Source organism: Electrophorus electricus, chromosome 6 (genome assembly GCF_041902795.1).
Source record: "Electrophorus electricus isolate QZ-2024a chromosome 6, ASM4190279v1, whole genome shotgun sequence".
Taxonomy (NCBI): domain Eukaryota; kingdom Metazoa; phylum Chordata; class Actinopteri; order Gymnotiformes; family Gymnotidae; genus Electrophorus; species Electrophorus electricus.
In genome coordinates, this window is record NC_137502.1 from 8,732,700 (window position 1) to 8,793,647 (window position 60,948).

General features: G+C 40.4%; 2 protein-coding genes and 1 long non-coding RNA gene across 4 annotated transcripts in view; all 3 read left to right on the forward strand.

Moving 5' to 3' along the window:
• Positions 1-22,501, forward strand: part of glg1b (golgi glycoprotein 1b) — a 28,865-nt gene extending 6,364 nt beyond the window's left edge. The window contains exons 2-26 of the mRNA XM_026999531.3: positions 4,137-4,166; positions 5,380-5,466; positions 5,624-5,839; positions 6,794-6,997; positions 7,541-7,612; positions 7,847-8,033; positions 8,528-8,742; positions 9,202-9,323; positions 9,907-10,008; positions 10,819-10,972; positions 11,495-11,632; positions 11,793-11,879; positions 12,158-12,220; positions 12,533-12,646; positions 12,817-12,905; positions 13,236-13,353; positions 13,953-14,045; positions 14,637-14,774; positions 15,100-15,223; positions 16,567-16,709; positions 16,870-16,971; positions 17,622-17,729; positions 18,015-18,135; positions 18,335-18,441; positions 18,548-22,501. Coding sequence (XP_026855332.2) covers positions 4,137-4,166; positions 5,380-5,466; positions 5,624-5,839; positions 6,794-6,997; positions 7,541-7,612; positions 7,847-8,033; positions 8,528-8,742; positions 9,202-9,323; positions 9,907-10,008; positions 10,819-10,972; positions 11,495-11,632; positions 11,793-11,879; positions 12,158-12,220; positions 12,533-12,646; positions 12,817-12,905; positions 13,236-13,353; positions 13,953-14,045; positions 14,637-14,774; positions 15,100-15,223; positions 16,567-16,709; positions 16,870-16,971; positions 17,622-17,729; positions 18,015-18,135; positions 18,335-18,441; positions 18,548-18,715 — 3,102 coding nt within the window. The 3' untranslated portion in view covers positions 18,716-22,501. The remainder of the gene's footprint in view (positions 1-4,136; positions 4,167-5,379; positions 5,467-5,623; positions 5,840-6,793; positions 6,998-7,540; positions 7,613-7,846; positions 8,034-8,527; positions 8,743-9,201; positions 9,324-9,906; positions 10,009-10,818; positions 10,973-11,494; positions 11,633-11,792; positions 11,880-12,157; positions 12,221-12,532; positions 12,647-12,816; positions 12,906-13,235; positions 13,354-13,952; positions 14,046-14,636; positions 14,775-15,099; positions 15,224-16,566; positions 16,710-16,869; positions 16,972-17,621; positions 17,730-18,014; positions 18,136-18,334; positions 18,442-18,547) is intronic.
• A 3,740-nt stretch (positions 22,502-26,241) lies between these two features.
• Positions 26,242-28,980, forward strand: LOC145658548 (uncharacterized). Its single transcript, XR_014124130.1, has 3 exons — positions 26,242-26,391; positions 26,932-27,079; positions 27,357-28,980. It is a non-coding gene; the product is annotated as an uncharacterized LOC145658548 (long non-coding RNA).
• A 2,976-nt stretch (positions 28,981-31,956) lies between these two features.
• zfhx3a (zinc finger homeobox 3a) lies at positions 31,957-60,222 on the forward strand. 2 transcript variants are annotated; one of them, XM_026999530.3, is made up of 9 exons: positions 31,957-32,225; positions 39,982-42,792; positions 44,215-44,443; positions 48,347-48,436; positions 48,576-48,712; positions 48,892-49,092; positions 50,462-50,570; positions 51,277-56,544; positions 56,699-60,222. In XM_026999530.3, the coding sequence occupies exons 2-9, from the start codon at positions 40,018-40,020 to the stop codon at positions 58,030-58,032; spliced, it is 10,143 nt and encodes a 3,380-aa protein (XP_026855331.3). In that variant the 5' UTR covers positions 31,957-32,225; positions 39,982-40,017; the 3' UTR covers positions 58,033-60,222. The 2 variants fall into 2 exon arrangements, with proteins under 2 accessions (XP_026855331.3, XP_081571765.1); XM_081715639.1 differs by lacking the exon at positions 48,892-49,092.
• Positions 60,223-60,948: the final 726 nt, after the last annotated feature.

A 60,948-nucleotide genomic window follows, 5' to 3' on the forward strand; every position in this document is an offset into this window, starting at 1 on the left:
GTGGACCACATGGCCTTCTGTGTGTAGCCTTTGTCTAGAAGCTTTTGGCAGTCTTCACTTGTTCAGTTATTGGACTGATAGTTGATATAGGAGTATTTCTATGTAAAATGTTGAAGCTCTGCAGCAGGAAAGCAAAAATCTATTTCAGGCTCTGGCCAAAGATCTGTGTTTGCAGCTGTCTGTAGTTAAGCCACAGGGGACATCGATATAAAGGCTAGTATGACATATCTGTAGGGGTTTGTTTGTCTTCTGTATTTACTTCCTGGGGTTTGATTTCCATTCAAACTATTGATTGTCTAATTTGTCACTGAACCTCCTCCATAGTGGGCCACAAATCTGTTTATATTAGCATTAATTTGCATGTGATTAACCTATAGTGTGGGTGTGTTTCGGTTGAAAAAGGGTATGGATGGGAGGAGCCATGTGAGCAAAACAATATGGTACAGACCTATACAATCTACATGTGTAGGTTTGTGGCTGAATTGTTTTGTTTTATTTTAGTTTTGGGTCCTGTTGGTTTTGAACACAAGTATTAAGTAGTCTAATTCTCAGGAAAGAGTACGCTTTAATCAATGCTCATTTCCCTTTAGCGAAAAAAGGGGAAAAAGAAATGTTTTCCACATCAGCCATCTCAAAGTGCACCTAAACATCCAGACCATCTGCAAGAGCTAGAACACAACACAGCAACACAACGATGGCTCCGCATCGCTCTTTTCAGACATATTCAATGAGACTCAGCTTTTATGCTTTCCTTATCAGGTGGGGTACGGTGCTGGTCACATTCACCCACTTCCTACAAGTTCATGGCTATTAAATCAATAAATGGATATTCTGACTGACCTTCTTTTGAGTGTTCATTTATAAAAATTTCTAAATAATTAATTGAAACTGTCTAATACCACACTTAGTCAAGGCTTTTATTTTTTTGCTTTGTACTGGTATTACACTAGAAGGCATTGGTTACATGGTTGAGTTTTCCATAAGCCAAATTCTAGGCCTAGTTCTTTATAATGGTGCATGTCTGGAGGGCAAATTAATTAGCTGAGCCTTCCATCCCCACTTGAAAGGTATGTTGGTTGGGCTGTGGTATGTGGAACTGGATGGTTGATTTGGGTGTAGCCACTAAGCTCGAATGGCATCAGGATATTGGCAGCCCTTCTGACTATTTAAGGTTCTGTTGAGTATCTCCATTGCTGGCACGACTATCTTGTTCGCTATCCTAAATGTCTCCAATGTAGCTGCTCTGTTTAGTCATTTGCTGCTGAGTGCCAATGGCTGTTTTGTCTTTCACATGTGTCAGCTTTATATAGTTGAGGCCGCTTCAGCTGAGCATAGCAGTACAATATTCCGCACCTTGCCTGCAAGATACAGGATATGTAGATGACTAGAATAAATATGTTGAATTTTGGTGGAATAGAATAAGTATATCTTTAATAGTGCAACCTTCCACCCTTACATTGCATGATTTTTAAACATTCAATTTCCAGATTCTGGTAATTGCTTGTAAGACTTTCTGCTTGCTGTCCTTCAGTATTATTTCTATATTCAGAATAAAGTAGCGTAAATGTGGTGGCTAAACTGTACCAGCCTTGATGAGAATTATTTATTATATTGGGTTCTTTCATGGAATGTGTCTTTGCTATTTATCTGGGGGCAAAATACACATTGAAACAGGGTTTTTCAGATGGAGGTCCTTAATCAGATGTTCAAGCAAAAATGTATGTGAAACTAGTTTATGAAAGTCTAAATCAGATATTTTTCTTTAAGTTTTCTAACTTGATTATCTGGTATGTCTCTCTTGTTTGTTTGCCTGAATCTCTCCTTTATTTATTTGTTTTAGGAAATTTAAAGACATGATGTAGAAGTCTCTGAAGTATTTATGGGTTAATCCTCATTAAAGCTGTCCTCCAAAGCATATAATCCTGCTTTTCTTCAGAGATTCCCTATTGTGTGATGAGCCTAAAACGCATCTTAAGACATCTCCTTAAAAGTGGTCCTTGGAGTTAATTTGCTGTAGGAGATTTTCAGATATGCATATATCCGAACCTATAACCTATTGTTGCTCCAAGTACCAGAACACACACTGGCATGAGCATGAACATTCAAATTCTGAGCACTTTTGGAATTCATTCAGTTGTTCAGGGTACCACTTTAATATTTAACCTATGATAGTTAGCTTAATGAATTTAACCTGTTTTCGTTAAGAATTTAGCTAAGATATCTAATGTTAATTGTAATAATTGTAGCTGTGTGTGTAGTGTTGGTAGTGGATGACTGTTTGTTTATGCAGACCGAACGATGTAAACTAGACAACTCGCTGAGTGACATTTCCCGTGCCTTCTATAGACTGAGAGATGGTGCAGACTGGGAGATGTAAATCAAAATGGATGTTCTGTGACACTGCTTTGTGTCCCAAAAAGATGTAGCCTTGGTTACACCACAGGCATTCTTCTTCAGGGACATGGCCTTTTCTCACACCCTCCAAGTGACCAGGAAGCCTGGCAGTCGTCCACTGCTCACATAACCACAGTTACATTCATAACTACAGTTATGTTTCGTGTCTCCTGAACGCCAGGGCGGTGCTTACTCACTGGATGGCTTATACCCACAATGTCACGAGGACTGCTTCAACTGTAGCTCGTGTTATTGGACAGGGTGTTCGGCACCAGGCCAGTCAATGCAGCTACACGGCTGTGGTAAATCCAGAGAATGTGCGTAGTGGGTGCTGCTTGGATACTTTGCATTACTTTTGCAAAGAGCACTCTCTCAAGGTGGCCCCAGTATGTCGCCACACCCCTGCTGAAATGACTGGTAGTGGATGTGAGTGGTGGGTGCATGACCATCTCATAAAACAGCTGAATTACACCTACCAGCTAATACAAGAGCCACTGCTTCTAGAGTGCCAAAGCTTATCTTGCTTCCAATAAACATACACAGCTCTGTACCACTACCATAGTGGTAGATATAAGTCCTCAGTGTCTTTACAGAGCACAGCGAGTGTTGCTTAGGGTCTGAGCAGTCAGACCCTAAAGTGACCAAGCTAATGGACTGACTGAGTAAACCCAGGGCAAGGAATGTTGGGTACGAATATTCTGGGGGCAAAAACCAGTAAAAATATACTCAATGCCAAGCCAAAGGTGAACTAGGTTAAAAGGCTAGTGATGGCACAAGCACTACTGCTAAGATTCAGAGAAATCTGCTGCCAAGGGATCTGAAGGCAGGGATAGAAGGTCAGGAGATATGTGGATAGGTTAGGATGGAGGTTAGATGTCCAAAGAAGGCTGTTGTCACATGAACATTTCTCTTCAGTTTAGCAAAGTAAACCCTGCACTGCTGGTCAGGAGATATGAAGCATAGCTTAGTGGTTGAACTTTCAGCCGACGACTTTCATCTAGTCGTCATCCATTACCTCTACTTTTCCTGTTGAGATGAACGAGAACGATTCTGTGAAAATGTATTTACCCCCCCTCGCCCTAGCAAATCAGCCTTGTCTACTATTATTTCCATCCCCACAAGCCTCTTTCCCATTTTCTGTCTTAATCTAGTGCCATCATTCATCTAGTGCTAAGTGTCTATTTACTTATTTTCAGTGGCATGACTTTAGTCTTTACCTAATTAACCTCAGCCTAATGTCATACAATAATTAGCATAATCTGCATCTAAACAGTCAACCTCACTGCTGACAGCCTCTTGAATAGAAAGGTATTTTGTAGCCTGTTTTGCAAAGACATGTAGGAAAATTGATTTTATTTTATTTTATTATTTTTTTTTTTTTGTGTTTGTTCAATTTTGTTTCTAAATCCTCTGAGATGGAACAGTCTTCTCATTCAAAGTATGATTAAATCAGGTTTCAGTACTGTGCCTATGCTCAGTATGTAGGTTTTATAAAGTTGACTCTCAACTTTCTGACTTTGTGTCTATTGCTGTATCGTGTTTTGAGATTATAACTCTTTTTCTGAACATTTTCTTGTGTTCTGTGCACTTGCGTACTCTCTCAAACCCCTGGACATACTTTAAATCTCAAGTGATGATATGCAACACTTGACATGGTGACTTTTAATATTGCATTCTCATTGGAGTACAGCTATATCTGTTTGAAAAAATGTCCACAAAAAAATGTCTGTCTTCTCTCACAGGAAACGGAGATTGCTACAGACTGCAACCATGTAAGTAGTCAAACACCTTTGACTTTATTCAGACCCTTGGTGGTACTCATTTAATTCCACTGATCTATAATAACATTAATTAAAGTTCTTTATTCTAGATCAGTATTTCATACCACTTTGTCTACCACACCCACTGCCTGTCCGTTTTTAAAATCAGGACTTTTTTACCCCTAGTAATTCTCTCTCTTTCTCCACTTTTCATTTTTCTTGAGGTTTTGTGGGACATTTTTCACAAATTTTATGTTAAAATATAATGGCTAATCTCTTTCTAATGATGGAATCAGCCAGCTAATTTCATGGCTTTGATGTTCTCGTTAAAACCAAAGGCTTAGTCCATGAAGGAGACATATGGTTAGTTTTGAAAGGATTCGTAGGCTTATGATTGTGACCATTTAGTGCTGTAACTGGAGTTTGTTGTAAATATTGAGTACACATTTATCAGTTACTTTTAAATGCAATACAGGTGGTTATGATGAACAGCACAGTTCCTTCTGTACAACCTTCAGGGGATATTTTTGATTTATTATATGGCTCTGTAGCATGAGCGATGCATTTTGTTATAGACCAGAGTGATACTGATGTTCTTAAAGCGTAAACATATGGTGTAGTTCAGTAAAGATGTTCTCTTCAGCTTCATATTCCAATTAAAGCCGAAGGTCATGTTCACCTTTTAAAGCCACTTTATTACACTACATGTTAAATGACATTTTTGTCTTAACAAAACATTTGTCTAGGCATACTATATTGTCACTTTAAATCAGACTAATACAATGATGGTACCTTTTGAATATTATTTAGTATCAGAAAATGTAATTAGGAAATAATTTAAAGACTGATGATGCATTTAAGTTGGTCTGCCATAAATGTAGTAATTTTTAGGGCCTTTAGAAGGTTGTCATTGACTGGTCTATTTTGTTTGTCAGTTTTTTAAGACATTCAGGTGTGTGTGTGTGTGTGTGTGTGTGTGTGTGTGTGTGTGTGTGTGTGTGTGTGTGTGTGTGTGTGTGTGTGTGTGTGTGTGTGTGTGTGTGTGTGTGTGTGTGTGTGTGTGTGTTCCTTCTCATCACCAAGCATTAAACATAATACATTCTTCAGAGAAGTATTACTTAAACATACTTTTTGACAGCATTTAATGTTTCTGCTGTTTCAATATTAGTCTTCATTTATTCAGTTATTTAGTTTGCTTTTTAATTTTCTGTATCTCTCCTTGCAGTTGCTGTGGAACTATAAATTGAACTTGACCACTGATCCAAAGTTTGAATCTGTGGCAGCTGAAGTGTGTAAAAGTACCATATCGGAGGTTAGTTCAAACCAGAGTGGTCCATTAATGTAGCCTAGTTAGGCAGCATCAAAAAGTTCTGTGTTTACTGAACAGAGATCAAGAAGCTGAATATTGCCTTCTCCAATTCTGTTACGTGTGTGTGTAAGCTCAAATGTCTGTTTTGTTTGTTGCCTAGCTTAGGGAATGTGCAGATGAGGAGAGAGGTAAAGGTTATCTGGTGTCCTGCTTGGTGGATCATCGTGGTAATATCACAGAATACCAGTGCCACCAGTACATCACAAAAATGACCAGCATCATCTTCAGTGACTACCGTCTCATATGTGGCTTCATGGACAAATGCAGAGAGGACATCAATGCCTTGCACTGTGGAAGCATCACTACTGGGGAAAAAGTGAGCACTCCTCATTAGTACTGAGGTTGTCCCAATTTTAAACTCTGCGGTTTCCCAAGGTGTTCCAATTTTAAACTCTTAAGGTCCAATTTTCTGGACATGGTTCAAGTCTAAACTTAGACTTGAATCCTTACTGCTGATTTAATATTGAAAGCCTCTTTAGTGCCAGTTTAGGACTTAATCTGGGACACCGCTCATAAAGATATTACTGAAACATTGTTTGCCTTGTCAGTTAAACCATTTGGATAAATATAGTGATTTCTGTTCATTGTGAAAATGTAAATTCTGATTTCATGTTTATTTGTGAAAAGAGGACATTCTCACCATAGCAGTAGTGTTTTTAAAAAATTGTTTTTCTCCTGGCCATTTTAAGTGGGTGTTGTCTTTCTTTTTTTCTTTTCTTTTTTTTTTTTGAGGAAATCCTGTTACGCCAACGCCACAGTGAATCCTTGCAGTAGAAACTCACCCACCCACCAGGAGTAGCTTGCTTCCAGCTATGCAGTGTGAAAATATGTTGCCTAGCACAAGGGAAGGGTTAGAACTGAATTATATTTAACAATGTCCATCATTAGGCATCAAAGAATTACTGGTATTTATAAAAACAGCCTTTTGTTTGTTTGTTTCTTTTGGGCTTTGGTATTTTAAAGCTGTTGAGTGGTTAAAGATCTACTCGGTGGATTGATGAATAGTTGTATTGCAAGATGAGCAGTAAAATGAGATTAAAGGGTGGTGGCTATAAAGTGTTTTGGATACCATTCATCAGTGAATATTGCAGTGGATGTAGAAGGGTGTGGAACATCCTTGGTAATTTTTATCCACATATTCTTTTTATGGAATGTTAATTACTTTGCCCTCCTTTATCTTTAGTTACTTGTTTTATTGTAGTAGTCCTCATCTCTCATCTCCGCTCCTCTCTGCTCTCCTCTTTTTTAAAATGTTCTCTTCTCCTCTCAGGACTTGCACTCCCAGGGCGAAGTCATTGCATGTCTGGAAAAGTCATTGGTGAGGGAGGTAGAGCAGCAGGATCAGCCTCATCCAATCAAAGAGGACTGCAAGAAGGCCATCATGCGAGTGGCTGAACTGTCGGCCGACGACTTTCATCTGGACCGCTACCTCTACTTTTCTTGTCGAGCTGACCGAGAACGATTCTGTGAAAATGTATTCCCTCCCCTCCCCCCCAAGCGAATCAACCTTGTCTGCTATTATTCCCATCCCCACAAGCCTCTTTCCCATTTTCTGTCTTAATCTAGTGCCATCATTCATCTAGTGCTAAGTGTCTATTTACTTAGTTTCAGTGGCATGACTTTAGTCTTTACCTAATTAACCTCAGCCTAATGTCATACAATAATTAGCATAACCTGCATCTAAACAGTCAACCTCACTGCTGACAGCCTCTTGAATAGAAAGGTATTTTGTAGCCTGTTTTGCAAAGACATGTAGGAAAGTTGATTTTTTTTTATTTAATTTTTTTTTTTTTGTGTGTCTGTGTTCAATTTTGTTTCTAAATCCTCTGAGATGGAACAGTCTTCTCATTCAAAGTATGATTAAATCAGGTTTCAGTACTGTGCCTATGCTCAGTATTTAGGTTTTATAACGTTGACTCACAACTTTCTGACTATTTTGTGTCTCTTTCCCCATTTCCTGTCTTAATCTAGTGCCATCATTCATCTAGTGCTAAGTGACTGTTTATTTATTTTACAGACTCAGGTCGGAGAAGGCAGAGTCTACAAATGTCTGTTCAACCACAAATTTGAGGAAGCAATGTCTGAAAAGGTGTGTCACTTCGCTAGCTCGTCATTGTCAATGCTGTTCCTCATGACATGTAACAAGATCACAAAGGAGAAAAAAAAAGTTTTATGGCTCAAGAAAAAGAAGTTTTATGGGTCTAACTAAATGTGATCTTGGCATTGTGTAGAGAAATAGCAGAAGAGTTACAGTTACATACATAGCATGGAAAAACCCACAGGAATGGGTGTGGGGAGCCTAAATAAGCATGTCTGTCCACAGTGCCGAGACGCTCTGACCACTAGACAAAAGCTGATTGCGCAGGACTATAAGGTCAGTTACTCTCTGGCCAAGGCCTGCAAGGCTGACCTTCGCAAATATCGCTGTAACCTGGATAACAACCTGCCCCGAGCTCGAGAAGCTAGACTCTCATACCTGCTCCTCTGCCTGGAGTCTGCAGTTCACAGAGGTCAGTCTCTGTATGTGTGTAACTGTCCATCCTAGTAAGGTATAAATCAGTCTTAATTGTCGTCTGTCTGTCTTCTGCTAGTTAGAATTATTTAAATTTATTTAAATTTTTGTCTGAGGATAATATCTATACATCTTTTTTAAAAGCAATTTGTTTATAACTTTTTAATACCTTAAGACCAGAGTGACATCTACACTTAATTAAAATGGAGTTTAGGTTCCACTTTCATAAACAGCAACGTAAAGGCAGTGATCTTTTCCTGTTTCTTTAAGTTCTGGGTTATTTGCTCTTACATATTAAAGATTCTTTACATCAGCTTTTGAAGGGCATAACACAGTTTGTTCCCTTTCATTCATTTTTACAGCAAACAGTTTTTCCCTCATCCCTTTAGTTAACAGAATGCACTTTTTGAGGGTTCATGCAACCCTGTTTTTCAGTATTTAAACGCATTTCCCTTTTGCCATTAACGTTCTTGTTCCTGTGTTTTGGCCCAGGGCGCATGGTGAGCGGAGACTGCCAAGGGGAGATGCTCGAGTACAGGCGCATGCTAATGGAGGACTTCTCCCTGAGTCCGGAGATCGTGCTGCACTGCCGGAGCGAGATCGAGGCGCACTGCTCCGGCCTGCACCGCAAGGGCCGCACCCTGCACTGCCTCATGAGGGTGGGCCGTGGGGACAAGGGCCTGGTGGACAGCCTCTGCCAGAATGCTGTAGGCACCCCCATACCTGCAAGCTACTGAAAGAGAAAAGTTTGGCCCCGTGTGTGGTGCCTGCTAGTTGGTGTTTCAAAACAATCACAGTAGCCATCGTTGCTGTCTTTAATTTGCGTCCCTATTGGTTTCATTTCTCGCTGGCGTCATTATGTGAACTTGCTCAGGGTGCTGACTGTCAGGGTTAAAGGTATAGGATTCATCTTACAAAGCTTGAAATACCAAAAGGAATCTGAAACAAAGCACACCGTTTTCTGGAAGGCCACCAGAAACACACACAAAAAATATATATACATATACAAGAATTGCTGGTTTGACACCACTTCTTTAGGTACCTTTTAAGTAGTGAATAATTTTGTATAATTGAAATTTTATGCATACCGCTTAAGTACCCCCTAGTGTCTGATTCTCTCTGCGTGTGTGTGTGCGCGCGCGTCCGTCCGTCCGTCTGTCCTGCAGCTTCAGGCACTGATCCAGTCTGCAGACCCTGGGGCTGATTACCGCATTGACCGTGCTCTCAATGAAGCATGTGAATCTGTGATCCAGACAGCCTGCAAACACATCCGCAATGGAGACCCCATGTGAGGCTCCCTCTCTCTCTCTCTCTCTTTGTCTGTCTTTCTGTCTTGTGTACTACTTAATATGCTGATTGTGTACCTACTGACATTTTTATAAGGTCATCAGCAAGGAGACTTGGTTCATCTTCACTTTGGAGGGATACAGCGGGGGAGGGCTTTTGTTTGCCATTTTATATCATTAATGCAAGCATTTAGTGTGACTTTCCTTTACACTTGAGCAACAGCTGGAACCTGGCTCTCTTAAACCTAAATAAAATGGAATGGTACCAGATGATGACTTCAGAAAACTTCAGGACAGTCTTCACAAAACAGTTCAAGATGTGCCAAGAGAGTTCACACTAAATGACTTGCCTGTAGAAGCCATTTTATTCTGAAAAGGGGGGGGGGGGGTGAGCATTGTGGGCATATTTGTATGGGGGTGTGTGGGTCTGTGTATCTAAGATATTGTATATATTGTGGGTTGTATTAAACTTATTAAAAAAAACATTCAACAACAGATAGGAATGCCAAGATGTCCTGTGGTTGGATTAAATCAAAATCAGATATTGTCTATGGTTGACACAGAATCTCCCATCTTTGTGTGTAGGATCCTCTCTTGTCTAATGGAACACCTCTACACAGAGAAAATGGTAGAAGACTGTGAGCACCGGCTATTGGAGCTGCAGTATTTTATCTCGAGAGATTGGAAGTGAGTTGCATTTCCTCTCCTAATGAGGCCTAACATTTCATCTTTAATACAGAAGTCCTATGACTGTGCCACTTTAACTCCTTTTTGCTTTTCACTTTTGCCTAAAAAAAAAAAAGAACAGAATGAAATGTTCCCCCTTCCCTTTAAATGATGCAAGAACACTGTGAAAGAGGCATGACTAACTGATACTAAGTAACACTGTGGTCACCTGGCTTTTTTAATGTTTCTAATTTAAATAATGGCTAGTAGCTCCAAGTATGCTAGTATGTGCCTGCCATTGTAAGTCATGTGAGTCATGACATTTGTGAGTTGACCATAAATACATCCTCTCATCTTTTATAATGTGAAGAGGTACATTTTGATGCCCACATGTAGCTAGTCTAATAATGCATTTTTGCCATTTCTAATATCATTCACAGTCCATTAGACATAAGTACCTTTTGATTGGAATACTTTGAAGTAGCAATTTGGTGTAATTATCCATTGTGACCGGGCTACCCACTCCATCCAGGGCTCGTGAAGAGTCCGTCTGTTCTTATGGCTGATATGCTGACGTAGCCCTTGCGCTGGTTTGTAATGGAGGAGACACAGCTGCACCCTCTTATTCATGCATCCAGCCTACTCAATTGGCCTCGATGAGAAATTTCACTCCGATTTGCCGCATTTAACTGTGATGGCACTGTCACACTTCCACACTTGTGGAGGTCCCGCACGCTTCTTTGAATATTGTCCCGTTTCTCTACCTCCTGTATCATGGTCTAGTGACAGGTTTAACTGGGCTAGTGTCAGCTTTAACTGGGCTCTCCCTAGGCTCGATCCTGTTCTTTACCGGAAGTGTCAGAATGACGCGTCGCGGCTCTGCCACACACACGGCTGGAACGAGACAAGTGAGATGATGCCTCCTGGCGCTGTGTTCTCCTGCCTGTATCGACATGCCTACCGCACGGAGGAGCAGGGTAGACGGGTAAGCAGATTACAAAGCTGCGAGACCCAGGATGTTCTGCAGCCACTCTTCTTAAATACATCATTGTCTTCTTACATTGGTCACAAGGTTCAACTTATTTGGAACATAATTGCAACACTGAACAGTACTGATTCCTTTTTTCACATGTATAAAACATTAGTAATGGTTGGTGTTCTGAATTCCGTAGCATGATCCAGAGCAGCATGTGAGGGTTTATTCTTTCTGAAGTAAGAAAGATAACTTGTAATGACAGAGAGGGATACGACAATTCCACAGTAATTTTTCATAAAGCAATTTTTGAATTGATCTCAGAAATGAAAGAAGGCCAGAAACCATGACGCACATTAAAAATGCCGAAGAGTTAGATTTGCTTGCCAAAATTAACATAATTATGCGTTGTAATTGAGACAATGCAGTGAGTAATGGGGTTTTAAACTGATCTGTGTGCATGAGTGCTTTTGTCCGTTTCTGTATATGTAAGGGGTTGTGTGTGGAATTTGTTGAGCCTTATTTTCTTTGTAGCTCACAAGAGACTGCAAAGTCGAGGTCCAACGGATTCTACACCAGAGAGCTCTGGATGTGAAGCTGGACCCTGAACTCCAGAAACGCTGCATGACTGACCTGGGCAAATGGTGCAGTGAGAAGACTGATACTGGCCAGGTATGGAAAAGCGTTCCACCTGGACACAAGGGTGATAACACGGAAAGGTCATTTGCCTGAAAGAACTTGCATCAATTCCCAAACTAGTCTAGGTTTTGCACACAGTCCTACTTTGTGAGGAGAGCTTTATGGACAGATGCTTGTCGTGTTCCCTGTTCAGGAGCTAGAGTGTTTGCAAGACCATTTGGAGGACCTAGTATCAGATTGCAAGGATGTGGTGGGCAACCTGACTGAACTGGAGTCCGAGGTGCCTCCTTCATTTGGATTTTGTATAGAGATTTTTATACAAAGTCTTTCTTTTACTCCTGATGCTGAATGACCTTCAGAATCATCTCTCTGTATAAGGATTATTTTATTCATACATACATTCATTCACTTATTCGGTTATTTTGAGTTACATAATGTTTAAGGCTCATTATCTGGTGATTGCCAGGTTCAGGTGACAGTGATCTTTGAACTTGTAGTCTCTTGTAGTGTAGTGTCTGTGTGTGAGCTCACTGCCACTGTGCTGAACTCCCTCTCCAGGACATCCAGATAGAAGCACTGCTGATGCGTGCCTGTGAAGGAGTCATCCAGTCCCACTGCCATGTGAGTCTCCTGTGCACTCTCATGCTCTCTCATGCTCCCTTTCCTCCCTCTCTCTCTCTCTCTCTCTCTCTCTCTCTCTCTCTCTCTCTCTCTCTCTCTCTCTCCAGTCTGCCTCTTCTTGCTGTTCTTTCTATAAGATGATTATATTTATTGCAGATATAACTGCAGTCTTAATTCTGGCTCTTACTGGTTTTGCTCTAGTAGCACTGGATGTTCCTATCAACATAATTCTCCTTACTTATTTATGTCTGTAAATGGAGTTAGAATGTGGCTGAGACTTAATCAAGCCTGCTCCACCTCTCTGTCACACAGGATGTGGCTGATAATCAGATAGACACAGGGGATCTGATGGAATGCTTGGTGCAAAACAAGCATCAGAAGGAGATGAATGACAAGTGTGCTGTGGGAGTTACACACTTCCAGCTGGTAAGCTGTACATGCAGCGCCTTGGATATTGCTGACGCAAAATCAATTTACCCCCAGCCTTATGGAATAAGGCATAATTTAGAGAATTAATTTAGACTGTGTAGATGTCTCTATTAGCTATCGACTACCTACCTAACTCAAGGTTGCTTTTATGTATTTATTATTGTCAGATTCAGATGAAAGACTTTCGCTTCTCCTATAAATTCAAGATGGCCTGCAAAGAGGACGTCCTCAAGCTGTGTCCTAACATAAAGAAGAAGTGAGTTCACTACTGCGGCAGGATCAAGTATCTTTTCCATAATTCTTTTACATTTTTGCTAAACAGTTAACCTAGAGGTTGAAATAATGTTTTTAAACCAGCTGTGCTGAAATGACCAGTCAATGTTTTTGTGGCTGGTTTAGAGGTAGTGTTCATCCTTGTCCATGTAGCATGTAGTCATTTCAGGCCAGAGGCTGGACTCACTAGAGAGGAGGAGCCCGTGTCTCGCGCAAAGCCCGTCACCGTGTCCCTCTTCCCGTTGTCTCCCACTGCACCATGCCTCTGTTTCCCCTTTCCTGTCTCTGGCCTGTCCTGCTGCCTCCTTCGCAGGGTGGACGTAGTGGTGTGTTTGAGCACCACCGTGCGGAATGACACGCTGCAGGATGTGAAGGAGCAGCGCGTGTCCTTGAAGTGTCGCAAGCAGCTCCGAGTGGAGGAGCTGGAGATGGTGAGAAACTCGCACAACAAGCACAGCTGCCTAAGACAATGGTAGCTTCATGTAGTTAAGTTGGTTAGAGAGTTTTACTTGCCTTACCAAACGCACTTGCTGTCATTTTTGTACCATGACAAAAATGAATGGTCAGTTGTCCAGTGGCAAAAACAAGATTCTGAATGCATTTTACAATTGGCAAAAGCATTTAATTGATAGTTGTTCTGTTAATACTCTAAATTGTCTCCATTAAGAACACATGTTATAAAGTAGTAGTCATTTTTTTGTGATGAGGTAAGGTGGTGGTGCAGGAAGGATGTGGAAAGGTATACAGACCCCATCTTCCTTCTGACTTTTATTGCATAAATTCTCCTGGCTCCACAGCGTCTGCTGTGAACGATGGCCTCAACTATACCAGACGACTGATCCACGGAGAACCCGAGCCGGTTTCCACGTCGCTGCACTGATTTAAGCCTGGCTCCAGCCTTATGCTCCTTGGCTGCCCAATTACTTTAGAGGAAAGGGCACTGCTGTAGGACCGAGTGAATGTGCTTTGTGCTGAGGCCCTGCCACTTAGACTCATGCTCCGACACCGTTTTCCATTTCTGTGTCTGTAGTCCGAGGACATCCGTCTGGAACCCGAGCTTCATGACTCGTGCAAGAAGGACATCAACAGGCTGTGCTCTGCCATTACATTTGGCAATGCTCAGGTAAGGTTCACCTGTGTATGGAGCAGACTGCGTAATAAACAGCTTAGTACATACTGCACAGTTGGCTCAGGGTTCTTTTATAGAGTGCTTTTGCACCCTCTCTTTAAGAGTAACATGGAATGTGCATTGTATGTACTGCTAGTTTGCTCCCTATATAGCACTTAAGTCCTCCAAATGTGTAGATTTTTACTCTTGCTACCTGAAATCGGTCAAGATAAAATTTATGTATTAAACCCCAAAAGTGTCCCCCGAAGTACTGACAGTGAGACTGGGGATGGTTGCATTGTTAGACCATGGGCACAGATGGGGCTTAATCGGAATGGTGGCAGTGAGCAGATTTCTGCAGTGCAGCATCTCTGCTAGGTGTGTCCTTTGCAGTTTGACTGATTTAGCTTCTCATGTCAGTTGGCAGGCAAATGGTTATTCCAGAGCACTTTTATTACAACACCCATTTGTGAAGGTGTGTAGCGGTATCCCTGTAAGTGCAGGAGTGTTATGATGATATCCTCTTTCCGTGAACGCAGATGTGCCTCAAAGCCTTCACGATGACCTTTCCATGTTCTCATCCTCTGCCCCCTGGGTCTTCCTCAGGTTATCGAGTGTCTAAAGGAGAATAAGCAGTACCTGTCTCACATGTGTCATCAAAAGGTCTTTAAGCTGCAGGAGACTGAGATGATGGACCCAGAGCTGGACTACCAGCTGATGAGAGTGTGTAAACAGATGATTAAGGTAACGGACTCGTGAGTGTGTGTAAACAGATGGTTAAGGTAACCTAATCATTTGGTTAAATGAGCCATTATGCTCTTCTTTTCTAAGTTTGTTTTCCAGTCTCAGCTGTGCCAACTTGTGCTTGCTATATTAGATACCCCACAGAGCATGTCAAAGAGTATCATGTTCTTTAATTAATGCTGTTTCAAAGCCTTTAGGTAATACTTCTCTCCTGATGGTATAGGAGAATTCCTAATATTTCATTGCTAGACATGAACAGTACAGTGCTTTAAAACAATAAGTCAGTGTTTTCTTTCTCTCACTTTCCCACCCGTGCATGTATCAGCGTTTTTGTACAGAGTCTGATGCCAAGAATATGCTGCACTGCCTGAAGCAGAACAAGAACAACGAGCTGATGGACCCCAAATGTAAGCAGATGATCACCAAGAGACAGATCACTCAGAGCACAGGTAAGCAAACAGCAGGCATTTCCTCCATTCCACTGCACTACGGTGATTTCCTCCACTCCGCTGTGCCACCCTTTCTCTCCTCACGTAGTAGCTAAAGACCTCAAAACCCTCCAAATGTAAAAATAAAAAAAAGTACAGGAAAGGATAGTTTGGATTCTCTTTTCTGAGGCTTGCAACCCTGGTCATTTTAGAACACTTTTTCTTTTTTCTTTTTTTTGAGCAAAATTCCCATTATTTGGAAAAATGGCACGTGTAACTTCACAAAGGAGGTAATGCCTCAGGTCTTAAAAATATAGACCCGTCTTAAAATTGTCATACTTGGCAAACGTCTTAGAATCCTTAGTGAATGATCAGGTTAAGACATTTCTCCATGGAAATTTAGTTTTGTTGGAACTACCTGTCTGGTTTTAGAGAAAAACATAGCACAATCTATGCCATTACACTCATCATAGATGATCTTTTCACTGCCATTGATAGAAACATTGTGCAGTCATTTTCACTGATATTTCTAAAGCTTCATTTGATACAGTTGATCATTCCATACTTTCTGTACAAAAGTACAAAATATTGATTCTGAACAGACTGCTGTCAACTGGGTAAGAAATTCTCTTGGATAGACAGTGTGACAGTAAATCAGAGTGACTACCGATAGCTTACTGATGATCCCTACAATACCCATCACTGTATACTGTATGAAAAGGCTTGCTGGTCACTTCTGGCTGTGCATCGGCGGACACGTTGACTTCTTTTATATATAAAGCGCATACTGGCCATATGCCATCATGCATCACAAAAATGCTCAGCCTAAATTTGTGAGTTTAGTTAACTTTTGATGTGATTTTGGTATGTTGTAGCTATTCTTTTTGTAATTAATTAAGTTTTTTATTGGATCTGTTTAATCTGTTTAATTTTTGCAACTTAACAGTTTGTCCAAGTTTGATTTAATCCCCCATTAAATTTACTATTATGAATTTTATTAGATTTATTTACCTAGAATTTTATTTTATTTTTTTATTATTTAACCCTAACTTCTGCATTGTCTTGGCTACATTGTAAATGAGGGTAACCCCCAATGTACTGAGACTAAGCAAAGAAGGAGGAAGATGGTTTTCTACACTCCAGTGATGTCCTACACCACTGTGCCGTGGTGTGTTGGAGCTAGTCTTTTGCTTCTCTGCAAACCTTAAAGTGAACAATAAATACTGAACAATAATACTCTTAGCTGATCAGAACCAGTTGTTTTTTGCTTTGATTTGTGTTTTTGTTTTTGTTTTTTTTAAATCCTGTTTTGATTTTGCACCCATGTTTTTGGATTTACTTTGCTGTCTTTTCCCAATATTCAGATTACAGGCTTAATCCAGTGCTACGGAAAGCCTGCAAAGCTGATATTCCCAAATTTTGTCAGAACATTCTGAACAAAGCAAGCGATGACAACGAACTAGAGGGCCAGGTCATATCATGCCTCAAACTCAAATACACTGACCAGGTACACATGTCACCAAATGTTAAAGATGGTTTTGGTTTATTAATTTCTTTGATTCCAGTAGTGAGGGGCAGAACGGCAAAGCGCATTCTGTGTGTGCATATGCATATGCATGTGCCCATTTGTGCGTAAATGTAATGAACTTGACCATATGCGTCTCCAGCGTCTGTCTTCAGACTGTGAGGACCAGATCAGGGTGATTCTGCAGGAGTCGGCCCTCGACTACAGGCTGGACCCTCAGCTTCAGCTCCACTGCAGTGAGGAGGTGAGCCACAGCCTCTGGGCCTCTCCACCATAGACATGCCAGCACACACCGTAAAGTTGGGGACAAAGGCACAGGCTGCAGGGGTTTTGCCTCCAGGATCACAGGCACAACACAGGCTCCTCTCATCAGAGGAGCATTTCAAATGCCCACATGTTGTGACTGCATTTTTTTTTTCCCTGCATTTCAATGTTTAATAGAAATACAATAACCTTGGCAGAAGCCGAGCTTAGAGTACACAATTTGTACTGGGCTCCCTGCCACCATGAAGACAAGCTCCCGATCGGAAGTAATGAGCAGATCTCTCGTCTTTTTTTTTTTTTTTTTTTTTTTTTTTACTCATTGATTAAGGTATCCTAGGAAAATCAAACCCTGCCTGATCACACATCTATCATGTGTACCTAATAAAATGGCCAGTTTATGCATCGGTGAGGTGATGGTAACATTTTTCTGAGTATATGAAGTATTTGAACTGTGAAAGCATGTGCAGGGGGAACTTCAAGTCCTACCAGTGTCATCTCATTGCCTAATATCTCAGACCTGAATTGATTAGGGCCAGGAACTGGGGGGGGTTAAGTTAGGAAACCCAGTGTGATTTTTACTTCAGCCTCTGAGCTTCATTGGATGGTCACAGTGCTGCCTCTCTGCTGTAGATCACAAATCTCTGCGCAGAGGAGGCAGCAGCACAAGAGCAGACAGGCCAGGTGGAAGAGTGCCTGAAGACCAACCTGCTGAAGCTCAAACGTGATGCCTGCAAGAAGGTAGAGACCCAGGCCTCAGCGACCACCTGGGTGTCCCCTGACACTCCCACTGTCATCCAAATACAAAGCATGTTGGCATAGTCTTAAATATGCATCTGCTCAGTAACTGTAACTTGTAACTGTCTCTTGAGTGGAAAGCTCTTCAAAAGGCTGAGTTGGCATGGTTTTTCTGCACTAACGTCTCGTGTGGTTCCCCCCCCCCCCCCCCCCTCCAGGTTTTAAAGTCAGTTGTTACCATTTGATACAACCTTCCTTGTTTGTTTTTCCCCTCATCTCACCTTCCAGGAGGTTTTGAACATGCTCAAGGAAAGCAAAGCAGACATTTTCGTGGATCCTGTCTTGCACACAGCCTGTGCCCTGGACCTGAAGCACCACTGTGCAGCTGTGACCCCTGGCCGGGGCCGACGTGAGTGCACCATGAGCCATCTGGCCGGCCCAGGAAAACTGAACAAGCTTGTTGATTTGCCTGCTTAGTAGTTCCACAGACACTCCAGTTCTTACTCTCTAATGCATACGTTTGGTTAGGGTCATACAATAGCGGCAATGGTCTGGTGTTCTGTGTACTGTTTGACCCCACATGCCTGAGTCCTCTTCTCTCCTCTTAGAAATGTCATGTTTGATGGAGGCTCTCCAGGACAAGCGGGTGAGATTGCAGCCTGAATGTAAGAAGAGACTACAGGACCGGATAGATATGTGGAGCTACGCAGCTAAGGTTGGGCCATATGTGCATTTGTGAAGCATGCTACCTACGCACTAAGCAAAATGCATCTGTGTATACTCGAACGTACATCTTCTGCTGTTCTTCATTTTTCCTCCAGGTGGCACCAGCGGAGGGCTTCTCTGACCTCGCTGTGCAAGTGATGACCTCCCCCTCAAAGAACTACATTCTGCTGATGATTGCACTGGCTGTGTGTGTCCTTTTCCTGGTGGGCTTGCTCTGTGGCCGCATTATTAAACGTGTAACTAGGGAACTAAAGGACAGGTAGAGCATGGATCATGGCGGATGCATCTCGGACACTTGAAGAAAGCCTAGACCCTTTCACCACTCATCCACCCCGCTAAACCTGACTTTAGTGTGCCCCCATATCATATCTGACTTTGGGCACTGTAAATAAGGGCTTGGGTGGGTCCAGTGCCACATTGGAACGTCATCGCGCCAACATCCCTGCCACTAATATCCCAGAATCGAGTAACAACACGCCGACCAATCCTCAGAGAGGCTTAGAAACATTTTGGGACAGCAATTCATTTTTGTTTTTTGTTTTTTTTGTTTTTTTTGAGAACTTCACTTCCATTGCATATTCTTGCTGTACTAAGTTTGTCATCTTTAAGCACCAAGATGGTGTGTGCATATAGGCAGGGTTTTCTCTGAAGCACAGGCAGGCAAACATCACTTTTTAGCAAGAAAAGTATAGTTTACTTGGGTCATCCCCAAACTTGGCTCAACACCACAGGTTGAGTTTAGCGATGAAGAGTATTCACTTTGCGTGAAAATGTTGACTGGAAAGTGTGAGAAATTTGTAACGGCCCAAGTCAGCCCTTATTTTTTTTTAATTTTCCCCTAATTCCATAAATATACTTTAACATAACCAAAACTCAAGTAGGGTCAATTTGTAAAGCCAGATATCTTGATATGGACAAAATCTATCTTTGACCTTTTTACTACAGATATTTACTTGAGCAAATGGAGTATGTAAAATCTAGACAGAATATATACAGTAGTCTAAAGTTTCATGTTACAAATTTTGTGGTTCAAAAAAGTTGAGGTGTTCATTGCCTTTCAGCTAAGCTAAATCTGCCACATTGCCCTAATTATTAGTAAGTAAAGGTGTTTCTAAATATAAATTATTTGCTTTTCTGTTACAGACTTGCTCAGTCTTTTGTACCTGGCCTACATTTTCACACATGAACATTAAAAGTAAAGGATTGAAGTCATTCATGATTTGACACGGAGTGACCTGTTTTGTAAGATGATGTGATGACACATGGGGCAGTGTTTTGGGTGGTGTTTAAATGATTGTGTCTCTTGAAGTTCTACTTTTGTGTAATGGTATCTAATGAGTAGGTGAAGGAACATGCAGAATCTCGTTTATTATTATTTACTTTGCAAACATATTATTGGCTCCTGCAGCTTTTGAAATGAGCAGAAAACACCATACTGTCACTATAACAAGATCTGGGATAAACGTCTGGGATATACGATTTATGAAGAGTCAACTGTGTCTCATGGACCAACATATTTTGAAATGAAACACACAAGTGCATAGCATAAGAATACACATTTAAGATTTAACTTTAAATGTTAATTGAATGAATGCACTTTTTGTGTGCTTTTGTTTGTCCATAGCCTTATTTATTGTTTATTTCCTGGAAGTAGATTTGATTTGTTTTTGTTTGTTCTCTGTTTATTTCCACTGTTGTCTCGCTGTGGGTAAAAGGTTTTTGGCAAATTTTGAGCAGCAAGAGCTTGTTATGAACTGTGACAATTCCACGTAGTGTCTCACATGCCTGCCTGCGTTGGTCATTTTACAGACCTCGCACAAACGGTTTAATCAATTGGATCACGCAGATATATGTATAGTTCATCTCAGCATGGCCCTGAAGAGTAAGGATTTTCCTTGGTAGCATGATGATGGTCTTAATATAAAGAAGCTGAGTGAATGGCACACTGATTCCAGGCCTGGCATAGTATTCTTTGAACTGATCGTCTTCACAAATACATGAGGTGTGTTTAACAGTAGCCAAAGAGCAGGTTAGATGATTGTCATTTTTGTATAGACAATCTCAAATGTGCTTGAATGTGGTCTAAAATAATTTAATTTTCACTGGAATTCTGCAACATTTTAGTGGACATTATTTCAAGGAAACCCACATTATTGATTCCTTTCTGTACGATTCTGTGTAGTTTGTGCATTTGGTAGGTATGTAAAAACACTAGATGAGGAATAACATGTTCCATTGGGTGGGGGGTGTACTAATTAGTAAACAAGTTTGCATTCAGTAACTGATATAACTGATACAACCATAGTACAATACAACCCTTAATCACATTAGAAAGGCCCACCATAGACAAACAGGGCAAAATTGCTGGAGTATGCCACAAAATGCATAATGCTGGACCAGTGGTACTTGAAATAATGCATATTATAGCACAAGTGCTGATGAAAGTGGCTGTAAATGACAAGGAGACAGAATTTATTCTGTTAGGTATTATGAGCTGTATACTTATTAAAAGTCAGGCCAGCTTTCATTTTTGGACACCCTCTTCCCAACATAATACTCATTCCATGTACTGTAAAACATGCATTTATCACTATGGCTGTAGTATTCTACTCGTGCCCTGTGGTACTCTTCTCCTCGTCATTCATAGCCATCTTCATTTCTTCATTCTGATGGAGACATGGCATTATATGGTAAATACTAGAACCAAAATGTGCTATAGAACGAATTTGTGGCCTCATGGAGATTTATAGTACTGGCTATCGAATGTTGTCCTTTTGCCCATGGGTTCAAGACCTTCTGCAAATCAAGTAGATTTTTGTATTTAATTTTTAGTTAGATTTGAACACACAAAGTTGGCTTAGGTTTGATTTTGCCACGATCTGTTTCACAGGTATTTTGGAAGCGCTACCATGTGAACTCGGTAATATTGATGGTATTCTGTAAATAATACAACTAGACTGCAAATTACATTGCCCTTTTTTCCTGATGAGTAAGCTATGATTGAGAATATCTAATGACCTATATAGACCTATATAATTGTAGAAAAATAAATGTCAGATATTGCAAATATTCTACTTGCTAAATTGTCAGTAGATAGTGATCATAATTGTATGTTTAGGTCTTTCACTCCTTTTCCTCCTCTCAAAACCATTGATGTCAAGATTTGTAGTTACCACCTGCTGTTGAGTGTCAGAGTTGTTAAGAATCACTTTTGTTTTCTTTAAACATTTGTTCCTTTTATTTGTAAGGATTTTTTGAAGCTTGTGCAGCTGGATTTGAGTCCTAGGACACACTTTTGGTTTAATGTGTTTTATGCTTTAGGTAGCCATTTTTATGGTATCTTGACCAGTGGAAAAACTCTGGCAATGAACTTGATGCAAATAACTTGGCCAGTGCCATTTGTGTATATGAGAAGTCTGAGTAAGTCTGATGAGAAGCAGAGGAGAAGACGTTAGCACTGAACACAAACTACGTTCTGCAGTGCTTATGACATTCAAGGACTGGATGGAAACACCTTGATTTACATGCAGCATTCTGTAGTGGATTTGTGTATGGCAACAAATGGAAACAATAATGTGACCTTAAAAATGTGTACACACACACACACACACACACACACACACACATGCGTGCACAAAATGAGTGGGGGTACGGTGGTATAAGGATATATTTGTGGGTCTTTTTTTTTTCTTGTGTTAAAAAAATAACTGTGACGAGTCTAAGTAGAGAGGCAGAGATACAGACAGTGGTAGCCAAAGAGGAAATCGCATTTGATTTGAAATGGCATTTTCTCTGACGCTTTGTAAAGACTAAAACTGCACGCCACAAACCTGTTTCAAGTGGATTTTTTCCCCCTGTATTGTCTGTAGAATTTACTCAGAATTAACTACAAGTGGACTAAACCTTATCACTTTGTAAAAATTTGATGGCTGTAATATTTTCTGAAATTCTGCCATGTAATACTGAGATGTAACAAACTGAACACAGCTAATGCATTTTTTTATGTCTGTACAGATTCAGTTTAATAAGACTATATGCAGATTTTCTTACTTATGGTCTCGTGTTTGTCTCAATGATTGATATTGTAAAGCAGGTCAAAATGCAAATCCAAAAACTCTGGTTCATGGGTCAAAGGCTTGTTCTTCGCCCAGAGTGTCTCATACCAATTCTTTGAGATATTCAATCTCCATGCCAAATGCCAAGTCGGATGTCTCTTTAACTGTTCTCTGCAGACCCCTATTGAACATTTTCGGTACTGCAGACATTTGAGCACAGTCCAAGCTAGTTCTCATGCTCACCTTACCAGTCCTCCGAGTTAGCCTGGTATTCCAAGAGGATTCCTTGTGGGCCTGTTTATAAACCTGTGCTCTTACTGGACAGCCATGAAGACCCTCAACATCTACATTTTGTGGATAACAGAGATCTGTTGAGATTTAGCATTTATTTAATCTACAAATGTTAGAGGTAATCCCCTAGTATAATAAAATCGTATTTTGACAGAGCAACACATTTTCATCAGTATTGTGGTGAACTCGGACAAGTCTTCTGTTTTTTCTCTCTGCATAATGACACTGAAGGCCCAGTCTGTTCATGTTGCTGCTGTTGAAGGCGTTACATCTATTCACTCCTTTGCTGTCACTATGCTGGCTGGGCTGCTGCAATAGGTTACTTTTCCATGATGGGATTATTATTTTTTATTTTATTTTTTAAACTGTAGACGTTCTAGGCGTATTGCTTTAGAAAAGCTCTGATGTGGATAGAATAAAAATGCCTGGATTGAAAATGAAAAATCTCATTGGAGAAGCAGAGACGCCACTTTCACAGTAATCAGAAACCTGCCCTTAAGATCAGCCTCATTTTCCAGGAGTCTGAGTTGACTGGACATGTGACACCTCCAAACAGGAACTGGGTCTTCCAGAAGAACATATTGTTTTTTTTTCTCTTTCATTAAATTACCCAACAAATAACATGGCATATGAATTATTGTTTGGGTCTTCTAATTGTACATAAGTGTGATCCCCTTGAAAATCGCCTTAACCACTGTTGATCGAGTATGTATCTATCTATTAGCGTTATAATAAGGGATGTTCCTAGGCCAAATGGAATAGTTAGCTGGCCTTTTTGAAACTGAAAATTAGGTTTATTGGAAGTTTTATCTACTGGTGTTTACTCACATTCCAGGGTTTTCCCCATTTGAATTCCCCTATATTAATCTTATTATTAAAGCACCTGCAGGATAATATTGCACATTTTTGGAAGTCTATGTAAAATCCCCCCTTATATAAAAATTGTAGTTTGTAATAAAATCTAATGTTCTCTTCTTTTTTCTGCTGTAGAAGCATCCATTCTTTTTTATACAATGAGGAAACATCCAGATTTGGATTTGTGCCACTTTTGGCACTTAACAAGTGTTAAATTGGTTGGTGGTATTTTTATTTTTATTTACATTACTTTAAATATGTGGCAGTGGTAGCTCAGTGCTTAAAGTGCTCAGTGTATAATCGGAAGGTTGCCAGTTCAAGCCCCACCATCGGCAAGTTGCCACTGAGCAAGGCCCATAACCCTCAGTTGCTCAAGTTGTATTCAGACATAATTGTAAGTTGCTTTGGATAAAAGCCTCAGCTAAATGCCATAAATGTAAATATTTCTAATTAGTAGAATTGTAGTAACCTAATGGACATCTGATTAATGAGAAGCTTTCGGGAGTCATATTCCAAAATGGAAATAAAACATTTCAGCTGAATGTAATTAAATCATAGAGTCAAATATACTTAAACATTTTGATCACAGCATGGCATTAAAAAGCATAATTTCTGGAGGGGAAATCAGCTTTTCAGTGCACCACTGCTTAATGGATATAGGCTACTCTCCAACACAATGAACATGTATGCAATACTGATTTAATTGCAGAACTCCTTAGGGAAATGTGAATTAGGTTACACTGGCTATAGAGCCAGTTTTAATAGATGTTCTGTTAATGTGTAAGTTTTTGCAAAAAGTACTTTGATCACAAAATATGTTTGTCAGTTGTTCTTTTTTCTGTTTTGCCAGTCTGCTACATCAGAGGAATATTCCGGAAAGCAGGATTTCTCAGTTTAGAGAGATAATTTTGGCCCAAAGTCAAGACTGTCCAAAAAGAGAAGAATTTAGGGACATTCCTACTGCAGTTGGAGCCGACTTGTTGTGATCTGGCCAAATTTAGAAATTCTGCTCCACAGAATACACCCCCCCCCCCCCCCCCCAATCCGAAAACATTTTTTATTGCAGTTCTTCTTGCTTCCAGGAGATGGCAAGCTTTGAAAGCATTTTCCAGTTTCTACACCAACGCCACCCTAATGAGTTCATGCCCGTGCAGATTCATCAATAATCTTATGGCCTATGTAATACATCTTTTTAATTTTAATATTGCTTTTTGAAAGTTGGTCTTGGGTAAAATTTTAAATCGAACTGTCTTTTATGTAGATGGGACCATAGCTGACTATTTTATTCAGTGTAGGCTTCTAGAGTTCGTTCATTTCTTTCAGAACTAGTGATAGCAGCTCACGCTCCTGATTGCATTAACCGACATGCTGTGGAAACATTCAGTTCTGTTGTCTAGAAATAGCCTGTCAGTAAAACTAACGTGTCATTTTGTACGGTTTGTTTTCCAAGAGGAAGTCTAAAGCCTATTCCCTTTATTTTGGTAGACCTCTAAAATATTATTTGGTACCGTGGTAGTATTCATGCGTATTCTTTTTTCGCACAGCTCTCGCTCGCTCTCGCTCTCTCTCTCTCTCTCTCTCTCTCTCTCTCTCTGTGTGTGTCTGTCTGTCTCTGGCAGAGAGAGGTCTGGTAGGGTAATCAGAGCTATTGTTGTCCTAAAGGCCATGAACTTGGCCTTTTGTCTGCGTTTACGCTACCGCCACGCAGCTGCACCACATGCCCCTTACCCCCCTCCAGGGTCGCCGTATGCGCTACGGTCGGACTGCACTAAACTGTATTATGGAGTCGGCTGTATTACAACTTGGTTTACAACTTTACAATTGCATTAGTAGAAAGCTAAACTAAAACATATTCGGCCACATGACTTTAGGTAAAGAAACAGCACTAAGAACTGTTCGGTTTAAGAAATGAATCGTTAATAGGCTGCCCTGTGTTTTTAATCCAACACGTTTAGGCGACAAGACTATCACACGTTAAGGTTTTTTGTTCAGCACTGTTACTCTCGCTCTCTCGCCGCATGTGACTCATGGTAGGCAAAAAACAGCACACAATATGACTCACAATTTAACGCATAAAATTACCTAATATTTTAGTCCCTAATTTAATGTTTTTATCCCTCTATATCACACGGAGTCCGTTTTGGTTCATTATTCTTCAAAAAACAAAATCAGAGCGACAAACAGTTTACATTAACAGTCCACGTGAACTGATTGTAAATGCCACCTCTGAATCTTTCCGAGCACCAGTCTGTGGTGGTAGGAGTAGAAGTAATAATAATAATAATAATAATAATGTATTTGGTGACTGTTCATATGTGTGTTCATATATTATTATTATTATTATTATTATTATTATTATTATATAATTATGATTGTATTGTTGTGGCTTACATATTAAAACACTGACATTTAGGGTAAATGTTTATACAGGCTAGTTCGCTGTTATTAAACGGCGCAACATTTAATTCGAATTCAAATTCAAATTGGATAAATAAAGCGATTTTTAACGAGTGCAAAGGTTGTTTTATTCTCGCTCGTGGCGCAAGCTGTAAATAGCATTCAAATTTAAATGAAATCGACTTTGGCATTGGTGCAGACGCAGACAGGCACACGGCAAGACACCCAGTAAGTCTGAGCGGCTTAGAAGTCTATTCAGGATTTGCACGAGTCATTACATTCTGCTCGACACGGATCGTCTTAAGATATTCTACGTCAGAGGAGAGCAGTTCCTTGCAGGGGTAAGTCTATTATTTAAAAACAATCTCCCATGCAGGCGGTAAAACATTGTTTAACACTGTCACTATAGAGGAGTGAGTGAAATGAAATGAAAGACATCCAGTCCTGCATATTAATGAAACGTGTCTAAATACATTAGTTTGAAACCCTGTTTTGTTTTGTCACTGGAACATAGCAATGTTCCACCAAATCGTTAGAAATGGACATACAACATGAAGGCGTGAATGAAGGATAACTGTGTACTCTACCGAACAACTTCATTAGGCAACACTAAACCGGTTGCACTATCAAACACCAGACACAAACACAGCTCCTGTTGAACGTTTGGTTATTCTGTGAACTAGTCGTCTTTTTGTCCCTTTAGTTTTCATGAAAGTCATGACATGTTAATCTAATTATTTTTAAAAAAATACATACATGACTTTAAAAAATAGAAATGTACTATATATATATATATATATATATATATATATATATATATATATATATATATATATATATAATGTGTATGTGTGTGTGTGTGTGTGTGTGTGTATCACAAGGTTGATATCAGAAATAAAAGGTTTTAAGGTTTTAAGCAGGAAAGAAAAGAAAAGAGAGCAAGTTACAAGAGAGAAGAACATGAGGGAACAGAAACCTTTGCCCAAGGCAAGTATTTAACCTGAGTGAATAAAGCAGCCGTTTTCTGAGGTACGTACAAAAAATATAATAGCACACCACAACATGAAACCATAATGCATATAATCACATAAGTAGACTAACATTTGAAAAAGAAGTTAAAATTAAAGCTTTGCTTGCTAACTGAATTTATTCTAAAACTAGGAATATATATATATATATATATATATATATATATATATATATATATATATGTGTGTGTGTGTGTGTGTGTGTGTGTGTGTGTGTATTTTACATCCTGAAATACTTGTTTAAGGATAAAACTCCCAATGTCTTGTTCACTTTCCAGGTCAGAGCAGTTCATCTGGGAGTGGAAGCGGAACCCAATGATCACGTGGTGTATCTTTCACCTTCCTTCTTGCTTTGTTTAATGACTGTTTTCCAAATTCCCATATGGTCTTCTTTATATACTTTACATAACATACTCTGTCTTTTCTTTGATACTCCATCACTAATGATGGGTGTATTTTGTGTTTTCTTTTGGTAAACTAAAACCAGTGTATTACTGGGACCATATTTCCCCAAACCAAAACTAGTATTACTGGGTCTATCTTATCAGACTTAAAAGTGTTTGGTGTAAACATTTGTATTTCAATATGAGTATTCCATGCAAATGAGCACAATTCTCCTGGGGCATGTGCAATATTTGGCTTCAGCAAATTATTTTCTTTATGGCATCAAATAGTCCGTGTTTCTGCTGTTCTGAAATATGAAATATTCTGAAGGAATATTCCAAATCAGTTGCAACAACTCTGAGAATGTATTCCACCCTACTGATGTGCCACTCCCAATCATGTCAGGGTTTTCTAAGGGCATCGTGATAACACACAAAGCTGATTTATTTTTCAACAAACTCATTCCAGAATTCTACAAATAAATATACACAATACACACATCTAGGGTATTTCAGGCAATACTGCAAAAAATCCAAAAAGAAAGAATTATGTAAAGAAAATCAGCCCACTTAACCACTTTACCAATTTTAAGAGGAAAATGTTAAATTTTCCTGATGTTATATTTGATCCTAGTGCTTTACTGACCCTAACCTTGATCATGCTTAATTGTATTTATGTAATACGTATTTATGTAATAAAATTGTTTAGAACATTGACCCAAAATACAACTGACAGAAAGAATGAAAAATTGTTAGCCTATAGGGGTAATTAACTCGTATGAGATAAATCTGTAAGGCAGATAATTGAAACACAGTGAAAACAATGACCCCAGGTATAGCCTTAAGGCAGAGGAACACTGATAGCTGGCATTAAGACAGTCATTTACACACACAGACACACAGTTGCAAAAAAAGTACGTCATAAGACATTGTGAATGTTATAAGATGTATGTAAATTAGACAGATTCTAGGATTTTAAACCAACCAAAAATAACCAAATGCCTCCTTCTCTTGGCGTTCTTTAATGTACAGCAAGTATATTCGGTGGTAATATCTCTCACTTCTTTCTGTAATTCCAAAATGCAGAACCCCTAAACTGTAAAATTCATTATTCAAAGCTCACACAATGCCTACAATTAAAACATAAAAACATTAGCATTCAGTGTCCCTCCCAGTCTTTAATAGACTGTGTATGAGTATTTCAGAGGAGTGTATAAAAACCAAATGAGCTTTTCCGTAACGCTGAACAGAATGTGGTGAAATTAAATTTTGTTGAATCAAGCTTACGAAATGTCTCGTTTACTCATTATAACAGTGAATAAACAGCGTGAATAACCAGTGACAACTTGCTTCCTGCATCACACTGCTTCAGCTTTTCGCGCTTAGATATCGAAGTGGGTCTAAAGAAATGTCACTACGAGTCCGAAGGGCGATCTGAACACAACCTTGACGTTGGGATTTTTTTTGCCGGTGATGTGTTTTACGCAGAGGCTCCTTCAAAATCATCAACAGAGGGCGCTACAACAGCACTTGTCTTATAGTGGGAGCTTACCAACTACCAAGAGGGATATTAATATCGCGTATTTAGCCGTGTATTTTTAACACTTTTGTTACAATGTATTTATTTGTATGTGGTTACCCTAATACACAGGGCTTTGTAATGAAATATGCAAAACATGCCATTTGTAGATATGAGGCTGTGATTATGTTATAGGAATGCTTTTAGAAAGAATCATTTTAGTAGCGAAGATGCTGGCATTGGGGAACTAGGACTGAATTATAGGATGTATTGGTTGAGCGACTAAGGCTTTTTTTACATGCCGTCTGACGACGATTTGATAAGCAAATGTTCTGGTGGCACAGAAATATCCTTTCGTACACCAGAAGGACCCGAGGCCTGTACCAAATTGCTGTAAACTTCTAATGGTCACTAATAACAGCTTTTAATAGACATAGCATATACTTAATATTGATTTTGAGATTACTGAATAGATTTAAAAGCTTATTGTTTATTTGCGAATTTATATTCATGGGTTGGGCGGCTGGTTGACTTGATTTCAGATCTCTTATTAGCCTGAATTTGACCACGACAGTTAACGGATTCGTAAGGCCTAACTTATCCTAACGACTTAATGACTCAATAAACTTAGATCTATCGGTCATCTACAAAGTAGTGTTTGCCCAGTAGATTATTTCACAAGGCTTTTTCAATGAACTTTCATTTATTGAAACTTAATTTATTTCTGATTCTGCGGAAATTTTTTAAAATGACCTTATATGTCGCATGCAACAGACAATAAATGAACGAATTCTAATTATCCCGTGAAGCTCGCCAATCCAGCAAGAACTTTACTCCTTTAGTAGTTTGGTTTACACACCGTCTACACGATGCCACACCCTCAGCTGGAAAAAAAGACCAATAAACAAACAAATAAAACAATAAGAAGGAGATGAATAAGGGAATTAAGTTTTTAATACATTTCTACAGGCAACGGTTTAGGCCTCCTTGCAAAAGAACCTGTTTATTTCCACTAACTGGTGTAAATAAATCATTAAAAGGTATCTAATGTAAAATAAATATATAACAATAACAGAATATGATTGAAATCTACTATATGACTCTGGGACACATCAAACATTTTAGATGTAATGAATGATCAAAACCTACGACTCTGGACAAGGCGAGTAACCAAGGCAAATTTTTAAATGTGGGTCAGACTACAGAAGCTATAATACGCCACGGTCACGTACTACTGCAAAATACAATACACACTGGTAAAATACTATTTGGTCATAAAAGGTCATTAAATGCGTGAAATCAAGAAAATATGTTAATGTACGAAACTGGCGAATCACATTCGAAGTCATCAGTTTGAAAATATGCATATCAAGAATTTATATGTCCATATGAAACATACTGCAGACTTTTATTTAGCGCGTTCTTACGTTTAATTCAGCAATGTTTCCTCAAAGCGAATCTCATGGTGACTTTGCAATGAAAAAGTAACAGATTGTCAGTTTAATTAGGATGCAAGACGGACATGAAGACACACTAGTGCGCACACGCGTATACACGAACACAAAAGAATTATCATGACAAAAGCAGGGAAAACGGTGAGAAATAAAAGTCACCGCTTGAATATGAAATGTTTGGCGTACAAAAGATTGTATACAGGTAAATGGAATGTTATCTTTGCACCTGCACTATTGCTACGGACATGAAGCCCAGAGGCCTAAAGTACTTTTGCAACTGTTTATCAAAAAACATGCTATTAGTCTGCGGTTTTTACTAGACATTTGACAGTCCATTGACCGTTGATTATCCCTTGTGTTCCTTTTCTAATCTGCAACAAGAATTCTCAAACGGAAAAATTTAAATGTGGATCGTAGCCACACGTATTAATGCGATTCGCAATACACAATGTGACTCACAATTGCATATTAACAGCAGAAGAAGGAAAAGAAATGGAGGGAAAAAAAATACGTTTCCTTAAAAAAAATGAGAATTCATAACATATTTGGGCCACTGTATTTTTGCCGTCTGAATGTTCATCTGGTTGCCATTTATATAATAAATATATGTAATTTATTATAAGTATTCATTTCCCTAGCAGGTTTATGCTTATGTATAAAATTGGATGGAAAATCATTTTCGATTTGGCTAACCTAGCTATATTTACGCCCGTAGCCTATTCTAAAAGCAATAAGTACAACTAAGATTATTGCTGTAATCATAGTTGTACTAAGGCTATAGACCTAATTAAAATCTAGATAATGAACGCAAACAATGTTCATCCTCGATAAATATCAAGCGTAATCTAGCACATTTCTTGCCTTGTGGGTTTCTTTGTATAAGATAATAAAAACACAAATCTCATATTATTCAATTATTTTATCGAACCCAGTGGCAAAAGATATATGTCTGCTCTAACCTGTACATTCGCAATAATACTTAAGATACGTTATGCAAATCTATAAATACGACATATTAAACAGGCCTGTAGCCTAAAACACCCGCATAACATGTTCAAAGACTCGACCTTCCAAGTGGAATCCCAGCAACAGTCATATCGGACAACATCGACATCGACTCTTAAATATCTTAGTAAGTATTATTTGATTATGTGTACATTTGTTTAAACCTAAACGAACGATGAGGACCGTTTTGGGATAGTTGTAATACACAGAGGACCATGCGTGCCATAGTGTAATATGATCTTATAATATGATCGTCTCAACTTTCACATAGCTTACTTTTTCTCTTGTCTATAAATTTACGCTTGATCTATTTGCTGTGCAAAAACATGTTAGACGTTATCGCATTGCAATTCCATCACTTTCCCCCTCCGTGTTGCTCCCTCCCTTCGCACCCTCCCCCTCTTGCAGTCGCCGAATCTTATTGATCCAGGAGGAGCTAATTAGCCCTTCCCGCCGTGACTGTGTAATAGAGGACATGCGCAGTGCGTTAATTCCAGCCATTTTTTGCAGGAAAGTAATTAGCAGGAATAAAGACGGAACATTTTTTTCCCCCCTCAGTGGCGTCAAACACCACTTTCGCCTCTTCCCTCTAACCGAGCCAAGGCGCGTCGTCTGCGTTACAACCAAATAATCTTTTCAAGGCTTTAAAAATAAGGATATATATACCTCTTTACTTCAAATAATAATCTATAAGCTAACTGACCAAATGGGAGTACGCGAATGGGATCTATAACCGCGACGTGTGTTTACTGGAATACAAAGCAAGAGTAACGCAGACGTCGAAATGTAAGTTTGTCTCGGCTTGACTGCGATTCACGGTAGACTTTAGTTACATGTTTTCAGTTAATTTAAGATTCTTTGGTGACTGTAGATTTGTAATCGCACACTGTTTTCATAGTTCGAAGTTGCGTTTGCGGGCAATTTCCTTGTGCATACCTTGTTTTCATTAGTCGTGTTCGCTCTCCTGTCAGTTGACGGAGAGCCAAATCCTCTTTTGGAAAGTCGACAGTTTTTTTGTTTTCGAAACATGGACGTTGTACACATGCCAGCAGCGATGTATTCGGCGAAACAGTTGTCTAAAATGGTGTCCGATGCCGTTAAACACAGCGGGTGTAGCGGAAGATACCGATTATCGGAATCAAATATTGAGCGCATAGATCCGTCTGTGACCATGTTAAAAGGTCCGATCGCAGTTTCCAGGATTGTGCAAGATGCCCTTTTAGTAACATTTCATGTAGCTTAGCCTGCTTTGGATAGTCAAAAGAGAGAAACTTTCTGTTAACCGGTAACAGTTAAAAATGAAACGCGAACGTATCTGTGCTGTACTAATGGGCATTAACATTATCCCAGTCAAATCTCTTTTTTTAAACGAATGGTAAACACCTGCTTTTGCCTCATTTCGCAGAAGTGTAGCCTAAACACTTCGTCTGCGTTCGACAGACTATTATGATCACAGTGTTTACATTTTTACCCCCACTGATTATACATTTTCCGTGAGGAAAAGCGGTCACTGTCGCTCCCGTTGGAGAGAACAGCCCTTTTCGCCTAGAGCTTCCTGTATAGGGAAGGAGTGGTGATGTGGGATATGCACAGCAGATTGTTTCATGTTTAGCACATCATGGGGTGGGGGAGGGGTAGGGGAAGGTAGGGTCAGAGAGCTTTAACTCAGAGGTCAGAGTTCGCAGTGTTAGAGAAGGAATGGTGAAAAAGACAAATAGGGTGAAAAGGGAGAGTAGAAACTGAAGATACTTGCTGACAGGATGAGGGATACTTTGCAGTGCAGGGAAACAAAATGAACTGAGTCCTGATCAGAGTGATCAATTTGTGTGTGTGTGTGTGTGTGTGTGTGTGTGTGTGTGTGTTTGTTTTTGTTTGTTTGTTTCTGTTGTGCATGCACTTCAGTGTGTAAAGTTCATTATAAATAAATAAATTTATGTTAATCCATTAGTCAGGTAGCATCAAATCATATCTGACAAATTGTCTGTTCCTACTCCCAACATAGAGTGTAACCAAGCATACATGAATGAAAAAGTCATGCAGAGCACAATATGGCGCCCACAGCGGTCATAACTGTTTTGCCATGACCTGTTCCGTTTTACTTCAGACACCAAAAACCTCTATGGCTGACATTTAGTCAATTAATCAAATTGTTCATTTTTTATTCATAGTTACTGGTCATTTTCCATTGCAAGCAGCTAGTGCAAGCAACTTCTTAGCATAGTGGGTGGTGACTGTGTAGTGCTTTAAAAAAAGCAGGGAAATTTAATTGACCCCATACCTACTTGAGAATTAAACTTTCAGTTATGCTTGTGTCACATAAAATAAGCAGGAAGTTAAGTGTGTGATATGCTTTTAGTGGTTTATAGTGGATAGCATACATTTTTTCACATATTAAAAGCAGATCTTGGTGGAATGAGAATTTTCATGCCAGAGAATTTTCTATCAGTTCATAAAGTGTTTTGGAGGATGGAGCTTGATGACATTTATTTATTTTTTTGGCCTTGGCTAATATGTTTACTTGTCACATTCATAGTATAATATGAAATGTCCTTTTCTTTTCAGACTTTGTCTAACCTTTTTAGAGGTGTACTTAAAATGGAGTGTTATTGTGTATTTGAACATCTTTTAAATGCTTGAAAGACTTCATTTTGTCCCTTCCCCAAAGCACATATGTCATACAAGAAACAAATATTTAACTTTTTTTTTTCAAAACATAATCGAGAATGTTGTATTCAACCAGTTTAGTTAAATTTCAAGTATAAATATAAAGATAATTTTGGAACCTACTTTCTAGTTCTCTTAAGCCTATATTTCATATACTCACAAGCTGGCAGGCTGCAGTCTTGTTCCGTCACCCATCAGCACAATAAAAGTGAAAGACTTTAGTTTAGTTGTGAACACACATGATATGGGTGCCTTTTACAGTAATTGTGTGTTGTTGCTGGGAAAAGAATTTAATTCTCTCGGTGTGAAATTGAGCAAATATGAATACATACTGTATAACAGTTAAGTATTGCCAGAATTGTCTTCTGCCTTACTCATGTTGCTTTTAAACCTCACCGGTTGTGTGTGTTTTGTGTTTATTTTTTAAAAATTAATTCAGGCCTAAATGAAATTTGTTCTACCTTCAGTCACATCCCTTCTACTGAGAGTGCTGCTGCTTCTGCTTCTCATGTCAAATCCTAGGAGAAGAAGGGGCACTTTTTGAGGGGTGCAATCCAGTATACATATATTTCACAGTTAAAAAATAAAACATGGAAATCATGATTTGTGTTCATCTCCAAAGGGTAAAAATTCCATTTTGCTGAGCAAAACTAAAATATCCATGGCCTTTAAAGGACGGCACATTGCTAACCCAGATGTCTGGAAGTAGCTGGATACTAATATTGTTTTTACCAGTGTATTAGGTAGCATATTATTTTGGTTTGACAGATCACACAACTGAAATACTAAGGCAATGTTTCTGTGAATAGTACATATAATTTTCCAGTGAAAATAAGCAACATTTATTTTATGATGTTGTGGTTCAGAGGCCATCAGGAATATTACTGGAAGAAATGCTCACTGCTAACATATTCATCATACCTTTTCGCATATATGTACATACCCTTCTATTGATAATCGACCTCTGCAGTGCTCTTAGTACCAAATAGCAGTTTCTGTATGAGCAGTTCATAGATTTCTGGTGACATGAGTGTTATGAAAACCATTGTATAAAATGGTCCAAACAAAAAAAAAAAACCCTAATTGTTGTAACTTGTAAAAAAGCTAATTTACTTATAACATGTATTAGGCTATTAGAAAAAAAAATGCAATACGTGCATTTTGGCATAGCAAGCCTATTAAGATTTTCAAAAGTAAGCACAAACCTGATTAAGTTTACACTCTTAATTATGTAATGTGATTGGATGGAAATGCAATATGTATTGCAGGTCTTGTTAAAATAGCAATAATATGTGATCGAGCTGTTTCCTTTAGCTCTGTTTGGCATTGATTGTAGCAAACCTGGTGGTCAGTCGTTATTGTGTTTGCGGTCCTGTGCACGCATGCGTACCCTGCACTTCTCTCTGCTTATCATAACAATGGCTGGGGAAGGAGAGAGCTGAGCATACTGCCGATCAGTTACTACAGCCTCCCCCCCCCCCCATCACACACACACACACTGCACAAACACGCACATACACACTCGCTCTTTCATGGGGCCCCTGTTGTCAGCGTAAACCTGCTCTCCATTACATTCTTGGTATGAGTGAGTGCATGTGTGTGTGTGCGAGATGGAACACTGTGGACTCTACGCGGGCTTAATAAAGACAGACGAGTAACAGAAATGATTCAGTGATTGAGTTTCTCAATTCTCATCTGAGTCCTCAGCAAATATTGAGCTACACTGCACAGTCAGCTGGAGCAGGAAAAGAGCAAGGTAGCAGAGAAGGAAAGACACAATTGTTGTGGTTTTGTGATGGTTGAATGGAAGTAGCAGTTTATAAGAGATGCTCAAAATGGAGTCACTCATTATGAGAACATTTATATCGAATGGCTTTCTAGAGGTTTTGCTTTATAGTCCAAAATATGTTAGTTACTCAGTTATCTGAAGCTTTGGTTGCAATGGGCATAGGGCACCCAAAATATGTACGGACACAGGCACACATTACAGTTCTTAATTAACATAATGTTATTGTTTTAACAATAGTACACTTGGTTTCAGTGTTCGTATGTAAGGGCAGGGAAAATGTACACCAAATATGGGGCGGTCCACAAGTCCGGAAGGTGACACAGGTTTCACTTGGTTTTGACGTGAACCATGAAGGATTGTCTTTTTGTATGAGGCCTTTTTGTGTGTAGGGGATAAAAATGAATTGGACTGTGAGCTGCTGGATTGTTTCCTGTTCAGCTTGCTTGTTTGTTTTGTTTGGGTTTTTTGTATACTATGAACATGAGTGCTAAAAAAAAGATCTGGGCTAGATTGTAGCTGTGGCTTTTGTATCTTGAGTCTGTTGTCGCTAAACCTGACGACCAAAAAACCATTAGTTCCTGTAAAGCAGATAATTTTGAGGCTGATGGATAAGAATAAATCAAGCAGAAACATTAGGTGTGTTAAAGTGTACTGCTTGGTATATGGTAAAGAAGTAGGAATACTTGACATACCACTGTGGTCAAAAGTGTTGAAAAGATCCGGAACGCTATCCAGGATACAGACATAATACGTCAAAAGTTTCATACTAAAAAAAACAAAGAAGCATTACCTCATAGGGTTCACCACAAAATGCAAACCGATGGTAAGCCCTCAAAATCAGAAAGGCCAACATAAAGTTTGCTAAAAAGTACATAAAACATCAGGTTGTTATGGAAACATGAGATTAAAAAAAAAATAATCAACCTGCATTAGAGTACTGGAAAGTGTAGACAAACAACTAGCCAGCTTGTACGTGAAGTGGGATTTATTGATGACGACATGCCTGCTGGCAGCAGAAGCAGGATGAACTCTGGTGTACCTCCTGTAAGCTAAACGCTGAGTAAGATGCACATACAGCAAAGTCTGTATGTGATTGGACATTGACACAATTTTAATTTTGAGTGCTGGGTATTCATGACAATATCAGCTAAACCATAGAGGGAAACGTTTATATATGTATAATTCAGTAGTTCAAATTCTTTTCAATCGATGACGTCCTGCAGAGTGCATTCCCATTGACGCTAGTTTAATTCTAGATGCTCGATGCTAAGTGTCTTCCCAGGTGATGCTTGGCCAGGTTTGTAGTGTGACCATTTTCAGTTCCTGAGTTCAGTGGCTTTTTGCCTTCAGTCTTTCCTTTAGTGCAGGGAAATGACCAGCAGTGACTGACTGTCCAAGCACATCCAATATTTGACAGAATTTCTACTTATTATGATTAGGCAGTTTCCCAATTGTCATGACCGTTTAGTGACTGTCTTTGTTAATAGCACCCAGAACACGAACATGATCATAAACAGGTAATAACTGAGGATAAGACAAGGCAGATGTATGAACAATGTGCAAGTGCTTCAAACCTTGCAAGTCCTTCAAGCTGCATACGGATGTGTACAATGTGAGCAGATGCAGTCACACTTTGCTAATGCTGCATCAAAAGTAGTCATGCCATAAAAGTGTATTTAACCAAATTTGACACAAGTAGAGTCCTTTGCAGCCATGGAACTATGTAGGCTGAGAGAGATTTCAACAGTCAGATGAACCATGCTTTCTCTGTTCTGCAAGAGCTATCCACTACCCACCAAGAAGGTCGTTTGTTGTACCACAGCCACTGAATGCTCACTGTTTTCCTGTGGCCACAGTTTTTGACAGTCATGTACATGCATGAATCTAAGCCTAGGATTTAGGAAAAACCAGAGCATACTTTTGACCTTGTGGAGTCATCTGGATTCTCAGTTTTTCACCAGATCTAAACATTGCACTTATGTTTCCTCTTCCAGTGAGAGTATTTACCTTTTGGCCTTTGACCCCCTTATGTGCATGTCATTTGAATTTTTCTGGTATGTCATTTAGGAAACACATCAGCATTCTGTTTTCAAGTTCTGTCCTTTGTTGATCTTCAAGGCCTAGAATACAGTCTTTTTGTCCTTTTTTATAGAAGGACCCCTTTTTTGCCAACACCTATTCTTATTAGGCTTGGCTTGACTGATTTTGTGTTTCTCTGAGGTCTTCCAGCCTTTCTCTCTCCACTAGTCTTTTTCACTTTTTTTGAAGTCTCTCTTTTGGCTTCTGAATGGATTTAGTGTTTCTAATGGAAATGGTGCATTAAATCAAAGATCAAAGGCAAGCACACAGCAGAGGGGACAGCTGTCCAAACACACACACACACACACATACACATACACACAGCAAGAGACAGAGCACAAGAGCAAGAAAGAGGAATTTAGTCAAGTATACTGTCTGGTAAATTTATTCAAATGTATTGTGGTTAGTAAAGCTAGTATCTCAAATATAACTTCACATTAAGATTTACTGCTTTATTAGAGGTAATGAAGTAAATGGGGTGGTTTTGTTTAATATCATTATCAGAAACATCTAACTTCATGTAAGATAGATAAAGCTATGGATGTTTTTATGTGATTGTGTTAGGAAGTGTTCAGAGACTTTGACATGGATTTTCAGGTTCTGTGAAAACCTGTAATGTCTTCTACCTGTTATTCCTACTAAATAACCTTTTATGCTGAATGTTTACAAAAATGCATCTCTCTCTCTCACACACTCACACTCTCTCTCACACACGCACACAGTAATTGGTTTGAAATGTGTCTTGTCTCCTGCTGTGTGCCCTCATGTAAGGTGTCCCAAAGATAGGGGTAATTAACCTAGCTGCTAATAAGGTATGTTACTAATTACAGCACTCTCATACAGTTTCTGTTCAGTATCATTGATAGATACAGTAAGTAAATATGTATTTATTAAGCTTTGTGTGTGTGCGGGATCAGACTGCTCCATGTGAGTGCCCCTCTTTGCTGTTGGGATACTTGCATTTGACTTGGCTTCAAAGCCTCTTGATCCAGGCTTGAGGATTGGATTGAGCTTAAATCAGTGAACACATCCTTAGTACTGTGGTAGCATCCTGCTCTGGCTTCCAGTAAGTTGCTTAGCATTCATGCTATTGATTTTCCTATAAGCACTTTAACCCCCTCCAGCAGCCAGGATCAGAAAGAGCTCAATATAACCATCTGAATCTCAGCACAATCTGCACTTTTAAACTGGGAGGTTGAGCAATTACCCCTATGTGCATGCACACACACACACATACAAAGACATGTACAAGAACACAGAATGTAATTTCCTCAATTCCCAACAGATCCCCTTTCAAATACAAAGATCCCTCACTCCTCACATCCAACTGCTCATACTGACTTTAACTGTACAAGTGAGTAGGTTAGAACTCCGAACAATCATACATAAGTTCAGTGCAGCTTTGTGTGTATGTACTGTAGGCCTATATATAAATATATATCTGTGAGAGCAGATGCTGAAAAGCTCCATGTAAATAGAATTAAACTGAAACCACTTCTTAGTCAAACAGCTCGGGGGCTTTTGCAGCCAGGGTCTCTAGAGAAGCCACAGATGTCAGGGAGTGCAGCCTGAAGGCATTGACACTGAGCAAACCATTTTCAATGGAGCGCCCTTTACTCTGTGGCCTTCAGTTTACTAATAGGGAGCTTACTGCAGATGGGGGGACAGGCTTCACAAGACATTAATTGAAGAGATTTTTGTAATTCCAAGAAAGTTCCTTCATGCAATATTCAGTTTTCAGTGACGTAGCCTGACAAACAGCTATTGATCACAGTGTAGCCCTTTTCTCTCTCTCTCTTTTTCTATTGCTCATTCACTCACTTGTTCACTCTCAGACTGTGAATAGCAGTAGTTTCATCACATTCGGGAGCATTATTAAATGCATATTGCGTTGCTGGTATACAAGTTTGCACAAACGCACTTTTAACACTTTATGTTAAAATGCTGTCAAACTTACTCTCAATGAGGATGTTATTTATCCAGGCTCTCCCCCCCCCCCCCTTTCTGCAGGTCATGGTGGGATGAGTGTGTCCAGTAACCGGAAGGATGGAGTGCTGTGACTCTGTCTCTGATGATGGAGCCTCCAGCCCTTACATGAACCGGCCACCAGGGTTCTGCAGTTCGGCTCCATCCAGCCTACTCCACTTGCCTAAGAATAAAGCCTCTGACCTCCCACCCACAAAGGGGGAACCCTCCCACCCACAAAGGGGGAACGGAGTGGAGGGGGAAAGCCCGGGCGAAAGGAGGACTTTGGGAAGTGGATGTGAACAAGGAATTGATGAACAGGTTGACAAGTATGCAACAGGTGATTTTTTAGAGAAAGGCCAAGAGATGAGAGAAGAGAATGCTAAATATAATGATGATGATGATGATTTAGACTGTGATGAGCTAGAACATGAAATTGGGGAGATTATCTACCAGGCTGATGGTTCTGTTTATGTCCTAAAGAGCCAGAGTCAGCTGCCATTTGGAGTGGTTGGGTCCTCTTCTCGCCCTCCCATTATTAGCACATGCCATTTTGCTTTCTCCCAGAGCTCTACATTGAAGAGCTTTCATGTCTTCCACCTCCGTCACCACAATAACTGGTGCCACCCGGCTGGAGATACCCCTGTTTTGCTAACTTGCCAATCCAAAGATGGAGCGCTTGCCCAGACGGGCCTTTCTGACACGGGGCAGGCGTCCACTGATGGCGCACGCCCCGTCCTTCTGTGCTTTTTCTGTCACCTGTCGTTCAACCACGTGCGCGTATTCCGAAGTCACGTTTTGCAGCAACACAACTTCACACTTAACACGGAAGAAAGGCACCTGCTTTCGCTCCGGCACACATGTGCCATACTGCAGCCTGTTGGCCACAGCGACTGCCCACTCCTCAGCTTCCTAGAACCAAAAACTATCAGCGAATGTGCTGGATCAAGCCAGTTAGCAGCCGCAAATCCAGGGCACCATGCGGTAGGCATGCCAAGTCAGGAAGAGAGGGAAGACCTACAGATGTCTGAGACAGGACTCCCTCTCCAGCCCTCTCTACCCAGAGCCCCCCTTCCTACCTCAGCGTTGAGCCCTGCCAAAGACCCTTCAACCCTGGGCAGAGAGGGCATAAAGTGGAGCAAGGATGATTACATATGGAAAGATGGCAGAAGTAGCAGAGAAACAGAGGAGAGGCTGAGCTCAGAGGTTGTTGGCTGTACAGACTATAGAATAAGTAGCATTGACATCAGTGGCGTACGAGAGCACATGACTGAAGTGACTCTTTCAAACCAAAGCATTCCCAATTCTCCCAACTCTGTCACCACAGCAACCAGCTTTATGAATAACACCAAATCTCGTACAGACTCTGAGTTAGAGTGTGGAACAAGCTTTAACTGCCACGGCCCCACTCCACTTTCCCCTAGTGTGCAAACCCTGCCCATAATCAGTACTCCAGAAGACCTCACCAAACAAGAGAGTGTGATGGAAACTGAACCGAACATCTTGTCAAAGAAGGGCTGTGGCATGGCAAATAAAGCCAGGAGCAGGGTGTGTGTTGACGACAAGACAGCTGTCATTTACTCTGACCTACCCGAGGACCTTAGCAATTCTCAGTCACCAGCCACCAGCCCGCCTCTGACCCAGACTAACAAATCTCTGCCAGAAGATGGCCAGACAGACAATGGGTCTAGAGGGAGTTTGTTGGCTGGAGATGATGTGGGTTTCATCATCGCACAAGATGGAATGCAGGGATCTTCCTACTCTTTTGTGGGTCAAGGTACCATGACCCACTCACGAAATTCCTGCAAGACACTGAAGTGCCCCAAGTGCAACTGGCACTACAAGTATCAGCAGACTCTAGAGGCCCATATGAAGGAGAAGCACCCAGATTCTGAAGAAGGGCAGTGCCCTTACTGTAGCAGTGGGCAGAGCCACCCACGCCTTGCTCGGGGGGAGACATACACCTGTGGCTACAAGCCTTTTCGTTGTCAGGTGTGCCAGTATTCCACCACCACCAAGGGCAACCTAAGCATCCACATGCAGTCCGACAAACATCTCAACAATATGCAGAATCTGCAGACCCAGGCACGACCACATGCTCCCCAAGCGCAACCCAGCCCTCTGTCTCACACACACACCCCCCAGGCCAGCTCTCCTTCTCCTAAAGTCCAGGGGCGTGCGTCATGGCGATGTGAAGTGTGTGACTATGAAACCAACGTAGCACGGAATCTTCGTATACACATGACCAGCGAGAAACACACACACAACATGCTTCTCCTGCAACAAAACCTGGCCCACATGCAGCGTCAACGACGACACAGTGCCACTGAACTCTACCGCTGTTGTCATCCCCAGAGCAGGTTGTCTGACCCCAGCCTGGCATTGCAAGCTGACGAGGCTGTACAAGAGCCTCCCCAGAAGCTGGCAGAGGTAGATGCTCCAGAGGCACTGTTTGAATGTGCGCTATGTGATCATTTCTCCTCAGACAGCCTGGAGACTCTTAGTCAGCATCTGGCCAAACAGCGCTCACTTCCTGATTCCAGTTGGAGGAGCACGGCTGGTGACGCCCACAATTGCCGGCTGTGCCATTATGCCACACCCCTGCGGGCCAACTTCCAGCTGCACTGCCAGACAGATAAGCACCTTCAGCGCTACCAGCTAGCAGCACACCTGCAAGAAGCCAGACGCCACAATGGAAACCAAGAGGAAGATGAGGAATGGCTGCTCAGGTGTATGTCCACTGGTATTCAAGTGCAGCTGAGGTGTAATGCATGCAACTATGAGGCCAACAGTCTGGAGAAGCTAAAACTACACACAGTGAACCCCAGACATGAGGCCAGCTTGAGACTGTACAAGGTAAATTGTTCCCAGTCAGTGATTTTTGAACGTGTGTGTGTCAGCTCAGTCAGACATTGCATGTTTGTGCTGTTAATGTGTTCTCATTTTGTTCAGTATGGGAGTGTTTCTCAAACATGGATTAGGTCTAGTCTTGGACTAAATTGCACTGTAAATGGTGGCTGTCCATTGTAAATTATTTTTAGTCTAGGTTTAATCTGAACAACTGTCTCTGTGATGTGATTACTTTGGCTGAAATATCTCACAGAAAACACTTTTGATTGCTCATTTTTCATCATTGTTGGCATTGTACCTTTTTCCAAAAAAGTAAATATTTTATATTTATGGTGACAAGCTAATATGATGTAGAATGTTATTACCTGTTGTCTCACTGTTGAATAAGACAAACATGAGCTCCCTTTGACAGCTGAGATGGCTCTATTGATTTAGTCTGCTGTCACCACTTACTACTTCATGCTCAGTTTCAGCAGTCAGTTCTTGGGAGTCAGTTCTCCAAGATCATTGCACCACCAAATTGTTTCTCCTGTCTCCCGGTTGCGACCTAAATTCAAGTAATTTACCAGATAAGCTTTTTAAATGTAAATAAACAGTCTGCCCTTTTGTAAACAGGTGTAGTTGTAGTTAAAGTCTTCCATCCATTTCTGAAGTAGATTTTGGGAAGGGGCATGGCATACTGAGGATAAAAACTGCTCACTTGCCCCCAGGCCTCTGCAGTCTGTTTAGTAATGGAGATTGATTGTATGTTATTTTTTCCCCTCCTGCTAATGTGGTCCATTAGCCCAGCACATCTCTAATCAGTTTAGAGTTCAGCACAGCAAGTGGACTGGTGTTTCTCATTGTGTGCATGATTGTATTTTACACACTCAGTGAGCTAATTCCCAATGAACGTCAGATTGAAATCCCATCTTTCTAAAGGAAAAATGGTAGGCTAAGTTACTAGAGTAGATAACATTAGCTACTTCACTATCTATCTTACTATTCTAGAAATATATTGCTAGCTGGGTAACTTTTTGCTAGCATATGGATCATGAACTAAATTAATGGTAGGTAGCTAACTATATGGATATGCAAGCTAGAAAACTTACAAAGTTTGGAACCTGTTTCACAAGAAGGAGGCATTGTTTTTTTAGCTAGTATACTAGCTGTTTAAAAACCAAATAGAATTCTGTTGTTTATATATCAAATAAAAGTACAGGGCTCTTTAAAAAAGGTTTAGGATTATAAACCAATTAACTGATCCTAATCACGACCCCTGGTTAGTGGAAAGAATTGGTACTTCTGTGGGGTAGTCAGCTAAAAGAATGGATAAGTTAATAGAAGGTATTCTTTTCTAACAGTGTCTAGCTTTGCTTTTTTTTAGCCTGGAAAATTATAAACAAAAAAATATATGACTAACATGTCTCGTATTTCTTTCTTTCTCAGTATTTACAGCAGTATGCAGGAACCGTGTCTGATGGTGGGTGGCTGCACTGTGTGCTGTGTAATTACTCCACCCAGAACAGTCTCAGTCTTGTGCAGCACTCCAATTCATTGAGTCACCAGAGAGGGGAGGGATTACTCAGACTACAGCAAATCCAGAAAGGTTTCCAGGACGAAGAGGAGGAGCTTGGTGCCATGTTTAAAATAAGAAAGACTCCTGCTCAAGATAATGGTAAGAGCAAATAATGCATGGTCTTTCGATGATTTCTGATTCATTGTCTAGAATACAAGAGGGCATCATCTTTAGCACAGCAAATTTTGAAAGTCTTTGGAGAAATATAGATTATTAATAATAGAGACATTTTACAGATTTCAGTATGAAGACCAAAAGCTGTAAACAACATTTTTACCTACTTTATCAAACTATAATTATAATAAATCATGACAACTCTTTTGCCTTGTTTTGGGAAAATGTTGTTCATAGTATTGTCATGCAAATTTTTGAACTGTTATTTTCTCTCTTAATAATCTATTGTAGATTGCTGAAAAACATCATGTATTGTTCTCAGTATAATTTTAGTTTTTCCTTTAAAAGGTTCTGAACTATGTAACCATTAATGATACTAACAAATAGCTTTACACAAAACATCCAAAAATATATAGGACATTTTGTAATCCCTACCTGTCTAGAAAAACAGCATCAATTTAAATAAATAAAACACATTGTTGTCCCATACATTCAATGTCATGTCATGGTGAATTGGTAATTGCTAATAGAACACGTCATAAACACAAAAGATAGTTAGTCGACCGTGTTCTCTGCTGTTCGCAGCTGGGGAAAATAAAACGGGAAACCGGCAGAGGGGGAGGGGCGTAAAGGCAAGCGGGAAAACTGCAAAGCTGAATATAAAGAGAGCAAGCGAGAGCGTGCTTATTTACTCTGGGGTAATTGAGAGAAGCGGGTGGTAGAGTCAATTAGCATTTGGTTCAAACCCCAGATCAACCCAACTAATGACTTAAACAATAGCCCAGTGCCTGCACTCAGTCAGTGTGAGAGAGAATGAGAATGCAAGTAAGAGATTTTTGTAGAGAATGGCAGAAATTGATTGTGTTAATTTATCTGCCAATAATCAGGCTTGTTACGTTCTCGCTGCCCAGAAGGAGGCCTTACTAGGGGTGGTGGCTAATCAATGCAGCCGATAAAGGCCTCACCCACTAACAAGAAATGAGTTAATTAATGTTATCCAATTAATCTCTAAAGGAGGGAGTGAGAATAAGACTAACTGAGAGAGAGTGTGTGCAAGAGATTCCCTAATGTCCAACTCTGATAAATACATACAGACTTTTCATGTTTGATTTGTCCATTTTTCTTGATTTATTTTCATCTTTAAGAAGGAAAGCTGTTTCATTATGGATGTTCTGTTTAGTTTCATTTTGTGAGGCGTTTGCCTAAACCTTATGTAATAAAATAATTGACATGTCTCTTATAGAAAAGAAAAAAAAAATATTTTGCTTTTCCCTCATTGTATTTCCACCTGTAAGCTTCCCCTGAAATATTAATTTGTAATTAGGGATGTAATTATCCCTTTATAGTGGTTTGTGCTCTCATTCATATATATATATATATATATATATATATATATATATATATATATATATATATATATTACACACACACACACTAGGATTTTCATTAGGACTGGTTTTCAAATCACCATGGGGACATTCACCCCCTGCAGTAAAAGGAAAAGTCAAACACAGACTAGAGGGAGAAACCCATTGTCCTTGTGTTTAGCCATGGCTCAGGTTAGGTTCCACTGTTAACCGCTTAGCAGTTTGAGTGTGTGAGCTAAACACTGGGTGAGGTGCTGAGTGACTCGCCTGTGCTTCTCTTAGTGAAGAGGCTGAATAAACAGTAGTGGAGTGGATCACTGTGTCTCAATGGCTTACTATTGATCTTTGTAGAAACGCAGGGCATTCCCTAATTTATAATCAATAATGGATCAATGCTGCCGAGCGTTCATGTACTGATCTCTGAGCCGAGCAGGAAGTGCTGATGAGGTGTGTGCCGAGAGTGTGTATAGAGTCTGTTAGCCCGTGTGAATGCATTTTATCACTTCATTATTGGCCGGGCTGACCTCACTGCCCTGATGCGGCTTCATATGCTCTTTCTTTGTGTGAGATGGAAACAAGCCAGAAGAACTGCACAGCTTTGATATAAGGATGTTTAATCAGTACATTTTGTATTTTATAGCTATAGAAATTAGTTGTTTTTTTTTTTTTCTTTTCTAAAGCAGTTGCTTTGAAAATTCTCTAATTATTATCTGAATGATGAGAATGGAAATATAAAAAATGTGTGAAATGTTAATATTTATTCATCATATAACCTTGCTATAAAATTAGTTGTATTCTCATAATACATACTAAATACATTCCTCATCCTCATTCACAGGATCAAATCCATTCTTAATTCTTACCTTCCAGGTGTTTCCCATTTTGCAGAAATCTTAAATATTCTGACACATTTTATTTTTGCTCATAAGATTCAGTCATCAGCTATTTTCTGGATATATGAGTGCAGACTCACTTGCTTGTCCCTTCCATTCAGTAGTTCCATTATATACAGTTCCATTCCATTTCTGTTTTTCTTATTTTATTTGACAAATATTTTCCTTTTTTCCCCAAAATTAAAATGCCAAAAAAAAAGACAAGGATTACCCTAACTGCATGCCAAATCCTTGGCCAGCCTTAGTGTCTGCATGTGTGCACATGCGAGTGAGTGTGTGGTGGGTGAAGTGGAGCGTTCGTAAGCAGAGCGGATTGGACAGTTTCAGGTTATGTGTTCTGTGTTTATGGCTGTGTAGGTCTGATAGGAAATCAATAGCATGTCTGTCAGGATAATTGGCGTTCAGCTGGCCTCTCCCTCCCTCTTTCTTTCCCTTCTTCATAACAATCTTCTCTGAACAACTAGAAGATGCCTCAGCTGTGCTTTGATTGGTCTGTTATGACAACCCTTTTGACTTTCTGTCTCCTCTGGCTTTCCCGTCTCTAATCCTTAAACACCTACCCAAATCAGCTCCTCTCCTTTCTTCCCTTCCCCCATGAATGCAAACAATCGCTCTGTCAAGGAAGCAGAAAGCCAGAAAGCGGGGTGGGGGTGGGGGGGTCTGTGGTGAGAAGGTGACGTCCTGTGTGTCCTGAGGCAACGTGTCTTGTCCTTCTGCAGCCTGGCCAAGGCTTTTAGACACTGAAAAAGGACAACAGAATATATCTGCTCCCTTTCGTGCAGGTTTGTTTGGGTTTCAGATCAGAATGTTCATTCTCTGCCTGTTAATATTTCTCCAACATTGCAATGGTTATTGTGAAGGTAAACGCAGATAACAGCATATGCATTTTTACATTTTTTATTTTTTTTATTCGTGGAGTCATTAGATCTTATGTTGTCAAAGTTCCTTTTACATTTATTTTGTAAAGGGCAGAATAAAGCAGAAAATATACTGACTGTGTAAAAGGTCTTTTTTAAAGGATTTTAAAAATCCTTTAAAGATCCTTTTCCTGTTAAGCCTGTTGCCATTTTCAAAGCCTTGGCTGTTCCTCTAATTTGTGCAGTGAAATGGACTCTGAGTGAGTGACCCTCATGACCTCTTCAGCATTATCTCCCTCCTGTGACTTTCAAAGCCCCGACGGTCAGATGAAGCACTGCTGACACGGCTGATCTTCAGCTTTTCTTTCTCTCCATCGCTGCTCTCCTCTCTCTCTCTCTCTCTCTCTCTCTCCTCCCATCTCTTTTAAGCATTAGGTGTGTGCAGTAAAAAGCAGTAGCTAGTCTATATAATTTGTGTGTGTGTGTGTGTGTGTGTGTGTGTGTGTGTGTGTGAAGCCTGGCCCTCATAGTGTAGGGTGACCCCTATAGGTTAAATTTTGCAGTCCAAGAGCACAAAGACAAAGGAAGTCAGAGGGGCTGTTTCTTAAATTGATGATATTTTCTACAAATAATTCTATAATTCAGGAAAGGCTTTCACAGAATAAATACTAACCAGAAGACTAAAACAATACACTGTCAAGTTGCCTGTTGGTTAGATTGTCAACATTTCTCTTTTTTTTTTCCTCCCTACTCCCCCACGCCCACCCCTAGGAGATGTGAATGAGATGGAGTCACCCACTGAGATTACTGTTGACCAGGAGGACCGGACCAAACATGCAGACACAAGGGGGGAGAAAACGGGTCAGGAATACCTCTAAATGGCTTTTGTTATTCATGCAGTATAGATTTCAACCTCTTGCAGTAGATGGTTTTGTTTAAAATAGATTTTAATATGAGAATATGAGGTGAAATGTATTTTGTGTGTGTGATTTCTCCTTAGGAGTATCCATTCATGAGGAAAATGGACAGAGTGAGCCTTATGCCAGTCCCAAACGCCCCAGCTCTGCACCTGGTGAAACAGATGACTCCTTACCACTAAAACGGCCTCGAGCACAAGAGGAAATTTCCTCCGAACAGGTTAGAATGGAGGCAAATGAGACTCAGAAAGCTCCGATTTGGGGTTTTGTTTTGTTTTTTGCTCAGTTTTTGAGAATGGAAACATTTTCTATATTTTCTGACACACTGATGTTGCTCATGGTGTCAGAAGCCTGTTCTCAGTCATGCTGCAGTGTGGCCTCTCCTGCGCCCTCTCCCAGGTGCGGCAGTGCCCATTCTGTCGATTTTGTCATGCTGATCTTGGCCGTCTGCGGAGTCATGTGATGATCCAGCACGCTGTCCAACCCACTCTCCGCTGCCCTCTGTGCCAGGAGACTCTGCGCAGCGTCACCCTGCTGCGCACACATCTCACGCACTTGCACAGTGTGACTGCAGACTGCACGCAGAAACTCATCAATACGGTGAGAGGCCCTGACTGAGACCGAGGGTTAAGCCTCAGCAAGTGTGGCCCACTGCAGAATCGGCTCTAGATTTCTAAGTGCGGTATTAACAGATGACAACCTCCTGTTGTGCATCTAGTTAAACTCAGCTGTAATTGGCAGGTGGGCTGCACTGGCAGGGCAGGATGCATAAATGCACACCAGTCACAATTTATTTTTCTTGATGGAACTTTGTCACAGTACTGCATTGCCCTCCCTCAACCCACTTGATTCTAAATGAAACATTGATCATAACAGGTTAGCAATACATATAGTTAGTAGTGCTGTAAGTTTAACCTATATGTAATCAGTAAATAAGGTCTGTGCATAACATGGGCACATTGCAGATTTATTAATATTCCTTTTTTGACATGGAATACCCTGGCAAATGAGAACTTAAGATTTTTTTTATTTGTAATGACAGTCTTTAGGGAAATACATGGGAACAAATTTAAAATAAGCTATAACTTCTAAACCTACAGATGTAGAGGCTTGTTTGTTTTTCCTTTAACTATTTTTGTTAATTCAATGGCAGGCTTAATAGTCTCCCAAGCAATGTGGCATTTGCCACTCTGATACATTTATGCTCTTTATGCATTTATGCTTGTGCCAGTGTTGGTTTTGTGTGAGGGCCTTTTGTCCTTTATTTACCTCTGCACTGAGTATTCATCTTTCTAGTTCCTTATGTCTCCCTCCCCTCCCAACATCATTTCTCCCTGCTGTCACCCCCCACCCCCCCACCCCCCAATTTTGTCTAAGATAGGGTAATGAAAATAATTGAGCTTCATTAGTCCTGATCCGGTGCTAGGTGGTTCTCGTTATGAACTGTGCTTCCCAATTATGTGCTCTAAATTAAATGTGACCTTGAGAGGGTCTCTTTGCTTGCCTCCTGTCTTCTAATGAAGCACTTTCTTGAAATGGTGTGCTTTGTGATGGAAATGGCAGCCATTTTATTTTTGTTGTGTGTCTTTCTGCCTCTCGATGTCTGAATGCCCCAGAGATCTGCCGATTTGCTAATTTTAAAAGTAAAAGGATAGAAGAATAGAGGGGTAAATAATGTGGCTTTTTGATCTAGAGTTGGCTCAACACTTTGAGATGGCTTCCTAAGGCTTCCTTTCACACTTAACCTTTGAACCCCCTTAAGTGTTGCTCCATGACTGCAGCTTCATTTTGCAGTTTAAATTAAGAGTCCAGGCTTTCCCAGCGTACTACAAATGAATGCATACCTGTTACTGCACTACTAAACAGGCTGGCATGTAATGGCATAGTTGTAACTTATAATTCAAGTGGCTGAATAATGAGACTTTGTTTAACATATATTTATATTTTTCACCCACTCCTACATGGTCAGGTGATTGCCTCAGATGTGCTGCCAGAAAAGATGTTCTTACCAGTACAGGGCTCCAGTTCCCAGCAGACAAAGGCAGATTCCAGTTATAATGGAGTGAAGAGACTTGAGGGTAGGTATAAGCGCAGTCTCGACTCAGCAATCAAGAGGAAACGATACAGATTCACTATCTGCATGAATGGAGTGGAGTCCTGGGAGAATACTGAGTAGAAGTGCCTATAAACTGTTCATTTGTTGACTTTGTGTATTGCCTCCCCAAAAGTGTATAACTGAACCAACATTAGTGGTACTAAAAGAACAAGTCAAGCATACACAGAAAGGTTCATTCTATACTGCAATCCACCAGTAACTGTGCATTGGCCTTTTTTGTTGTATCAGTTCTGTGCTCTCACACACATTTTATGTTTGGAATTAAAACAATGCTTCAGGGTTTTAGAGACGACTTTCAGATAGGGGTAAGGTTCCAGAGATGAGTTGATATCAGTTCTCTTTTCTTTCATTTACACACTCTCTACTTTGCATAAACATAGTACAGGTTAACACTGCCCCAGGACTGTTTTTCCTGTTCTCAAGGCTTACCAGTTACTTTTTGTTACCATAAAAAGTTGTATAAGAATGTTATAATTAATGCAAATTTAACTCAGCGTGGGTTATTTATATTGTATATGAATACAGTAAGATGTTAAATTAGGCATAAATTAGTTGAATCTTTTTGTAGTAAAAAAAAGTTTTAAAAAAGTAAAGAAGGAAAAATTAAAAAAATATTGTAGTTGTTTTTAACAATAAATCTAAAATATTTTGTTTTTCTTGGCTGTTAGATCAAGGTGAAGGTGAACAAGAGAGAATCACTACATGTCAAACAGAGATATCAAAAAACCCAAAGCCGCACTTAGAAGATGCAGAATCCACCAAGGAAAACACTGCTGCTTTCCCCTGCTGGCAGAAAGGCTGTAACAAAGTACTTGCGTCATCCAGTGCTCTCCAGATGCACATCAGCCAGTTCCACAGCCAAAGGCCGCAAATGCCGATTTCCGATCGCCATGTCTACAAATACCGATGCAGTCAGTGTAGCCTTGCCTTTAAAACTGCTGAAAAGCTGCAGCTGCATTCTCAGTACCATGCCATCAGGGCTGCCACCATGTGCTGTCTCTGCCAACGCAGCTTTCGTACACTTCAGGCGCTGAGGAAGCACTTGGAAACAAGTCACCTAGAGCTGAGCGAGGCCCAACTGCAGCAATTATGTGGCAGTCTGCTGATGACTGAAGACCTCCTGAGTGGTGAAGACCAAAGTCTTGGTGAGGAACAGGGATCATTTGAAGAGGAGAGAGTGAAGGAAGACGAAGAAAGTGACATGGAGGAGAAATCAAGCCCTGGAGACAGTTATTTGAGTTTACTTCGAGAAGATGTTGAACCTAATGCAAAGCATTTTGTTATGCCTCAGAGAAAAGGCCCAAATGTGTCAACAGAAAAATTTTTGGATCCATCAAGACCGTTCAAATGCACAGTCTGTAAGGAATCTTTCACACAAAAGAATATTCTCTTAGTCCACTATAACTCTGTCTCACACTTGCACAAAGTTAAGCGTTCTGTGCAAGATTCTTCTGGCCTGCCGGAGTCTGTCAGCAGCAGCACTGACCACAAACCCTTCAAATGTAGCATTTGCAATGTAGCTTACAGCCAGAGTTCTACCTTAGAGATTCATATGCGATCTGTCCTACACCAAACCAAAGCTCGTGCAGCCAAGCTTGACTCATCAGGAGCAAGCTCAGTTTCCTCTAACCCTCTGCTTGGTAAGGCGGTTTCCTTAACAGAGAGTACATCCAGCTCCCACACAGCCTTGAAGTGCATGACTGCTGGGACAAACATGAGCTGTACCTCTTCAGCTCTTGATCAACCTCAGCTGAACCACCAACAGAGCACTGAAAACAATGTCATATCAAGCCAAAACACCTGTCTTTCCACGATGTCTGAGGAGTACAAGAAGAAGCAAACAGTAGACACAGTGGCATCAACCACAAGGCAGCATAGATTATTACAGCAGCAGTTACAGCAACAGCAGTTAGTACAGGCCCAAGCTCAGATCCAGCAGGAGCTCCAGAAGAAAGCAGCCCTCCTCCAATCCCATTTGTTCAATCCAGCGCTACTTCACCATTTCCCTATCACAACAGATGCTCTCCTTCCACTGCAACAGCAACAGCAGTTTCTGCTTCCCTTCCTCATCCCAGGAGGGGAGTTCCAGATCAATCCTGAACTAAACTTAAAAGGCTTAGGGTTGAACCTTAGCACAGCAAAGCCAGTAGCACCTGAAGATCCCTCTGAGACATTGCCACAGAGTAGCCTTATCTCTGCCTGTAAACAACAACAGAATGGAGATGCCGCTTGTGCTCGTAACCAGTTACTGTCTCTGGTTCCTGAGGAGGAGGTTCCTGTTCCTCAAAATGCTAATTGTGTGACCTTTGATCTTCAAAGTAACAAACGTGTAGATGAACAAAGCAATAATAAAGCAGCCGTGAAGGTTCATGAGCCAACCTTTCATGATGGTATTGATGGGTTCAGAGCACAAGAAGATATTGAAGATGAGGTTTTAAGTAGTGGAGAAATTTTGAGTGAGTCAATTCCACCACGAGTAGCTCATGATGCACCTGGGAATGTTTCGAAAGCTTTGCTGGAGAACATAGGATTTGAGTTAGTCATGCAGTTTAATGAAAATAAGCAACAGTATCAGAGAAATCAGGCTGAGGCTGTACCAAATGAACAGACAATGCCCAAAGAGGTGGATCATTCAGAGTTCTTTGGGAAGCTAGAGTGTGAATCCTGTGGGAAGCTTTTTTCAAATGTGTTGATACTAAAGAGCCATAAAGAGCATATTCACCAATCCATTTTTCCGATACACTCATTAGAGAAATTTGCCAAAGACTACAGAGAACAGTATGATAAACTATTTCCTTTTAGACCTGAAACTCCTGAAGCTTCACCCCCTCCCCAATCCCCTGCTGCATCTCCACCCATTCCCACTCCAACAGAACCACCTCACCAGAAAGCTGTATCATGCATTCGTGTCTCTGAAACCATGGTCACCCCCCCTACTGGCTCCACTCCTCAAGTTCCATTAACTCCACTTCCTTTACCCATTGACTTGCCACTCTTTCCCCCACTTATGATGCATTCCATGCCTCTGCAGGCTTTGACCCCTCAACTCCCAGTACATCTGCCAGCTGTTGAGGCTGGCCTCACACCCGACTTAGCACAGCTTCATCAGCACCAGTTAACTCCTGCTCTGATGCAGCAGGGAAAAAGACCTCGAACTAGAATCACAGATGACCAATTAAGAATTCTACGACAGTATTTCGACATCAATAACTCCCCAAATGAAGACCAAATCCAGGACATGGCCAATAAATCTGGTCTATCACATAAAGTTATAAAGCACTGGTTTAGAAACACACTGTTTAAGGAGCGCCAGCGCAATAAGGATTCTCCATACAACTTCAGCAATCCACCCATCACAACACTCGAAGATGTCAAAGTGGATTCCAGGTCATCCTCTCCTGAGCCTCCAAGACATGAGTGTTCTGCAGGAAAGAGGTCCTCAAGGACCAGATTTTCTGACTTCCAGCTCAAGGTCCTGCAGGATTTCTTTGATGCAAATGCTTACCCTAAAGATGATGAATTTGAGCAACTCTCAAGCCTCCTGAATCTTTCGACTCGTGTCATTGTTGTGTGGTTTCAAAATGCCCGTCAGAAAGCCAGGAAGAATTATGAGAACCAGGGAGAAGGAGGAAAAGATGAACATCGGGAGTTTTCTAATGAGCGCTATATTCGTAGTTCCAACAACTATCAGTGTAAGAAATGCAATATGGTGTTTCAGCGAATTTTTGATCTCATCAGTCATCAGAAAAAAGTGTGCTATAAAGATGATGATGATAATGAGGCACAGTTTGACCAAAATGAGCTTTTTATAGATCCTATACCTCCCACTCCATCTGAATCCTCAAGCCCTACTCCAACACCCTCAACCTCCAGCCTGTCAAATTGCATAGAGTCAAATACAGATGTAAAGCATGGAAATAAAGAGCAGTTAGATCATATTTCTGTCTCTGGTTATCTTACGGAGAGAGCAGCTTGTGACCCTTACCAGAGTTTTGCTAACACAAAACTTGAAGAGTCAAATGAAGTGCTAAATCCTCATGATGAAGAAAAGCTACAGGCAAGCACCCAAACCTGTCCCATATCCCCTCTGCAACAGCAGTCTAATGCTTCTGTGTCTCAGACAAGCCCAGTTCCATCTCAGAATTCTCAAAAGAATTTAAACTCTTTGACAAATCCTTCCCAGCAACCACAGTTAAAGTCAGTGCAGCAAATGACCCCTTACCAGTGCATTCAGTGCAAACTGAGCTTCCTTTCTTTTGAACATTGGCAGGAGCATCAGCAGATGCACTTCCTGGTTGCTCAAAATCCTTTTGTTACACCACAGTTCCTTGACCGCCCTGTGGACATGCCTTTTATGCTTTTTGATCCAGCTAATCCTCTGCTGGCCAGGCACTTACTTTCTGGAGCATTTCCACAGATACCTGCCAGTTTGCCCTCAGTTGCAGCCATTCCTGACTCAACTATAAACTCCTTAAAGAGGAAGCTTGAACAAAAATCAGGAACCACTTCTCTGGAAAATGACTGGGACAGCAATGTGGATGATCCCCAGCGGGACAAGCGCATGAGGACAACCATCACCCCAGAGCAGCTGGAGATATTATATCAGAAATATCTCTTAGATTCTAATCCTACACGCCAAATGCTTGATCACATTTCCCAGGAGGTGGGCCTCAAGAAAAGAGTTGTTCAAGTATGGTTCCAAAATACACGAGCACGTGAGAGGAAAGGCCAGTTTAGAGCTCTGGGTCCAGTCCAAGCCCACCGACGATGTCCATTCTGTCGAGCACTTTTTAAGGCACAAACTGCCCTTGATGCTCACATACGTTCACGACATTGGCATGAAGCCAAAACTGCAGGATACAGCATGGCAATATCTGGTATGACTCAGGAAAGCTGTTTACAGATGCTAAACCAAGGTGATATTTTAACTTGCCCAAATTCTCCAATTGGTAAAAGCATGGATCCATCCTCACACCAGCAGCGTCTGAGTCCAAGGCCATCAAAGGGTGGGGGAATAGATGACTTTGGAGGACCATCTATTTCAGCCCAGCAGTCTTTTGAACGTAACAAGCTAGATAACCATAAGAGTGCTTCTATAAACACAGTCCCAAATGAAGTCACAACAGATGAAGAAAATTTTCCTGTTGAGGTGAAACATAATAGTATCGATCAGTTATCTTTTAGCTCTGAGAGAGAGGCCTCTTCAGAAAGTGAAGACAAGTTGTCCTCAGGGCTGGTTAGCCCAGCAATGAGTTTCAATGCTAAAGATTTTGAAAATGATTTAATATTCGATTACAGTGAGAATTCAAGCTTAGCTGACCCTGCCTCTCCCTGTCCCGGAGGATCAAACAGTCAAAACATAGATGCTGACAGGCATGGTCAAAAACGCTACCGTACGCAGCTAAGCAGCCTGCAAGTGAAAGTGCTTAAAGCCTGCTTCAGTGATTACAAAACCCCCACCATGTTGGAGTGTGAAGCTTTAGGAAATGATATTGGACTTGCAAAGAGGGTAGTGCAGGTGTGGTTCCAGAATGCTCGTGCAAAGGAGAAGAAAGCAAAGCTCAGCCTTGCCAAGCAATTTGGCACAGAGAGCACATGTACTGAGAGACCCAAGACAGAATGCACTCTGTGCGGTGTTAAGTACAGTGGTTGTCTCTCTGTGCGGGACCACGTCTTCTCTCAGCAGCATCTTGCTAAAGTAAAAGAGGCGTTAGGGGGACAAATGGACAGGGATCGGGAATATTTGGACACTGCGAGTGTTCGCCAACTGATGTCTCAGCAAGAAGCGGATAATATAAAGAAGTTGAGCGAGGTCCTGGCAGTAGTACAGCCACAGTCTTCAGAAGGTTCAGGGGTCTTTAATCACACTACACCTCAATATTTAAATCGGCCAAGGGCTGGCAGCACATCAGCAAGCTTCTCTTCAGCAAAATCAGGTATTGTATGAGAGTTGGCATGACCTGTTATGTTACTTCATTGAATGTTTAATTTTAGATCATAACACAACTTTAAAATGTATTTTATTTTATGCATTGTTGTCTTATGTGAAATAGTTCTGAATGTATGCTTTTTTTCAATTACTCTGTATAGAGCCCAGTAATCCCCCCTCAAATGGACAGATCAGCAGGCCCAATACATCATCCTCTTCCTCCATGTCAGCCATCACTGAAAAAGTTCCAGTCAGCACAACCAACTCTGTCTTAACCCCAAAGAATACAGAGTTGGACTTGCAACTCCAAGTTTCCAAAGAGAACAACTCTGAAAATAACAGTAATCCTACTGAAAAGATTGAGAGGGCTTCTACTGGCAATGCTAGTCATTCAAACTCTCGTATTAGTAAAGATAAACAAGACTCTTTCACACCAGCTGCATCTACACCAAAATCTGGTAAGGAATATACCATGGAACCAGCTCAAATACAAGCTCTGCAAGCAGCAGGAACTACTGACCAGGCAGCCTTGCTCTCCAGTCCCCTCCTTCCTTGTCTTATGCCAGGATTCCCTCAAATTTTCCCTCCACAGATTCCTACAGCACTTCCTGGAAGTTTTCTACAGCCCATGTTTGGTATGGAAAGCATGTTCCCTTATGGCCCGGTCCTGCCACAAGCTCTAATGAGTCTTTCCCCAGGCTCCATTCTCCAACAATATCAGCACAATTTGCAGGGAGCACTGATGCAGCATAGGCTGCAGCTTCAACAGAAACAACTGCTGCAACAACCTCAGAAAGCCAAGGCTAGCCAAATCTCTGCTCTAGCACATTCTCAGGATCTTGCTCATAACAAGGAGTCTGTCTTGGATTCAAACAAACCTGGGAAAAGTTCCTCTACTTTCTCATTTGGCAACACTAAGATGGACAGTAACTTCCTAATCACCCAATGTATTGTCTCCAAAGTGACATGCAGAGAGAAAGGTAAGGATGTTGCCTTGTATGACTGCCTTGCCTGTCACATCTCTCTCAATGGAAATGAACAACTCCTTCAGCACCTGGAGTCCCCTCAGCACAGACAGAGAGCAGCGGAGCAATTGAATGCCAAAGAGCATGCCTCTCGTCTTTTACCTCACATCAGTCCCTCATCTACCTCGCAGCCAAACCCACCCAACAACCAGACATCCCTTCCAATATCACAGACCAAGCAGTCTGTACCAGAGAGTTCCTCTGCCATCTCCAGCATCTCCAGGCCAACAGTTCCGATCCCCAGCACTTCACCTGAGCAACTCACCAAAATTCCATCAACCTCTACAGCTTTATCTGGCGCTGCACAACCTGCCTGTCCTCCAGTTTCTCCATCACTACAGCTTTCTTTACCCTCAACTGTTACCTCAAGCCTAAACGGCCATGTTATGAGTTGTCATTTAAAACCAACAGACTCTGCCAGTGGGTGTTACAACAATGATGGGTCAGCAGAGGAACAAGAGTCCACATAATATATTGGAGCTAAAGGCTGAATGCTGACTATTGCAACTGTAGCTGTAATTTTGTCTGCCTTGGAACAGACTCCATTGTATTAAAAAAAAAAAAAAAAAAAGAGAGAGAGAGAGAGACAAAGGAAGATTGAGAGAGAAATGGATGGTATTTGGTGGAATAAAAAGGCAAGAGATGAGAGCCCAGTGATGGTTTGAAAAACTTTTAAAGGGACTGAATCCTGTAGGTAGGATATAACTTGCATTTTCAATGCTTGTAACCAAAAAAGTGTCAGTAGAATGTTTTCCCACATCAATATGCTGGTGAATTTAAACTTGAGAATACATAAACACTGTTTGGAAACTGAAATGTGCACAGCTAAGAACTGGAGTAGAACCTAAGATGGTTTTATGATTACTTAATAACTAACTAACCAAAAGTCTGTTTATTCTTTGTTTTAAACACACCAACAAAAAATTTTACACAATTGAAGTGTTAATATAATATTGGCTTGCAAAACTAATGCATTTTAATGTTGTCTACTCTCAGGTCAACATGCATTCATTTTGTTCTGCTACTGAACATTGGTGTTAAAAAAACAAAACAAAACAAAAATAGTTCTGATGTATACCAAGAGAAAAAATTTAAATCCAAATGACTTGTTGGAAACAAAAATGTTAAAACCTAGTTTGCTTTGTCAATGAATCTTATAAATGTTTTCTTTTTTTATACTGGACAGGTACATGTCCAGACAAAGACTAACGCAGACTTTAATTGTGAAGAGAAAGAATAGGGGGTTGGGTTTTTATTTGTTTTTCTTTTTTTTAATCCGAAAAAGTTATTGTGTTTAATATTAGATACATGTACTGACATTTTGGTGTTGCGTAGATTGTTAAATTCAAATGACATAAGTGTGAGGTAGATTTAAAAGAAATGACTTGTATATTTAATTTTTGTCAAAGACACTTGAGGTTGCCAGTGTTAAACATTTTATCCTGTCTGACCTAGTTGAACAGTCTTACTGTGCAACTGTCCCACCTGTGCTGAGCCGAGTTAACAGACCACATCTGTAAATGTCGGTGCAGATTTAAGAAATGGTTTTGTTCTCTTTAAAACTTATAGCATTTAATTTGTGCACTTAACTTTTTTATGCTCTCTAAGTCACTCTTTTTTACTTTGTTGACAGTAGTTTCTTATTCTCCTCTTGAACAAAGTAATTTTCTTCCTGAATGTTTCTGCACTTGCCATATATGATGACACCAACAACAATAATGTTACTAATGAAAACAATAACTCACAGTATTGCTTTAAAGGAAAATCCAAAGATAAAGTACCATTGGTGCATACAAAGGATGGGAGAAAACTCTTTATATTTGAGAAAAATATTACTGTTTTTAAGGAAAGGAAACCTTTTTAGATGATGGAGTCAGCTATGAGAATACTGTTTAAACTTTAGAACATTTGTGACCTCATATGTAAAACGAACAGAAAACCAAAAACCGCAAAGCCTCTCTGCTGAGAGTATAGGACATCACCGAGGTTCAGCCACTGCAGTTTGTAATATAGGTGGAGATTGTTCTGTTTACCTTGTCACTGGCTTATGTTTTTGTCTGTTTGTTTATTGTTGCTTTTATTTTTATTTGCTTTGCTCAACATGCTTGGTTTTATTTTTGGAGGAAATACAGTGTGCTGCTATTGTAGTTTTGTATTGATACTAAGATGCATGCTCGATTTTGCTTTTTGCTGAAGCTTTAATGACTACACACTAGCCAGAGCACCTGTCTCCATTTCGCTGCAGCTCTGCCCACATGCTCCAAGACTACTGTGAAGACTGTGAATGAATATCCATTAACCATGCTACTTTCTCCTCTCTAAACAACCAATGTTAACTGAACCAACAAATGATGAAAACCAATGATGTTATATTTATACAAAGTTTGCATTCCAAATATCACATTGTTGTTTCAGTGAATTGTTTTTCTTGTATTCTCCTGATTAGGGGGACTGTACCGTGTACACTCATGCCTGAGTCTGGACTTGCTGTGAGACTCCGTTTACTGTATGTGCTCCTGGAAATGTTGTTACTGTCGCGATCGCCAAATAATGTACATGTTCATTATGCACTTGTGTTTATCACGTGATTCATTGGGCTAGTGTCTCTCCCGTCCTCTCTTATACAAGCATTCAGATTCAATAAAGTCTGCTTCATTTTACTAGATCATTATTTAGCTCTGGCCCTCAATATTGTTGGTGGTCCAGTGGTGCTCAGTCATTTCTATTAAGGGCTCTTTTTCCCCTAAAACTCTTTTCTTTAACCCAACTAAGTAATTAATTAAAGGCTTAAAAATATATTACTACAAAATTCTAATATTCCATTGGGTATTGTTTGTGTATTGTAGCCTGATTAAGTGTACACTGAACTCTACTTTGACAATCTAGAGGAGACAAGCAATTGGCAAGAAAATAGGAAATCAATGGAGGTTAAATGAGACACAATCAGTGGAGCTAAGGTTTAAACTGAAATTCAAGTTCATGTGTGTGTAAGGGGGAAGCTGGCATCTTGAGTGGGCTGTGGCTTGCTACTGTGGTGAAAGAGGACGTACACTTAACTGCTTTTAGTTGTGCGCGTGTGTGTGTGTGTGTGTGTGTGTGCGCGCGCATGTGATTGCCTGTCGGGGGCGTATTGTGCTGGGAGATGAGGTCTAAATTACATCTCACCTCAGAATGATTTCTGCGCATCTCATTAAGTGAGAGCAGAGGGGGAGGGTTTGAACTGGGTAAGAGCGAGAGAGGAGCACTCCACTTGAAAGAGGACTAGAGGGCTTGATTGTGTTCATAAGAGAGCAGGCAGTCACAGACACTTTGTTTCAGCATCACTGCCTTCAAACAGGCTTTGAAATCAAATTCCTTTCTCATGTGATCAGGCACCCCCACAAAAT

Coding starts and splice junctions, on each gene's coding strand:
- zfhx3a (XM_026999530.3), top strand. CDS start 40,018: ATGGAGTGCTGTGACTCTGTCTCTGATGATGGAGCCTCCAGCCCTTAC. Junction 48,713..48,891: donor AGGAAATTTCCTCCGAACAG/GTTAGAATGGAG, acceptor GCCCTCTCCCAG/GTGCGGCAGTGCCCATTCTG. Junction 50,571..51,276: donor TGGAGTGAAGAGACTTGAGG/GTAGGTATAAGC, acceptor CTTGGCTGTTAG/ATCAAGGTGAAGGTGAACAA.